At 38.7% G+C, this 72,089-nt stretch overlaps 1 protein-coding gene across 4 annotated transcripts; it reads right to left on the reverse strand.

The window, feature by feature from the left end:
• Positions 1-5,331: 5,331 nt before the first annotated feature.
• On the reverse strand, positions 5,332-26,496 carry SPDL1 (spindle apparatus coiled-coil protein 1). Of its 4 annotated transcripts, XM_032252685.1 has the most exons (12): positions 26,241-26,496; positions 21,777-21,961; positions 19,155-19,331; positions 16,922-17,116; positions 15,869-16,018; positions 15,670-15,768; positions 15,481-15,591; positions 13,206-13,346; positions 11,230-11,333; positions 10,646-10,833; positions 8,223-8,568; positions 5,332-6,035 (listed from the first exon to the last, which is right to left on the reverse strand). In XM_032252685.1, exons 2-12 carry the CDS (start codon positions 21,933-21,935, stop codon positions 5,888-5,890), a joined length of 1,818 nt encoding a protein of 605 aa, XP_032108576.1. In that variant the 5' UTR covers positions 21,936-21,961; positions 26,241-26,496; the 3' UTR covers positions 5,332-5,887. The 4 variants fall into 4 exon arrangements, with proteins under 4 accessions (XP_032108576.1, XP_032108574.1, XP_032108577.1 ...); XM_032252683.1 differs by lacking the exon at positions 5,332-6,035 and having other exon boundaries at positions 6,712-8,568; XM_032252684.1 differs by lacking the exons at positions 5,332-6,035; positions 26,241-26,496 and adding an exon at positions 25,888-26,140 and having other exon boundaries at positions 8,024-8,568.
• Positions 26,497-72,089: the final 45,593 nt, after the last annotated feature.

Raw genomic sequence — 72,089 nt, forward strand, 5'->3', positions numbered from 1 at the left:
AGCTGGTTATTTTGCAGACTTGCTAATGTAGTTGCTTCATAGTGTTATTGGTCTGTGTACTTTAGTGTGTTTTTGTAGTGGCTGGTAATGGATTTCTTTTCCATATTTAGTGCTTCCTTCAGGAGCTCTTGTAAGGTAGGCCTGGTGGTGACAAATTCTCTCATCATTTTCTTGTCTAAAAATGATTTTATTTCTCCTCTGCTTATGAAGCTTAATTTGGTTGGATATGAAAATCTGGGTTGCAGATTCTTTTCCATAAGAATGTTAAGTGTTCACCCCCAATCTCTCTGGCTTGTAAGGTTTCCACTGAGAGGTATGCTGTTAGTCTGATGGGTTTCCCTTTGTAGGTTACCTGGCTTTTCTCTCTGGCTGCCCTTAACATTTTTTTCCTTCATTTTGACCTTTGAGAATCTGATGATTATGTGTATTGGGATCTTCTCATGGATTATTTTACTGGGGTTCTCTGGATTTCCTGTATCTGAATGTTGGTCTGCCTTGCTAGGTTGGGGAATTCTCCTGGATGAAATGCTGAAGTGTGTTTTCAAACTTGCTTCCATTCTCCTTGTCTCTTTCAAGTATGCCACTTAGCAGTAGATTCAGCATTTTTTAAAAAAATTTATTTATTTAACTTCAGGTGCAAACAATATGTGGCATTTCTCCCCATGTTATCTGGCTCATGCCTGTAATCCTAGCACTTTGGGAGGCCGAGGTGGGTGGATCACCTGAGGCCAGGAGTTCAAGACCAGCCTGGCCATGATGGTGAAACTGCATCTTTAAAAAAAAAAAAAAAAAAAAAAAGGAGTTACTAAAATGGCTGGGGCAGTGGCTCACTCCTATAATCTGTGTTTTGTGAGGCCAAGGTGGGTGGAGCGCTTGAGCCCAAGAGTTGGAAGCTTCAGTGAGCTATGATTGCACCACCGTACTCCATCCTGGGCCACAGAGCAAGACACCATCACTTAAAAACAAATGCTGTGGGCTGGGCGCGGTGGCTTATGCCTGTAATCCCAGCACTTTGGAAGGCGGAGGCTGGTGGATCACCTGAGGTTAAGAGTCCAAGGCCAGCCTTGAACAGGTGAAACCCTGCCTCTACTAAAATACAAAAATTAGCCGGGCATAGTGGTGGGTGCCTGTAATCCCAGCCACTCAGGAGGCTGAGGCAGGAGAATCACTTGAACCTGGGAGGTGGTGGTTGCAATGAGCCGAGATTGCGCCACTGACCTCCAGCCTGGGAAATAAGAGGGAGACTCCTCTCAAAAAAGAAATGAGAAATTCCGTTTTCTTTTTACTGTTCCCTGAGTAAACAGGAACAGCATTCTTTGGGGAGGATCTACTGAAGGCAGACATACATCAGTCATATTCCCAAGGAGCTCTGCAAACTTTAGAGGTGTCCAGCAACAGAGCTCATGACCTGCTAGGACCGCATCTCCTCTTCAGCAGGCATTCTGAATTAGAGCCCATTATTCTCCCCGCCGTTTCCCACCATAGCCCTCGCGTTTCTACCGGTAACCCTGGCTTTATTCTGTGTGTGTGAGAATTCTGTTGAGTTCTTCTCCACCCACTTCCATCAGGAGGCTTTGCAGGACAGAGGCCTTGTCTGGCTGTCCCTGCATTGCCTCCCACTGGCCACACACATTTTGTTTTTTTATTTTTATTTTACTCGTTTATTTTGAGACAGTTTTACTCTGTTGCCAGGCTGGAGTGCAATGGCGCAATCTCGGCTCACTGTAACCTCTGCCTCCTGGATTCAAGAGATTCTCCTGCCTCAGCCTCCCACGTAGTTGGAATGACAGGCACCCGCAACCACGCCTGGCTAATTTTTGTATTTTTAGTAGAGAAGGGGTTTCACCAAGTTGGCCAGGCTGGTCTTGAATCTCTGACCTCAGGTGATCTGCCTACCTCGGCCTCCCAAAATGCTGAGATTACAGAGGTGAGCCACTGTGTCTGGCCTGGCTGGACTTTCTAATCACATTCAAAATACACTCTGCCTGAAGCCCGTCTCTAGGGGTTCTGTTTAACTGGTTTGAGATGTGGCCAGGATTTGAGGATTTTTTTTTCTTTTTTTGAGACGGAGTCTTGCTGACGTCAAGTGATCTGCTGACCTTAGCCTCCGGAAGTGCTGGGATTACAGGTGTGAGCCACCACACCTGGCCTAATTTTTGTATTTTTATTAGAGACAGGATTTCACTGTGTTGGCCAGGCTGGTCTTGAACTTCTGAACTCAGTTGATCTGCTGGCCTTGGCCTCCCAAAGTGCTGGGGTTACAGGCATGAAGTACCCCACCTGCCCTCCAATTTGGTCTTGAGGTCTCTCTCACAAGGGTAGCTATGAACTGTAGCCCTGCCCTGATGGGGCTTTGGGAGGCTGGTGGAGGATGCCCTTCATGGAATGCATTTTCATCTGGCCCTCAGGCTGAATGCCTAAGTGTCTGACCTGTGACCAGATGTCTCTCTCACAAGAAACCCAATTACAGTGGCAGGAGCCCTTGTGGCCATTGTCTGGTGTGTGTCTAGTTTATTCCTACAAAGAGAGCCAGTCTCTAGGGGAGCCCTAGCTGGAAAAGGTGAGATTCAAGTGTGCCTGTCAGGTGAGTGACAGAGGAGGCCACAGAAAAAAGCACATGAAATGGCAGATTTGTTACTTACAGATCCCAGAGAAAAGAGGGCAGCATGCCTAGCAGGGGTGGTAGGAAGGAGGAACCACCTGAAACACGCTGGCTCCACTGGCAGGTAGGGGAGCAAGACAGAGGGAGAACTGATGGACCAAGGCCTCTGTTTGAGTCCAGAGAATGACCCAAGCAGCTTTTCCACGGGAGTTCTGATCAGTGGGTTTACGGCAAGAAGGCACAAGTGCTGTGGGCACTGTGGCTAGAAGTGGTTGCTGGGTCACTTCAGCATATGCTCATGGCCCATGCAGTGTGTGGGCCAGGTAGTGACTAATGGCCAGGCAGGCTCTATAGCATGGATACTCAGGACAAAGGGGTGATTTACATCCAGAGCGGGACATAGCAGGGTGGCGAGAGATTTTAGCATGCTACTTTAAGCAGTGTGCAACTGAAAATTTATGAATTGCTTATTTCTGGAATTTTCCAGTTAATATTTTCATATCATTGTTGACCTTGGGTGACTGAAACCACGGAAAGCAAAACCGAGATAAGGGGGAGGCGTTTGGGGGGGGCTACTGTACTTTACAAGGTTCTGGATTAAAGTGTTTCCCCTTCTGTCAGTGCAGCAAAGCACAGGCTTTAATAAGTAGTTTTTGTTGTCCATGGTGGGGATATGAAAACGGAGTTCTGAGTTCTCTGATATTTTGGTTCTCTTTTGTCTTGCAAGACCCTACTGTAGTACACTATAGGGGAATTTTATGTCTATAAGATTAATGATGGCCATTAGGCCATTATGATATCTTCTAGAAATCTTACAGTTGTGCATTTGCTATTTAGGTCTAAGATACACTTTGAGTTATTTTTTCGTGAAATATATGGGGTTTATGTCTAGATTGATTTTGTTTTGTTTTGTTTACATGTGGATATGCAGTCAATTCAGCACCACTTGTTGAAAAGACTATCATGTCACCACTGAATTGCCTTTGCTCCTTTGTTAAAGATCAGTTGACTTTGCATGGGTCTATTTCTGGGCTCTCTAATCTGTTCATTCATCAATTTTTCTTTCTTTCACCAACACCACACTGTACTGATTACTGCAGCTTTATATTAAACATTGAAGTTGGGTAGTATCATCCTCTGACTTTGTCCTTCTTCTCCCATATTGTGTTTTTTTTTTTTTTTTTTTTTTTTGAGACAGAGTTTTGCCCTGTCTCCCAGGCTGGAGTACAATGGCGCAATCTCAGCTCACTGCAACCTCCACCTCCTGGAGTTCAAGCAGTTCTCCTGCCTCAGCCTCCCGAGTAACTGGCATTACAAGTGCACACCACCACACCTAGCTAATCTTAGTATTTTTAGTGGAGACGGGATATCACCATGTTGGCCGGGCTGGTCTCGAACTCCTGACCTCAGGTGATCTGCCCCCCTCGGCCTCCCAAAGTGCTGGGACTACAGGTGTGAGCCACCACGCCTGGCTTCAATAGACTAATCTAATTGGAACAGATACGCATTGTGAATGTCAACTTAACTGGCCCATGATGCCCAGACGTGGTTGAACATTATTCTGAATGTTTCTGTGAGGGTGTTTTTGGATGAGATCAGCATTTAAATCAGTGGATTTAAACAGATTGCCTTTTCTAATGTGAATGGGTTTCATCCAATGAAGTCCTAGATGGAAAGACTCACCTCCCCCAGCAGAGGGAAACTCTGATGCAGATAGCCTTTGAACTTGAACTGCAGTGCATTTAACCCCTGGATCTCTAGCATGATGGCTTTCGGACTTGAACTCAACATCAGCTCTTCCGTTCCCTGGTCTCCAGTCTGCTGGCCCACCCTACAAGTTTGGACTTGCCCCCACAACCATGTGAACCAATTCTTGAAAATAAATCTTTCTCTATACACATACCCACATCCTATTGATTTTCTCTGGAGAACCCCAATTATCTGGAGAACCTTAATATGTGCAGGTGCTCCTTGACCTAAAATGGGGTTATAATTCAATATACTCACTGTAATGCATATAGACATCTAATCTAATGAATATCATAGCTTAGCCTAGCCTGCCTTAAATGTGTTCAGAACACTTAACACTGGCTTATTACTGGGCAAAATCATCTAACACAAAGTCTATTTTATCATAATGTGTTGAATGTCTTATGTAATTTATTGAGTACTGTATTGAAAGTGAGAAACAGAATGGTCACATGGGTACCTGAAGTACAGTTTCTACTGAATGCATACTGTTTTTCTACCACTGAGAAGTCAAAAAATCAAGTGAAAACATTGTTAAGTCAGGACCATCTGTATATATACATATAATTAACCATAAAATTATATATACAATTATATGTAAGGGAATTAAGAACTCCTAAAGTTTCTTTTTTCTCCTTATTTATTCCCCCCACTTTTATTTTCTGGAGACAGGGTCTTGCTGTGTTGCCCAGGCTGGGGTGCAGCAGTGTGATCACAGATCAACTACAGCCTCAATGTCCTTACTGGGCTCAGATGATCCTACCACCTCAGCCTCCTGAGTAGCTGGGACTACAGGTGTGCACCATCATGCCCAGCTAATTTTCTGTATTTTTTTGTAGAGACGGGGGTTTGCCAAGTTGCCCAGGCTGGTCTCGAATTCCTGGGCTCAAACGATCCACCTGCCTCAGCTTCCCAAAGTACTTTTTATTCCCTTTTGATAACATCCTTTTACCTATACAGAGTAAGAAATTAGAAAAAAAATAAATCATAGCTGTTTTATTTAAAATTTCAAAATTATCTGAGACAAAATTTAAATCATGTATATAAACACAAAGATGAACGAACATTGGTTCTTTAAAAACTGACAAAATCCTGAAACCATATAATGTATATTTTTAAGCCATGTTTTCTATTTTTACAACATAGTTTAAAACTAAGTTTATTTTTAAAAGTGCATAGGAAAATATAATGATTTGAGTGTTCTCAAATATATGACTCTGAAGGTAGATTGTTTTTATCACTTAATCCATATACAGTGCAGAAAATAGACACATTAATTACAAGATTTTCCTTCAGTTAATAGTTTACTCACTGTCATAGACACTCCAGGATGGATAATCACTCAAAGAACTCTCCAGGTTAGAGTCAAGCAAATTCTGAACCCTTGGTCAAAGGAACATGAAAATGCCAGGTCCTGGCACAATAAATAGATCTAAATAACCCAGAAGGTGGTATACATCAGATAAGACAATCTTAACTAAGCACCACAGTAACTTTGGAGGCCAGTGGTACTGTACACTTATAAAAGAAAAGTCTTTACTGTTGAGGGCACTGGGTTTCTGGAGTTGATTTAGAAGACACATATAGAATAGGGTGTGATTTCTTACAAGTTTCTTTTTCCAATTTGCTTGCAGTTCCTTTTCCTTCTTTGACTTCTTTTTGAAGCTTTGATTCAGCAGCTAACCTACAGGCATTAAAGTATCCACTCTGAATTCAAATATGGTTATGAAGGATTGAAGAAACAAACCCCTAGTATAATGGGCCTCCAATGAAGCATGATATTCAAGGAAAAAAAATATAGTTCAATACCGTTAAGAATATTAAGTTACTGACTCACTAGAAGAGTCTTTTTATATCAATAGGCTCAATTACTTTTTAAGTCTAAAAAATATCTTTACAAAGTCACGGCAAGGCCTAAATTAAGAATTAAAATATGACAGAGCACCTATCATGATACGCCCATTTAACACAAAAACTGAAATGTTACAGCAATATTTTAATGGTAAATGACATACAAAAGGCTAAATGCAAGACAAAAATAACATGGAATCTTGTGCTGTACAAATAGATGTCTATTTGTTTCATATTAAAAGACTGAGTTTCAACTAGCAAAACAAAGAAAAGATGAACAGTGGAGAGGTATTTTTTTAAAGGCATATAAAGATTCTTGATAACAAGAACGCCAATTAGTTTTGTAAAGCATGCAATAGTAAAGTTCCCAATAAAAGCCATATTTATTGTTCCAAAATTATCTTAGGATTGTGCATCTACGTAAAACATGTAGAAAACAGAGAGTTGGAAACAAGTTAGCAGATGGACTCACACACACACACACACACACACACACACACACACACAAATGTTTTGTGGTATTTTATTTTTTTGTTTAACTAACAAGACAAAAAGTTTCCAACGTGCTAATTAATTACAGTCAATTAGCCACATACATTTGCTTAAGTAATTTTTATCAAGCAAAAAAGGCAGAAAAAGAAATGAAGGCAATACAGATAGCAAGTTGGTACTTATCAATTCTAGAAATCCACCTCCAGAAATATACACTGGTCAAGCACATTTATACAATGCATCACATATAAACAGGCATAATCTGCTGCATTTGCTTCAGAACTCTTTGAAACCATGTGTATGCGGCAGATATTCATTTGAAGTTACTTTTTCCTTAAGAATAGCAAGCTTTTATTTTATGTGACTCACAGGTTATAACATTATATAAAAATCCAAGGAGGGAGTAATAAATTACTCTTCTCTATAATAATAATAATAGCAGCTAACATTGTTGAAGTGCTTTTACTGTTGAGTATTACATTTAGTAGCACTGAAGACTTGGAGAGAAATCAGATAAAACATATAAGGAAGCCCTTTTATATGATGTAGGCTGTGTCATGCTCTTTCTACTCAAACGTACATTAGTAAAATGTCTTATTAATCTGTCTCTACTCTCTAAGACTAATGTAGCCCTAGTGGCACCTTCAAGATCTCATTTCATAGGAAATAATCCAAGCTAGCTATTGTTACATCAATGTGCTTAACTTTTTGAATGCCTACTGATATTTGTTTTAAATGCCTCTACCATCCCACTGCATGCAGACATCCTTCATCTTTCTTTTACTTTCTCCAATTTCCACATTCACTTCTCCTGCTGTGCAAATCCAGAACTCTAGCCTAGCCACTGCTACTTACCTTTCTCTTTCGTTCACTTTCTCTTACCTTCTGACTTCGATTACTTTTTTTAAAGGACAAAGCCCTTGGGACATTAATTCCTTCAGACATACATGTCTGACACTATTTCTTTTAGTCACAGACTCAATTATGCAGAAACTAGAGGCTTTCAAGTTTTGGAAACAATGAAAATGAATTAGCTTTGATATGTAAAAATGTCAAAATAAGTATCAAAGCCCATTTCTGAATGCCTAGGATTAGCAATTTCAAAAGACATAAAAAATTCACCTACGTTATCTAGAACGCTGAAATTTCTTAGACTACTGGAAAGCCCTTTGAGAAAGTGAGTTAATTTTTCTTTCATGGTCATGCTTGGACCAAGAGAAAAATAACAGTACATTTATTCAAACTGACAAAACATTCAGAGATGTGTTAGACTGTGATATTTCCTTTCATGAAATAGAAATGTGTGACTTTTTAATGTGATTCCCTTATTCAGGAGTACTTTCCCTTTGCAATCATTTTAGTCTTTCTCGAAGTTCTGGAAAGGTTGAAAGTAGGCAGATGAAACTGAGGAATTATACTGCATGCAATACTAAGAAAGTAGATAAAGAAACAGACAGCACAGTTCATGCAGCGAGACAGGAGAGATGAAGAGGTCTGCTGGTTGCCTTGAGGAAAAGAGGACACTGACCTGGGAGAGTTAGGGGTGTTTCCACTTCTTTCACTTAAGGCCTCAGAGTCAGCTGGAACTCCTATGAGTCTCACACACTTCTTTTCCTTCTTTAGCTGCATAGCCATGGGCAGATTTTTGTGAGGAGAGAGAGTGCCTGCTGGTGTGTTTATAGAAACTAATTTTTCCAGTTGCAAGTTGTTATCTTCTGAACTGTTAGGACAGGACTGTGTCTCCTCTTGCTGAGGCGGTAATCGATAAACTTCTCCCTCGGCAGCACTGTTGCTGGCACATGCATCCTTAGAGATGGTTATATCCACAGGCAGCACCTCACGCCTCTTTTTCAGTACAGGCACTTCAACTGTCTCTGAGAATAAAAACGAGTGGGGAAAAAAATGTAAGAAAACAAAGACACAATCAGCACAAGAAGCCAGAACTAGTTATAACTTTTTCCATTCTTTAAAAATGCACCCATCTCCTCACTGAAATGTATTGTTTCTACCTTTTATTCATTGGCATGGAATCTACATAAATTATATATTTTAAAGTTTTTTTGGCTATACATTTTTCCTTGGGAATTCAGTATTTTGACTCTAGGCATGAATGCTTGTGTTCTCTTCTGGAGTTTTGATAAAGGTTGTTCATCAGATCTCAGCGTGGAGATGAGGAGGCAGTAGCAGAGTCCAGGTTTGAATCCTAATCCTCATATTTGGCAGCCATGTCTTTGGGGAATTATTTAACCTCTTTGAGCTTCATTTTATCTGTAAAATGGGGATTAAAAGCACCCACTTCACTCAGTATTGTGTGTTAGAAGAATTAAGTAAGAATAGGTCAAACTTTCTGAACATTGGTAATATATGCCTATTAGCTCTACCAACAAAATATATGCAGAATCAGACTACTTTTATGATGGCTACTTCCCTAGTCCAACCCTAAAATGTCTCATTGAAGACTACTGCAATGCCTTCTATCCTCATGGCCTAACATCATTCTATCTAAGCAGGTCATACACAAGCCACTGAATTAATTGCTCTAGCATCTTTTCCCTACCCCCATTATCAAAGTATTTAATTTTCAAAATCAAAATGTTAGTGGAGTCTGAGGAACCCTGGTAGCACAAGGGGTTGTTTTTGCTCTGCATTGTTGCTTTTAGACCATGATTTCCCTTTTTCTTGCACTGCTCCTTTGAAACCCATGTTATCAGGATTCACTACCTCGCCTCCTGTCTATATGCTGTGTTCAGTTCAACAGATGTTTGAAATTCAGAATGGATAATTCTTAATCAGAGGAGCCTATCAGAATCATGGAAGAAAAAAAGAGTAAGAGAAAGAGAAGCCTTTAAAAATTGTGTAGAAACCTATTTCTGGCAACCTCCCCACTATTGCTGAGAATCACCGTAGTTCACTGAGAAAATATGAAGACAGACTGAGGCATGTGCTGAGTGCAGGGACAAAAGCTTGTTAAGAATCCTTAATCTAAAACATGTAACACTCTTTCAGGGGAGGGGGCATTGTAGAACCATCACATTCTTAAGACTCCTTCACATTTTGCCTTTTGCTTTTTAATTTATATTACAGTAAAATTCACTCTCTGTAGCATATATGATGCAGAAACTATGGTTAGGCTACTTTCTAGCTCAGTGATTACACTTGCTAGATATTCCCTAGTATGTTTCACTGTTCTTTCCTTCCCCCTCTGCCCCTTTTTCGGGAGAATGGGTCTTGCTACATTGCCCAAGCAAATCTCAAATTCCTGGGCACAAGCTATCCTCCCCCCTCTGCTTCCCCAAGAGCTAAGATTACAGGCAGGACCATGGCACACCTGGCTCACTGTTCTTCCTTAATACAAGAATTTCCAATATTTAGTTAGGAAGGAACATGGACCCTGAGAATCAAGACTGAGTTTCCCAGCCTTTCCCGTAGGCAGGTGATGCTGCATGATTAAATTGTGCTCAATAGGATGGCTGCAGACCAAAACACACAAGAAGCCTGAATCTTGATACGGTGGCGTACTTAGCAGTCCTGGATCAAGGGCAGAAATAAAGATCCACCTTTTAAAGTCTCCATTATTTTAGATTTTCTATAAACAGTCCTACCTCATATAGGCTCCAAACATCAGCTGCTTCAACATAATTAAACTATTTGGCATGACAAAATATACTGTAATCTTAAAATGGGAAGGTCTCAAATACCGAGTTTCTACTATACGATATGAATTTAGACATCCAAAAAGGATATATGTTATATTCATGAACACCCAGTATCCAGTTCTTTCTTAATTTGTCTACACATCTTACAGAATAAATTTGCCTTATTAACTACAGTTATATAAATACAAATGAGTTTGTAATAAGATTTACATAAAACTAGAGTAAGAAAATAATTTGATATAATTTCTCAGGATTACTCATGATTTAAAAGACAAAATATGTAAGACATATATACCTTCAGGTTCGTATTTTAGTTTTAATTCCTCTAGTTGAGCTCTCAGTTTCATATTTTCACTTTCTGAAAGCTGTAGGCATCTTTCATTTGCAAAAAGTTTTCGCTCAAGATCCAGAGACCGTTGGCTCTCAAATAATGCTTTCATTCGCTGTATGGACAATTCACCTTTAGTGCTTTCATTTTCTTTGCTATGAGAATAAAAAAGGAGAACCAAGGAGTATTAAAACAGCATATAAAATAAATAAGTGTAGTGGTAAAAATATTTCATTGCATATTTGAACTTAGTTAAAAATACATTTTTCTGTGGTTTTTAGTAACAAATAAACAGTAAACAATTTAAATAATCTTTAACAAGACTAATATCAAACTTAAAAAATATCCATGCATTCTTGGAAGGAAATGGACAAAGGAGGAAATAGTCTTTCAAATGTATTCATGCATGAATATCTGCACAAAGATACTTTTGTTGCCTTTCTTTTCAGATAATTTCCTTTGGCAACTTCAAAAAAACTTTGAAGTCACTGACACTACTATTATAAGCAAGTGACATGTCCATCTTTCCATCCACCAACACACACACTTACTTTAAGTTATCCAGCTTCATCTGAAGTAAATCTGTATAATAGGTGTTATCTTCCAGAGCACCAGAGTGGACTGCAGGCTTAGATTCCATACTTTCATATAAATTCTTTAAAAAGCAAAAATTCGTGTTACTTAAAATAAGTAACAACTAAGGTTAGTGTATGTTTATTAACAACAGCACCATCACTTACGAGAATTTACTTACCCCTTGGCATGTACTATGCTAAGAACTACCCATTTAACTCATTCGTCTCTGAAGTAGGTAAAAGAATTAACATTCCTTCTCTTACAGATAAGGAAACAGACTCCAAATGCAGAGGAAAGTAATCCAAGAAGAGAAAATCTGAACCCAGATCTGACTCCAAAGCCTAGGCTTCTAACCATACCAACATCTTTTGGCTTTCCTCTCCTGGTTTTTAAAATAGAATAAATAAATGCTTGCTGGATTGAATTCTGGCCTTTGTAACAAAACCATAAACTGGAAAAACATTTAAAAAAAGATGAGAGCATTACATTTATATTTGGTATCCCCCTCTTCTGATAGTCTTCTCCCCACCCCAGGCAAGAATGTAGAGCAAGCTCTTCTGAGACTTTGATGGAAAGTATACATTTCTCCAGGGGGATAAAAAATGTAAATCTGCTTAAAAACTTGAAACAATTTCAGAGGTTATAGATAACTTTCCACTGACTTAAAGCCATAATTTTCAAAGTATAGTTCGGAGCCCACTGGTGGAAAACATAAGGCTGCCAATTAAACCAAATTTGCAGTCCTTTCAACAGTTTTTATAAGACACAGAAATAAAGTTATGTAAACTTAAGATTTTATGACATACTAAGGGCTACAATTTAGATTGCCTAAGAGGTTAACATGTACAAAAATTTGTTATTTACAAACCTTAGTTCATTAGGAGGTTGGTTAATGAAAAGATATCAATATTCCCTAAGTTAATTTATAAAATCTTAAATTAATGCAATTTTAATAGAAAGCCAACAAACTTTTTTTGGTGCTAGACAAGATGTTTGTAAACAAAAACATTCAAAAATAGACAGGAAAACACTGAAAAAGAATGTATAGTGAGGAAATAGTCACCAGATAAACATACTTTAAAGCTTTAATAATTAATAAAGCAGTGTGGTACTGACATACACAGAAGCAGACCAATGTAGTAGACAGAAAATCTAGAAACAGACTCAAGTATATATGGACACTTGATGCATGATAAAGGTGTCAAATCACTAGGCTCAAGATTGATTTCTTTTTTTTTAATCAAATGACTCTGGGACAACTGCCTACGTATTAGGTAGAAGATAAAATTAGATTTATACCTCAAATTATATACAAAAATAAACTTCAATGGGGATCAGATACCTAAATGTAAAAAACGAAACCACACAAGTATTAGTAGAAAACACAGGTGAATTCACACACACACAGACACACACACACACACACTTACACAAATACCATTCTCTACTAAAAGAAACCAATGCTCCTTGAAGAAATGATAATCCTAGGGCTGAGGCAGGTGAGCTAGGAATACCTTATTGTGCCATACAGTAAGAAACTACTCAAGTAGGAGCACTTCAACTACCAAATCTGAGACAATTTGAGTATTAGAGCAAATAAAGCAATCAATGAATTATAACTCATAGGATAAAATAAGAATCCATGAGGCTATACCGATATAAATAAATGAATGAATAAGCGAGGGAAAAGATTTTTCTTTTCTGTCCCTTCATTAGAATCCCAACTAATAAATGTAGAAGTGATGGAATTACCATTTAGCAATCATCACAGAATTACGTTTCAGGCAAGAATCACGAATGGATGTTTAAGCATAAGGAGAAACAGGCATTTACTTAGTCTCAAAGTATCTCCCCACAAGGTATTTATTAGTATTTTCAACTTAAAATACAAACCAAATTTTAAGATATTCAAACCAAAATTTGGTTGTGTTTTTTAAAATGTTATACATACCTTAAATTTCTCCAGATTTCTAATTTCACCTAAAAGATGTTTTATTTCACCATTCTTCTGCTCCAACATGGCAAGCAATCGCTCCTGCTGCTCAAATTCAGTTTGAGACCCTTTCATTTGTAGCAATGTGGCGATTTGTAGCTAGAAAAATAAAATTACCCCCTCTCATAAAATTGAGATAAAAGATTCTGGTAACTACTTTTTTTGATACAATTCATATTTTGTACTGTATTACTTTGAACTCATTCTGGAAACTAATTAGCTATCTCTAATCTAATGATAACTTTTGTTGTAGACATAACATTTGAATACTTATTTTGATGACTTATGGATGATAACTAAAGTCTGTAATAAAATTATTTGTAGTTTTGTGAAACATAAAACTGACCTGCATGGCTGTGGTCCAAAAGCACATCACTGAACTGGTAAGTAAGCCTGGCCCAATGCTGCACACTGTTTATCATAAGCACTAGCTCTCATTAAGGGTCTGATGGGTTTCTCAAAAATTTTAATTAATTCTAATTAAGTGAGGAAAACTAAGCTACTCACAGCCACAAATGTTAGATTCACAACTGACATGAAAAGCAAAGATAAAAGGCTATCTCGGAATACTGGGGCAATCTTCAACATATCATTTTTTTTTTTTTTAGATGAAGTGTCACTCTTGTCCCCCAAGCTGGAGTGCAATGGCGCGATCTCGGCTCACTTCAACCTCTGCCTCCCAGGTTCAGGCGATTCTCCTGCCTCAGCCACCTGAGTAACTGGGATTATAGGCACTTGCCACCACGCCCGGCTAATTTCTGTATCTTTAGTAAAGACGAGGGTCCACCATGTTGGCCAGGCTGGTCTCGAACTCCTGACTTCTGATCATTTGCCCGCCTTGGCCTCTCAAAGTGCTAGGATTACAGGCGTGAGCCACCGCGCCCGGACCATGTTTTAGTTTTTTTAGGATCGCACTCAACTTACCTAATTATAGCTCCCCACTCCCTAAATCTGGAGTTGCAAAGCTATCAGAGGGAGACTATTTCCTTCTGCCTTTGGAAATTTCTGGAGTTGAAAAAAGGGCCAATTAGTTTAACTATAGTTTTGAGTAAAGCAAGCAATGATACAAGGTTGAAAATGACTTTTAGCATGTTTAAAGATATCCTTTTTGTTCCTGTTTCAGATTGGAGGCTAGGCCCACTTTGTCTAAGATTCAGAATGCTTCTGGTCTCTAAACATACTTTGGTATATCATGGAACAGTGGAGACTAAAAGTACCCCCAACAAACACTGTAAGAAAACTAAGGGTAAATGTGAGAAAATTTATAAAGAAATACTTCTCAGAAAGGAGAGTCTCAGGAAAGGAGGCAGCACAGTCTGGAAATCCTTAGAAATAAAATTCACAGCTGTTGTTCATTAAACACTCATTTGCCAACTAGAAGGTAAGTATTTCACTACGCTTTAACTGTAAGACAATTCTAAGAGGAGGGTTCTATCATCTCCACTTTATAGATGAGGAACTGATGCTTTGAAAATTATACCTGTCCAAGGACACAGAGCTAGCAAGTGACAAAACTACAAATCCACCTAACTCCCAAGTTTCATCATTGACCTTTCCCATTTCTTTGGTAAAGCCCATTATCCTGAATAAAAGGAAGGAAGCCTTTCCAGATTCCCATTACTACCTCAGTAGAGTAAGGTACAGTGGATGAGGGATCAGAATTCTAAGGATTGTTACAATATTGGAATCTTTCTAATTTCCACATGTTTTTCTGTTACTTCTTATTTGGCTAGAATGATGACCAACAAAATCTGTAAAATTAAAAGGGTGTATGTGCTTGACTTGAGAGACTACAAGGAAAGGGAACCCTGAATAATCCAAATTTCATTCCATAATAAGCCTTGGTGAAAGAGCAGAGGAACGGTGAATAGGAACCCTACGGCTATGCTTGGAAAGACATCATGCCAAGAATAGGAAATAAATACTTTTCTATTTCTATTCCACAAAAAAAGACTTGTGCTTCCCTGTCAAGGCTAGTGAATAACCATTAAAACAAACAAAAAAACAATGATTGCTAAATACACTATTACTAAATATATATTCCAAGATTATTTTTTAAGTATAAATAAATCTTTTGATCAATTTAAAAACTGATTTTTTGAAATCATGCAGTTCTAGAAATAACTATATAAGTACACTTCTTGCAGGAAAAGATAGTTTTTTTGATGTATTTGTACACATAATGCTGAAAGAAAATTTGTTTAATAAACCTTTGATAGTGATAGCTCTATACCTTCATTCTCTGCATCTGTTCTCTGTTAAATACATTTTGTTTCTTTAGTGACTGATACTTGACTTTCATGCTGATAAGCTGACGTTCCATTGCTGCCCTTCGATCTTCTACCTACAAAATATTAACATGCTTAATTGTTCTTGTAGTAAATGAAAATGCCAGTTTAGCAGTTAGAATACTTATAAGTACCTCTGCAAACAAAGAGTTGCCTTTACTATTAGGATCCAAGGCTTGCTGAAGTGCCTGGTCCAACTGCACCTGAAGATCTTGATTTGCTACACGAGCTTTCTGAATTCAAAAGAAAACAATTTAGATAATAGAGATTAGATTAGCAAGAAAATAAAGTTATGATAAATTGGAAAAGATGATGTTACTGTAATCATAGTACCTCTAGAGCATTATAGTAAGAAACTGCTTCTTTCTCTCGCTCCTCTTTTTCCTCTTTAAGCCGGTCTACCTGGCGCATTAGGTTAGTAATAAGAAGTTCTAGCTGTTCTTGTCTGTATTGTAGTTCATTCACTTCTTCTTTGAGGGTGGTCTATTTAATAGGAAGTGAAAACGAGGAAATTCTCTTGAATTCTTTTTCATTGACAACTGCTCAGTTTATCTCAATTATACTCTCTATATTACTCTTTTTTATTTAGGTAATGAAAGCTATTGCAAAAATAAAAATAACACACAGAGGAGGAAAAACGCACATCATTATCAGTCTTTAAGGCCTCAAATCAGGTTAGTTTCAGACAAGCTGGATGATATTACCTGTCAGAGTGGTATGCAAGATGATTATGTTTTACACAAAGGCATATTTAGATAGCTATGTTTGTTTCAGTGTATACTAGGAAAAAACAAGCAAGCTTAAATATGTAATCTCATTGATGTTTCCTAAAATGAGAAAACATTTAAAGAGAGTCAATAAAAAATTAAGTTGTGGTTCACATCCAAAATTAAAACTAAAGAACCAGTCAAAAGTTGTCAGGTACATACTAAAATAATAGTAATTACATTACTGTTAAATTACGGGGAAACAAGTAAAAGGCTTTAGAGACTGCCCCTTTTCCTCTATAAATTTAAGGCTTTAATTTTTAATTAGCTTTAGCTTTCAGTGAAAAAACTAAGTTCACATGCATTTCAACTTCCACTGAACCAACATTTTACACTGGGCTCTTATGATAAAAATCGGGATCAGAGTGTACGCCTCTAAATTCTTCCAGAGGTTTCATTAATCTAAAAGTAAAGTTTGCCTTACATAATCATATAATCTAAAGCTATGTTATGAATGAAGTCATCCACCTAAAAAAAAGCATTTTTTAATTAGTTAGATGCAAGTTAGGTCAAAAAATATTTCAGCCTTCAAACAAAGTCTTAAGAATTATTACCAAAACATGTAAAAATATGCCAGAAAAAAAGAGAAAACCTGAGAAACACATGCCATAAAAATTACCTTCATACTCTCCATTTCTGTGAGCTCAATTTGAAGAGCCAGCATCTCTGAAGACATGCTTTCCTGCACACGTCCAGACATTACGCGCAGTTCCTCTGATTTACAAGAGAGGAGTTCCTTCTGATGATCTATTTGGTGCTTCAGCTGCTTTTCACTAAGCCTAGCTTCATCTAATTCCACTTTCAGTTTTTCTATCTGAAGAAAAAAAAAATCAGTCATAAATTGAAAGTTATTTTTTTCTAAAAAACATCATTTATTGAACTGATTGACCGAAACTTACTGAATGATGACACTATTGGATTTTCCTACTTGTCCAAGGTTAGGCATCTTGTAACAGATAGTGACAGACCTTTTTTAATAAGCACAGAAATAATCCATGAGTAATCAAGGTGGGTCTGGATGTCTTAGAAGCAATCTGGAGGCACTGTGTTGTTGACCACTTGGCTACTGTGTAAAGAATGAGTGGTATGAAGAGAAACAATAGAAGCAGCCTTGAATAATCTTTCATTTGACAGCTGCTCAGTTAATCTCAGTATCACATCTAAATATGAGTATTTAGATAGCTATGTTTGGTTCAGTGTATACTAGGAAAAAATAAACAAGCTTAAATATGTAATTTCATTGATGTTTCTTAAAATCGGAAAACATTTGAAGAGTCAATGATAAATTAAGTAATAGCATAGGTGGTACACAGAAATAGAAAAATCTTAGAAGCTTCCACACAACCTGGTCAGAAGGCTACAGCAGTAGTCCAGGGAAGAGATGATGAAGGTCTGGACTGGAGTGGCAGTAGCGTAGACAGATGTTTTGTAGGTCAAGTTCTTAGAACTTGATGAATTAAATGTGAGAAATAAGAGAAGAAAAGGCACTAAAAAAAAACCTCCAAATTTTGGAATAAGTGATTTGAGAAAAATCAGTAAAACAAAATATTTCACTAATTTACTCTTTGTTCCACCAAAAAAAAAAGCCATCTCTATAATTAGCCTTGCCTCAGTCTCTGAATACTCCCTATATTATCCTTTTTTAAATTTAGGTAATGAAAGCTATTGTAAAAATAAAAATAACATACAGAGGGGGAAAAAGCACATCATTATCAGTCTTTAAGGCCTCAAATCAGATTAGTTTCAGACAAGCTGGATGATATTACCTGTCAGAGTGGTACGCAAGATGATTACGTTTTACACAAAGGCATATTTAGATAGCTTTGTTTGTTTCAGTGTATACTAGGAAAAAACAAGCAAGCTTAAATATGTCATTTCATTGATGTTTCTAAAATCAGAAAACATTTAAAGAGAGTCAGTGAGAAATTAAGTATAGTATAGGTGGTACCCAGAAATATGAAAATCTTAGAAACGTCTACACAAGAAGCTGAAAATTGGAATATAGACTTCTGAGAAAGGAGGACAAGTCAGGTAAGTTTTGGTAGAGAGGTGTCTGGAAAAGTCAGAGTACAGACTATACACAAAGCAGATCCATGATAAAAAGTTCTGGATTCCTTAGAAGCAACCTGAAAGCATTGGGTAGCTGGGAATACCAAAAGGGAAAACCACTGACCAATCATTTATCTTGCATTTATGTTTAAAATGGAGTCAGTGTAACATGTTGTTAGACCATGTAGAGTAATTCAGTAACACAGCCTTTGGAGTCAGACAGCCTCAGTTCAAATCTAGATGGAGAATTTCTAGCTCTTGAATTGTGTTAAATTTACTCAATCTGTCTAAACATTAGCTCTCTCATGGGGTATATGGAGATAATAATGGTACCGACCCACAGAATTATTTTAAGAACTGAATCATGTACATTAGTTTATCTTCAGTAAACAAACGATAAAGTGTCATTTGTAATGCATATTAATTGGTAAAAACTACTGGTCTGTTTTTACAGAATTACAAAGCATACCACTGGTTGCAGAGAAGGCTAGGAGACCAGGCTTTCTGCAAGGGTACTGCTGTACTAACAGCAAGGAGGCCAAGTTAGTCACTAAACTAAATCTTCACAAGTATCCAGTGACCAAAAATTAATAATTATATTTAATTAGTAGAATGTAATTTACACAAGTCCCATTGACAAACTCTTGTATCTCATTGTTCCCACCCTCAGTACTAAGATAATGAAGAGTTAGATCTTGGCTATTTTGCAAAGCTGACACTTAAGAAAATTTTTATCCTCCAAAGTTTACAGATGGCTGCATAAACATGGAATATTTTCCTCTGAAATACACAGATATCCCAACCTTAGTTTTTAGTTCATTCACTTCCTGCCCATGGCTTCTGCTTAGTTGTTCTTCCAATTTCTCCAGGTGTATTTTTTGTTGTTGTTTAATAACTTCACATTCAGAGCTCAAACTTTCTAACATTCGACTCTTGAGTTCAACTTCTCTTTGAAGGGTATATTTTTCTTGTTCATAACTCTGAAAACAGATTCAATTACAATTCAATTACATAAACATAGCTTAAAGCCATTACATATAATCAGTTTTCAACTTCAACTGTTTCATTCTTATTTCAAGCATTTGCTGCTTTCCAAATAATGAGGACATGTTAAACCTGGAATAACTTTGTAGTTAACCTGTCTTAATAGGCCCATTAGGTGTATTTTGAGACTATGTTAAACCCATGCAAGGGATACCTTACTGCTTCCGTGTGCTGTCAAGGAAGTAAAAAGTGTTCCATAGTATGTGAACATATCAAGTAATCTCTACTAACAACAAAAAAGATTTAATAGCACTTAAGTTTTCCTAATGAGAATTATTAGTTTCGTAATGAGATGCTCTACTTGTAGCTCTGAACACAATGTAGTAGTAGTAAAATAGTTGAAAAAAAAGAAATATTGAATTAGCCTTTACTTTCAGAATCTAGTCATCTGAGAAATGTTCATGAAATGTCTACCAGAATGAATGTAGTGCTGAGATAAAAGGAGTAATTAAAAGGAATTTTGTTTACTCACAGGGAGGTTTAGACGTTAAGAAGGGTATGAGTATAAACTCCTTCAACAAGCTTTAAAAAATGATAAAATATTCCCTTCAAAAGCCATTTTATTTTAAAATAAGGCAAAGGGCATTAACAGTTAAATGAACACTGAAATTTGACAAGTTATTACTCAAAATGATTAAGTATGACACAGTTTTATTTCCTACTCTTAGTGATATTTATAATCTTTACTTTGCCTTTATGATTTGGTACTCAGTTCTTGGTTTAGAACAGTACTAAGTAGAAACACAAAGGTTGCCAACACTAGTTATTTTTACCTGTTATAATTTTTACCTGTTATAGATAATATGGCATATTTACAATGTTGAGATTCAAGTTTAAATATGTTACTGAGCATTTGCTAAATTACACAGATTTATTCATTCACTCTTTTAAGAAATATTTGTGTGGCAGGCACTGTGGATATAGCAGTGACCAAGGCATACAAAATTCCCTCTCTCGTGGAGTTTATAATCGAGATAATTAGCAATGTAGATAATTAAGAGTGAATTAGTGCTGGACACAGTGGCTCATGCCTGTAATCCCAGCACTTTGGGAGGCAGAGGCAGGCAAATCACTTGAAGCCAGGAGTTCAAGACCAGCCTGGCCACCATGATAAAACCCTGTCTCTACTAAAAATACAAAAATTAGCCAGGTGTGGTGGCATACACCTGTAATCCCAGCTACTTGGGAGGCTGAGGCAGGAGAATCTCTTGAACCTGGGAATTGGAGTACGCAGTGAGCTGAGATTGCACCACTGGACTTAAGCCTGGGTGACAGAGCAAGACCCTGTCTCAAAATAAGAGTGAATTGGGCAACTTTACATTACATAGGGTTGGCCTCTGCTGAAGTGACATATTTAACTGAAAAGCTTAAGTTTGAGGGCTCAATCGAAGAGCAGTGAGAGGTAAACAGATAAAAAAAGGCAATAGCTGGTATAAAGCCCATAAGGGAGGACTAATATAACCAAGAATAAGGCAAAGCAGTTTGAGAGGAGGTCAGAAGCTTGGCAGGGGCCAGGTCACATAGGGATCTACAAACCCAACTAAGGAGCTCAGATTTTGTTGTAAATACAATAAGAAGCTGTTGTATGGTTTTTAGCAGGGCTGTGAAATGGCCTTTGCGTATTTTTCCATGACCACTTAGACGCCAAGTGAAGAATGAATGGCATGAATGGCAACAATGGAAGCAGGTAACCAGGTCGGAAGGCTACAGTAGTTGTCCAGGAGACATGATGGCAGTCTGGAATAAAGTGGCAGTAGCAAAGATAGATCCTTTGTAGTATAGTTCTTAGAACTTATTAATGAATTAAATGTGAGAAATAAAGGAAATATATTGACTAAAAGTTCTACATTTTTGGTATATAAAGAAACCAAGAATATACCAAAGATTTTTGGTATTCAAGAAACTGAATGCTGTTGCATTTACTAAACAAGCTAAAGAAAATTGTAAAAGAATATTTGGTTAATGGACAGGGAATCCACTCTTCTGTGTTAAGTTTGAGAAGTCTATTAGTGGACAGTTGAACACACAAACCTAGGTTTTAGAGGAGAACTAAGGGCTTGGTGTAGTGTCATGGGGCACCTAGATGTTTAGAGGTCTGAAACAAGTGAAGTCATCCAGGAAGTGTGCAGACAAAGCAAAATCAGGTGGTAAATGTGGCAAAGAGAGTAATGATAACATGATCTTTCAAATTCTGAACATACTAGCTTGGAAAGAATAATAGGAATTCATTTAGTTCATTCTTTTTTAATGGGTGGAGCAGGATGGGAACCAGATCTAAAATCTTCAGAAAAGAATAAACTACTACTACTATTAATTGCTAGACAGGACAAATCTTCAATAGCTAAGCATACTCTTGCAGACAGAGGAGTCCAGAGTCCTACCTCAGTCATGGTCATCATTTCATTACGACATTTATCCAATTGATTCTGTAATTCATTTTGACTCTCTAGTAGTTGTAAACCGTACTTCGCAGCTTTTAGTCGCTCTTCTTCAACCTCTTTGAGCTTGCATCGAAGATTTGCAATTATATCTGACTCCATGTTCTTTTCTTTTTTTTTTTAGCCAACTGTAAATAGAGGAAATAAAACTACTTAAACTTATACAAAAAATTCCATGCAATGATGTCAATAATAGAAGAAATATATCTACTCAATACTACTGCTGTAAAAAAACATTAAAATTTTCTTCCTGACTTTTAAGTAGTCAAATGTACGCTCTTGTTCCAAGAGCAAGAACTCTTCTGACAATTGTTACTGATTCGGGACCAAAAATGAAAGAGCAAAAGAGAATACATTTAATTTTGCTTTTAAGCAGTTCATCATCAGGAAACTGTTCAGTTGTTGTATACTAAGTTTCCTTAAATGTTAAGGTAACATTGGTCTTATAATTGGACCACTATCCATATAATCAAAATTAAGAGAACAACGACAACAAAAAAAAAAATCAAAAAACTTTGTAGTAGCAGGTATGGTGGTTCATACTTGTAATCCCAGCAACTGGGGAGGATCGCTTGAGGCCAGGAATTTGAGACCAGCCTGAGCAACATAACAAGACTCCATCTCAATCAATCAATCAATAGACGTAAGTTGGGAATGGTGGCGAACCCCTGTAGTCCCAGCTACCTTGGGAGGCTAAGGAGGGAAAATTGTTTGAGTTAGAGGCTGCAGTGAGTTATGATGATGGCACTGACAGAGCCAGATACTGTCCTGAAAAATAATACTACTACTACTACTAATATTGCCAGAAAAGAAGGTCTGGGTACTACAAATAAATATAAAAAGGCAGGTGTGAACAAGACTCATAAGGTAAAGTAAGCAATATTACATCTGCAATTTTTCACAACAGCATTAACTTCCTGAATGTATTAAATCTGCTTTCTTGAAAAGAGATTCACTAGTATTTTTCTAGTTATTCATAAGAGTATGCAAAAATTGAAAACATATTCACAAGAATTAAACATTCCTTTCATCTAGATTTTTTAACAAATACTTAAACATTATATATAGAAACATTCCACTTTAATCAACCTTACTCGTGATCTTTTACTATTTGGTCCCAGCCTCTTAAGCAAGACTTAAACTCACCTTTTTCTTCAAAGAGCACAAGGCCATTATAAGATAGATGTTCCCCCACGTCTCAAGTCAATGTAGTCATTCACTGAACAAGCATTTCTTGAATGCCTTATATACTAGGTTCCATTCTGGGCAGTTCAGATTCATTAGGGAACAAAAGGGACCAAAAAAAAGCTCCTCCCTCATGAAACTTGCATTCCAGGAGGGGAAGATAAACAATAAGTAATAAATATTAATAAATTAGAACGGGGAGATGACAAAAAATAGAAAAGAAGAATCTGGAGAGAAGAGATAGGTAGTGTAACTAGGAGGCACAGAGGAAAGCATCAGATATGTAGCTATTTCGGAGAAGAATGTTCCAGCAAGAAGGGAATCCCTAAGGCAGAAAGAAGCCTAAGGAGTGAAACCTGAATTTGGGCAAGAGATAGCTGGTAGTGGGTAAATCAGGCCATTATAAGGACGTTGGCTCCTACTCTGGGTGACGTGGGAAGTTATTCCAAAGTCTGGAGTAGAGGATCTGATATAATTTAAAAGGATCATTTTGGCTGCTATGCTGACTAGTTAGAAAGGGAACAAGGCTGGAAGCAGAGACCATGTGAGGTGGCTCAGACTAGACTGGTAGCATAGGAGGCTGTGAGAAACGGCCAAATTGTGAAGGTTTTGAAGGTAAGGTCAATATGATTTTCTGAAAGGTATAATGTGGGAGGTGTGAAAAAGGGAAAACTAAAAAATTTCTCCAAGCCTTCTGGCCTGAGCACCTAGTAAAATGGAACTGCCATCAGCTGAAGCACTGATGTAAAGAATGTTTTGGAAAGAAAATCAGGAATTCAAGTTTTGAACATGAACCATGTCAAGTAGGCAATTGGATATATAAGAGGGATCCTCGCTGGAGATGTAAATTTGAGAGTTAATCAGGCAATAATGGACCCAGGACTGAACCCTGTTATGAGATAGAGAAGAAGAAAGTGGAGGATCAGGAGTGACCAGTGAGGTAGAAGGATAACCAGGAGTATGTGTTGTCCTAGAAGGCAATAAACAGTGCATTAAGGATGTGGAAGTAATCAATCATGCCAGATGCTGCTGCTAAGACAATTAAGGTGAGAACAGAGAGCTGGTCATTGAACTTGAATTCCTGGAGGAGAATAATTTTGATATACAGGTAGGGGTGAAAGCCTAACTAGAATGCCAAGAGAGAATGGTAGGAGATTAATAAAGATAACAAGTACAGGTATGCTGCAAGGGACAACGGATAAATGGAGCAGCAGTTGGAGAGGAAGTAGAGACAAGTTTTCTTTTGAAATGGAAAAAAATAACAGTGTTTATAGATCATGGAATAAATCTAGGAGAAAAGAAAAGCTGATGATCTGAAAAGAAGACACTGGAGAATTGCTAGTAATGTCCCTGAATAAACAGGATGAGGTTTACTGTAGAGACTCGTTTTAATAGAAGCATGATTTCATCTAAAGTAAAGGAAAGCAAAGTATACCAGCGCAGATGCCGATAAGCAAGCGGAAGTCTGTGTAAGTACCCTTTTAACTGCTTCAATTAATCAATGAATTAGGAAGCAAGGTCTTTAACGAATGATGACAAGGGAGGAGATACAGTGTTTTAAGAGAGAAGAAAAAAGGTGTTCTAGGTAATCCCAACTTGGCAGTCACTGCTCTAAAATGCAAGACCTGAAGCCTGTACATGATAAGGCCGGCCAACTAAATGTTGTACTGTTTACAATAACACATTTATTGAGGATTTACCATTTGCCATACTAAGTACTTCAAATATATTATCTCGTCTAATTCTCTTGATGAGCCAGAGTTAAGTAAATACTGTCATCTCAACTACCAAAGAAAAAATAGGGTTAACATGAAGACATTCCAGCCAGGCATATCTAGAGAAGCCCAAAAAATTAGCTCTTGTTTATTCAAGATTTGCTGGAATTCTTATTGTGTGTCAGACACTGTGCTGGTGCTGAGGACACAATGGTAACCCAAAACAATATTCCTGTCTTCTTGAATCCTACAGTCTATTAGTAAACGACGTTAAATCAAGTAATTGAGCTATAAAGTTACAAGTATGACAAGTGAGAGAGAGAGAGATGTATGTTACCTGAGCCTATAACAAGGGTGAGCTGTCCTAACCTGGGGCGCAGTGTGTAGAAGGGAACATGGACAAAAAAGATTTTCCTGAGGTGGTAACTTTTCAGCAGAGATCTAACGGATGAAAAAGAGTTAACCTATCAAAGAGGGATAGCCCTACAAAGAGGGATAGGGGTGGCTGATTAAAAGCTACAGCTAATGTGTGGCAGACATTGCGCTTGGTGCTTTATATACATTCTTATTCAATCTTCTCAAAAACCTTAAGAAATTGAAGGTATTTCCCTCATTTACACATGCAAACTAAGGCACAGAAGGCTTAGGTAACTTGCTTAGGGTTACTCCCAAGTTAAGAGGCTAAGGAACCAGAATCTACCTACAAGCCCTGGTGCTACAACCACTTTTCTATCTTGCTTCTCCAAAAACAGCACACACAAAGTATTTGGGAGACAGGAAACCCTGGGAATCAAACTGCCTGAGTTCTCACCCCGTCTCCACTACTCACAGGATGCATGAACTTGGACAAGTTATATGTCTTGTTTAATTATCTATAAAAACAAGCACAGTAACACTTATCTAATCGTTTAGTGAAAGGATTAAATCAGATAACGAATGAAAAGCAATTAGGGCAGAATCTGACATACGGCTGGGGCAGTGATGTCCAGCAGAAATATAACGCCAGCCATCCACGTGATTTTAAATTTTCTAGGAGCCATTTTTTAAAAAAATAAACACAGATGAAAAATTTACATATTTTATTTAACCAAATACACTCAAAACATTATCGTTTCAGCATGTAATCATTATAACAATTATTAATGAGATATTACTCTTTCTGCGCTATTTCTGAAATCCAGTGTTTATCTCCCATCTGCACCACTTCTCAGTTCGGGCTAGTGTCTACCATACCGCACAGCGCAGACCACTGGTGGTTATCGTTTTGAGGCCCCGGCAGCCGACCAAACCTCCCATATTTGTCCAGAATACCGAGAGCGGCGAGGTGGTCCAACTGAAGATTATACCGACTCGGAAACCATTGTATAAGCCCCCAGGGTTCCGGGGAAGGAGGTGTTTCAGCTAAAGGCCTCGGCCGAGACCCTGCTCCCAGCCTTCCTTAGGCCCCGGTCGCCTCTCCCTACTGCCGCTTTCCACACCCACCTCCCACCAGGCCCCTTGCCCCTACCTCTCTCCCCAGTTCCCTGCTGCAGCAGCCAGCGGCTCCTAATGAGAGATCAGGGATTCCACACTAGGACGCTAACTCCACATTCGCCGGCCCATTCACTCAGCTAACTCTCAGGTAAGCGCCAGGGCTTTTTGAATGCAGTTCCCGCGAGAAGTCCCACATCTCACGAGATGTTCCTCCCAAGCGGCGCGTAAAGGAAAAACTCAGAGAAAAGCCCAACGGAGCGTCCCGCCCCCGTTACAGCTACTGCGCAGGTGCAAGTGGAGCGTCGTGAGCCTGGCGCAGGCGCAGATGTGGCTCCTTCTCGTAAATTGTACCTTGGGCTGGTTTCCAGTATGTTTTCTAAGTATCCGCTTTTAGTTACCGTGTTTGGGTGTTCTTTTTGTTTGTTTGTTTATTTTACGACAATGCCTTCTAGGGGAAGAGTGTCGTTGGGCTGGGCAGTGCAGAATCACCTTTGGCACCATTGTGGTGCCAAAGGTGGCATTATAAGTTCCCACCGTGTGCTAAATTTTACAGATTATCTCAGTTAAGCCCGCAGCCTTATGAGGTAGATATTACCCCTGTTTTCTACAGGGAAAAACAAACCCGAAAGGAAAAAAGTGTCCCGTCCAAGTGCTAGAACTAGAATTTAATGCAGTCTGATTCTAGAGTCCAAGCTGTTTGCATGTGTTTTTAATAATAATATTTTGTAAAGCTGATGGCTATTCATTATTCAAAAATTTAAGCAATCAGAAATACTAATAGCTAACATTTAGTGAGCACTGATGAATCCTGGTAACTGTTACATGTGCTTTTGAGCCCATCTTTTCTTGCCTATTTGAGGACTTGGCTCTAACTGTTCTTTTCTTGCATCTTCAGTTTTTTCTTCTCTATTGGATTTTCTCTACCAGCTCATAAACATACTGCCATGATTGTCATAAAAATCATTTCATGATTTCATTTTTAAAAAATACCTCCTTGACCCCAATCAGCAACCATCCCATTTGTTTTCTTCTCTTTATAACAAAATTTCTGGGGGGAAAAAGTTTGCGTTCATTGTCTCCATTTTCTTACTTTTTGTTCTTTTTTTTTTGTTTTCTTCTCCCACTTTAACCAGGATTTTGTCCCCACCAGTACCATGAAGTGGCTCTTGTTAGGTTTACCAGTAGTAATTCATACCTTGCAAAACTCGGTAGTCAATATTTAGTCCTCACTTCTGGTGACATTTGACAGATTTGCTTGCTCTCGTTGGGTCCTTATGTCTGGGATGCCACATTCTCCTTGTGCTCCTTTTCTCAGTTTCCTTTGCAGACTACAATTTCTGTCTGAACTAAGCCAGACTCAAAGGGTTGATCTGAGCTTTAAGATTGGCAGCAAGTTGTTCACGGTGTAGTCTCACAGATGGATCTGGGGCTCTAATTAACCAGATGCTCATTCATTTGTAATCACGCCCGCGTTCTTGGATAAATGAGACAAATGCCATTTTCCCTGTCATTTAACAAAGATTCCTTAACTCAGGAGCCAGGAAAAGATTGTTCGAGCATAGGCCAGTTATGACTGGCTGCAATTAGGTAATTAAAATCGATCTGAACTTATTTTTTCTCTTTTGTTACAAGAGAAGGTAGACCCTACATTATTAATGTTTCTTCCCATTTTATTTAAAAAATATAACATACATTTTAAACTATTAATTGAATGACTGCAATGTGTTAGGCATAGTGGAGGAATTCAGAGATGTGGTAAACTCGACTTATTGCCTAGAAGATGGCCACAATATAGTAAGAGATTTACAAAAAACAAAAAGAACTTACCGGACTGTAAATGCTATGTGCCCCACACTAATGGAGTTGTGTGAAGGGAGAGGTCTATTTTTCTCTGGATGTTCCTTGAAAACTTCCCAGTGCATGTGACACTTCAAGCAGGGCCTTGAAGGATGGCAGAGCTAAGAAGGGGTGCATTCAACGGGAGGGGACAGCATTAGTAAAGTTGTAGAGGCAACCTGTATCATAATTAAGGTCATTCTTTAGGCATGGCCTGAATACCCGGCTGCCAATACCACCACTGGACACTAGATGTCACAAGTGAAATGAATTCTAGATTGGCTCTACTTTTAAGATAACTTACATGGAACTTCTGATTTGCAGTACCATGCAGATCTCTGCTCAGGCAAGGTCCGCATACCATGGCCTGAATACCAAAGGTCAGGAAAAAGAAAAAAAACAACAACTTGTATCTGTTATTTTCCATTTACATAGGGAGAGATGGGACTTGGCCTCCTCACACAGTAGTGGATTCACCAAGCATAGGACGGAAGCTTAGATTCTGGGAAACAACACCCATCCCACAACTCTGTGCCCCTCAATTACAATTCCTAATATTATAGCTGTTCAAAACTGGGATAGACTGCTGTAGTGAACCTGTCGTCATTTCTTCATTGTGGCTGTTCCAGAAGAAACGGGATAATTAGTTATCAGAAATGATGTAGAAGGGACTGTTATGTTGTGTTGAAGGCTGCATATATTTTGACAGGAACTTATTGAATGATCATTTGTTTTGGGCAATACAGATGAATAGTCTCTGTATTAAATGAGCTTAGAGTTTAGTGGAAGAGACATGTACCAAACAATAAACAGTAAATCCTTACTTAGAGGATGACTTAGACTTTCTTGTTCCTTCACATTATTAAGTAGAACTGCAAGCTAGTCTTTATTGGGATCAAGCAAAAACAAGCTCAGGACTCTTGAGATACAGAGTCTGCAAATAAGAATGAGATTAAGAGGATAGGCCAGAATATGAAGTTCTGGAAGTTACACTCAAGGTTGCGGTCACTGAAACTTGGGGGATGTCCGAGATCAAGAAAAACAAAAAAAAACCGAAAGCGAGAACAGAGGGCTGTGTGCAGGACTTTTGGGATTGTTGTAATCCATGACACAGGAGAAGAATGCGATCCAACAAGAAAAACAGGACCCATGTGAGAAGAGATCAGGAAATTGGGTTGTCACAACTCCCACTGTGATAATTAGATATCAGAATGAATCTTATACCAGGCAGGTGGATTTGACTGCTTAATACTAATAATGATAATGAAACCCAGTCTGCAATCTCTCCTATATCAACAGTGTATAGTGCCAGCTTGAACTCTGAATGAGCCTTATTGCTATACTATTTTTTCTCTAAATAGGGGAGTCTTCTCTCAGACAAAGGGTGCACCATCCCAATATAGTAGAGATTTATCAGCTAACATCTTAGCATGAATTCCTTCCTCCTTTTCCCACCAAGAGAATTCTATTATTCTTTTTTTTTTTTTTTTTTTTTTGAGACGGAGTTTCGCTCTTGTTACCCAGGCTGGAGTGCAATGGCGCGATCTCCGCTCACCGCAACCTCCGCCTCCTGGGTTCAGGCAATTCTCCTGCCTCAGCCTCCTGAGTAGCTGGGATTACAGGCACGCGCCACCATGCCCAGCTAATTTTTTGTATTTTTAGTAGAGACGGGGTTTCACCGTGTTGACCAGGATGGTCTCGATCTCTTGACCTCGTGATCCACCCGCCTCGGCCTCCCAAAGTGCTGGGATTACAGGCTTGCGCCACCGCACCCGGCCAAGAATTCTATTATTCTTTTGTGTAATTCCCACTTTCTAAATTTTCAGCCATTTGAATTCTTCAACATTGATGCTACCTTTCATCTCTAGGATATCCATCGCCCTGGTTACAGTCATTGGTTGAAAGATGTGCATGTGATAGAATCTAAGCCAATGAGATTTTTCACTGGGATGGCTTGAAAAAATGGTTTTTGTTAACTGCTTCTGTTATGGTCTGAATTGTGTCCTCATCCCCGTTGTTCCCCCCCACATATTCATATGTGGAAACCCTAATTTCTAATGTGACTGTATTTGGACACAGGGCCCTTTAGGTTAAATGAGGTCACAAGGGTGACGCCTTAATTGATAGAGCTACCATCCTTAGAAGAAGAAGAAGAGACATCAGAGATAGATCCACTTTCTCTTTCTCTCTCCTTCTCTTTCCTCCACTGCTCCCCAAGTGTACACAGTTAAAGGTCACGTGAGGACACAGTGATAAAGAGGCTGTCTGCAACCCAGTGAGAGAGTCCTCACCAAGAACCAGCCTTAGTCTTGGACTCCCAGCCTGCAGCATTGTGAGAAAATGTCTGTTATTTAAGCCACCCAGTCAGTGGTATTTTGTTATATTTGCCTGAGCGGATTAATACACCCTCTGTACTTAAACTTTATAACGCAAAGCTTCCAGCTGCTAGCTTGGATTCATGAAGGAAAAATCTGCTTGAAAGAGAGGGAGCAAAGAGTCTTGGTCATGCAATTTGAGCCCTGTATCAAGCCTCCTATGAAGCTAAAGCTATCCCTCGACTGTTCAGTTTTTGCTCCAATCACACAGCTTCACTTTGAGTTTTCTGCTGTTTGCAATATAAAGACTTTTTTTTTTTCCTTTTTGATATAGTGTCTTGCTCTGTTGCCCAAGCTATAATGCATTGGCATGATTTCGCGTCACTACAACCTCTGCCTTCTGGGCTCAAGTTATTTTTCTGATTCAGCCTCCCGAGTAGCTGGGATTACAGGCGGCTGCCACCACGTCTGGCTAATTTTTGTATTTTTAGTAGAGATGGGGTTTTGCCATATTGGCTAGGCTGGTCTTGAACTCCTGACCTCAAATGATCCGCCTGCCTTAGCCTCCCAAAGTGCTGGGATTAAAGGCATGAGCCACCACAGCCAGCCAACAACATAAAGGATTCTAACCAATACACATAGTAATATTTGTGCCTGATCTTGAGTAGACTCATTCACCTGTGACGTTTAACCTGTCAAGTTCCCATTCTACATTTAGGCTTAAACGGAAAGTTGCTAACTTCCAGATATTAGATCTAGCTTCTTTGAGAAAAATGCCTTAATCGAATGAAAAGAAAATATTATCCTAAATAAAGGGGCTTAATGGTTTGTGGAGGAAAATAAAGACTCAATCAGCTTGCGTGGAATCCCTTTCCTGGTTCCACTTCAGATTACCACCATACCATCTCTAAACTAACTTCTTCAGGTGATTTTAGCGCGTAAGCCATTTAGAATTAAGACTGGATGTTTATATCAGTTATAATTTTTACTTGCTAAGAAGTGTACTCACTCTGGTTAGTTTAAGATATACATGTATATTAAAAACGAGAGTCCTAACTTTTGCAACCATTTAGACTGTAGTTGTTAGAGATTCCTCCTTTTTAGCATCTATTACATATTCCTTATATTTTTTGACAATCCCTCAACTACTTGGGAGCTCTTCATCCAGTAAAGCAATCCAAAGCTTCACTATCCAATAAGACATATTCATTAGTCATTATTTAGATTACTCACTATTCTGTTGGCACAAATTCATTTGGCCGAAGTCATAGAGGGATAGGATAAAACGTAGGGTCTTTTTCTGTCTCTGAGGGCTTGAAACTGTGACACGCCACTTTTATGTTTGTATCTCAATTCAGTTGAAACAGGTGGTTGCTGATCTCGTAATGTTTAATTGAATGTATTTTGTTTCTAGGAAAAACAGTTTGGGATTGCCCAGTACAGACAATAGACGCGAAAATTGATGATCCGCATCCCCAGGTAAGCAACTGGATACACCTGTTCAGAAATACCAGCCCAAAACCGACTGTTGCCACTAGGTGACAGTCTTTGCAAATTATTTTGTTTGAAGGAAGCCTCTTTCTGTTATAAAAATTAGATTCTGTTGGGAAATGTTTCTTTGCTAGTTTCAGTTAGATTTGCCAAGTGCACATATTTGTTATAATCTATGCTCTTAGTCATTTGAGATCATAGTTATTTCTCATCTGGAACACTCTTTTCCTCCCTTTATTTAATTACTTGTCTCATCCTGTTCTTTGGAGAGGCCCTATAACTAATAGTTAAATATAAAATACATGTTCTGGAGTCAGCATCTGGGTTTAATTGCAGGCTCTGTTACTTTCTAGATGTGTCTACCTTTGACAGGCCACTTGCTTTTTTTAAGTCTCAGTTTCCCCATGCACAAAATGGCAAAATCAAAGTATCTAAGTCAATAGACCATCACTAACACTGTTAAAGCACCTTTAGCATAATGTCAGTAAATGGGAGCTGTTAAGAGCGCTGTCTTGGCTTAAATGTCACTCCCTCCAGGACTCTTTTTCTGAGTCCAGGGCACATCCCCTATATACAATTCATAACGCCCTGTGCTTATCCTTCAGTCCACTTACAATAGCTTGTGATAATTTGTGTAATTTATATCTGCCTCCTTCACAAAACCGTCTCCCAGCAAGTACCCTAGTGTCTGAAACATGCCAGGTGCTAAAGTTAAGTTTGATGAATGAATGAAAAAATGCATACTCAAATCACCAGTATTAAATGAAATTCATTGATTTAAGTGGGAAATCTAAGAACTCTTTTATATCTTTTAGAGATCAAAGTAGCTTGTAGAAGGTTATTCTTAATTCTGAGTGAAAAATGCTAACCTTTATTAATCAGTTTACATGAAATCAATTAAATGTTCTTGAGTATACCAGTATACCAAATAACTAGTTTGGGGTATTTGACACCCTCTGCAAGTTTAATGGCTTCATTCACTTATGACAGTGTAGATGTTCCACACTTGCACCAGTATGTCTTCACCAAGAATTTATTTATTGATATAGTATCTGTAATTCAAACATTTTTAAATGTACTTGGGAACATGGTATGTAAAATAACTCTATTGAAGAGGACTCTAAAGTAAAGAATCCTTGGCTAAAGTAAATGCTTACTTTTTTGTAAATACTCAATTTTGCGTACTAAATTCTCTTAAAGGAAGAGCTACCCTTGATGAACTTAAAGCTTTAAAACACATATTTCCTAATATTTTTTTCATGTCATAGACAGATTTATTCATATCCTTCAAAACAAATCTGGCCCATGTTGCTCTATCAATATTTCAAACTAGAAAATATTAAAAACAGTGTATAATTTCAGGAATCCTTAAAGTTCTTTAGTTATGAAATGATCAACTGAGCAAGTAAGGAAGTCCAAAAGCACAGTTACAAAAATGTTAGATGCTTGTTTTTAAAAAATAATTTTATGTTTCCAAAGTTTTCTCAAAATATGAAGAATGAGAAGATTTTGTGGACTTGAAATACCCTAGACAGACAGCAAAACCTCCTTTTCTTCCTACCATGGTGATAAAACTTGAGGCTGCCCTGATAGTAGATGTGTTCCTTTCTTTATATTAACCATTGCTCTTCTGGTCTGTTTACCTCTCCACTACCTGGCAAGAGGCTGGGACTCTGGCTTCATCACAAATGAATCTCATCAACTCACCCATGACATCATACTGCTATTCATATTTGGCCATTTTTTGACAAATTGTTTAGTCATGTGAAATACTTCCCTAAACTGAAGTTCTGGAACTCATCAGGTGTCTTCTCTGACAGTCATATCTTCCTTTGGCTCTCAGATTACCCAGACAGCTGGGGTAAAGCCCATATCCTCCCACAAAGCATGCTTCTTTGGAAATTCATATCTATTGGCTTTGGCACTCAAGTAATGTTCTTGCATTCTTGTCAAGTCAGGATTGAATAATCTCTTGAGGGTGAGTAACCTTTTACGTGTTGGAAGACTAACAGATCTAGGGATCAGTGTGCATTTAGCAATTTGTCAGAAAGGTCAGCATCCTGTATGACGACATTTGTTTTAGCAAGGCACAGATTATTCTTTCCCTTCTTTGACTTAGTCTGAAGGTTGGCATCACACCCTTCTTATGACAAGCTATCAGTTTGTGCAATCTTGGTATAGAAATGAAGTATGACATCTGAGTTCCATGGGTGTGTAATTATTATATATGATTAAAGGCAGGGAGTTATAGAAGGGTCTTGGGTGACTGTCATTCTCCCATCTATAAAACTCCTGGCAAAAGGATTAATAAGCATCCTATAAACAGAGCCAGAGCTAAGTTCCTGAAAACAACATCCCATTCTTAAGGTGTAAATCTTGAAGTCAGCAAGGGAAAAACAGGTTTAAAAAGAAACATCTAATTTGTTTTTCAATATGATTGGAAGGTCAGATTTCATTCCTACTCCCACAAAAGTAATTAGAGCTGCTCTCATCTTAAGAAACAGAGGTATATTAGGGTCACACAGTGTTTTCCACACTTTGTTCTGTATTGGAAACCTCTGAGGAAGTTTTACAACTCCTGATAGGCCCAGGCTGTACCTAGCACTAATTAAATCAGAACGTCTGAGGCGGGTGCCAGGTGCCAGTGATTTTCAAAAATCCTTGGGTGAATCCAATGTGCAGCAAAATTTAGGAATCTTGTGTTGAAACAATCATGCATTCTCTACCACACTTCAGCTTTTCTTCATTGCCTCTTTAGCTCAGTGCGTCTTAACCTGACTGCTCTTCAAAATCAAGGAGCATCTTTAAAAAATTCCATTCTGATTCATTAGGTCTAGGGCAGGGTGCATGCATCAGAAACATTTAGCTGTTTCCCAAGTAACTCTAGTGTGCAGCCAGGGTGCAGAATCTCTGGACTAGCCGATCACATAAAGAGGCGCATAAGGTGGATCTTTTGGCATTTTTTCTGGCAGTTAACAGCTTCATACATTTTAAAAATTCCTCTTCACTACCTTTGTTGAATGAATTTTCTTCTTCAATGAACTAGGCTGTAAAGTCCAACCATTTTTCTGAATCTGTTCATAGCAGGGTTACCTGATGAAATACAGGATACCCAATTAAATTTGATTTCAGCTAAAATGAATATTTTTAGTATAAGTATGCCCATATGATCTATGGGATTATAATACATATTATTTGCTGTTATTTGAAATTCAAATTTAACTTGCACCTTGTAATTTTATTTGCTACATCTGGTAACACTAATCATGGGAGAGCATGGCTTATTCTTGGGAAAGTCAGCAGCTGAATTCAGGTTGAGGAGATCCCTTGAATCTTCAGGGTTTGTGGCCTTTTAGCACTTACCTCCTTGCCTCAAAGGTGATAAATAAAGAGCCATCAGCAGTTTGGGAATTAAAAGCTTCTAAAATCCCCCAGCGAGCCAAGAAGACAGGAGGGGTTTACTGTGCAAGAACTAGGATATGGAAAAAGGTGAAGACCTGAATCTTGAGTATAGGTTTTTGTTTCAGGAACCCCTGTACTCTCTAAGGGATCACCATTTTGCCACTTGGAACTTTTTTGATGATTTCAAGTGCCTCAGACTTGCTTCCATACTCCCCTCCCCACCTCATATTTTTTTACACGTTATTTTTTCTTCTTAATCTATCTGAATGTCAGATGCTTGCTGCCTTGGCTGAAATTGAAAGAGTTTCCAGTGGAACTGTTCTCATACCTCAGTGAGTCTGAACTAATGGAAACTTTCAAAGTCCTTTGCAGTGTTTTAAGAACCCCCTAATCTCAGGAGGCTTCCCAAGCAGTCTGGATGCCTTTCTGCCTCAGTCTCTAAGGACTGTTCACCACTAGCTGATTCCTGAAATTTCCTTCCTTCTCACTATCCCAAATAGACCTCAAACCGTAAATAAAAGTCGTGGGTGGGTGTATTTCTTAGCCAACAGCAGATTCTCTAAAAAGGGAAAAGGAGTGAGATTTCACGATAATTCCCAGAAAGCAGGTGTTATAATGATTTTACCAAATTGGAGCCTGACATTTTGATGAATAACTCCTGAACACCCCTCTTAATTTCCCCCATGGAGGAGATAGGCAAACAGGTAATATGTCAAATCCCCTTTGCTGGTCCAAGTTTACTAATGGACGGAGGTGAAACAGGTGATGCACATTAACTTTTAACCTGTTAACACTGATTTTTTTCACTAAGCATTAGGTACTTAAAAGAGAAATGGACACTGGCAGAAAGGAGACAAGACAAAGGGTGACAGGAAGGGTCTAGAAACTGGCCTGCATCATGGAACATATTTGCAAGCCAGCTGGGCCCACTTTGCACAGATGTTTTTATGGGAACAAGAGGGAGGGAAAGTGTGCTAGTGTTAGATGCATTAGCGCAGCAGTGGAATATCTTTGTTAGCATTGTTCCTCCTTTCTCACTGTGGCTGGACAAGGGTGGGGGCATGGTCAGAGGCTTTGGGATAATTTTATTGCCCAACCTAAATTCAAGGAAATTACATTGATAATAAGGCTTTTTACCAAGTTCATTTAAAAATGGTTAGTCTATTTTTTAGGATGTCAACTCTAAGAAGCAAAGAGTTGCATTTTTATTTGCCTATGGAAAAAGCAACCCAATCATCATCAGCTATTTGGAGAAAATATATTCAAAATTTATCTCCTTAGGCATAAATGTGGTGGTTTTGTTACAGTATAGGTTTAGTCTTCCCCTCCACAGATGATTGGTTTGGTCTGTCACTGTTTGGTGTTTCACTTGCATGTCTATGCAGCGTGTTTTCCAGAAAATGGAAAAAGTCAGTTTTTCTGTATATGTTGTAGTTTTGCAAATTACTGGCCCACTATTGTGCTGTTTGGCCCACACACAGTGCAGAAGAAAAAAATATATATATTTGATCCAAAGTTAGAAACTTGGGAATTCACGCACGCACACGCACACACATACACACACACACACCCATAATGTGGAGTTCCAGCATATTTTGAAAAATCAGATTTGGCTATTTTGTGCCCATACTCCTCATGTCAACAATCCACCAGTTCTTTGGCTCTTACACTGGGATGCTTTTTCCAGCTCACCAAGGCCTCTGTCACTTTATCATTTGGTTTTCTCAAAAGGGCCAGATATAAGGAGACATTTATATTACCTGTGTGTATGATTCCTGTATGCATTTCAATTTGCCATCCATGCTATGAGGCAGGATTCGATTATATTATCACTTCAGTGTCCTCCAACATGATTCAAGGATTCTTCTTTATACAAATGAAGTTCTTAATGTTGCAATAGACTATCTGATACTCTGCTTGAGGAAAAATTTGACTGTATGGTAGCTCTAAAAGTCATTTCTGTCGTATTTCAATTTAGTCTGCTTAGCGTATGAATATATTTATGACCAACATAATAATTCTTAAGTTGGCTTAATTCTTTGTGATGTCATTGATGGAGAATTGAAGTATCATCTGGATAAACTCACCTATAAATGGAAAATAAAATTAGTAATTTGAATATTCAGAAGTGGTTTCCTATACAGGTAAAATATAGCAAAGAGGTGCTTAACTGTTGAATCTGCTTCACCTGATATCAGACAACTTTAATGCTAGAAGGGACCTTAGGAATAAAATCTGGCCCCTTAATTCTGCAGATAAACTGAACTTAGTAGTGGTAAAGTGATTTATTCTTTTTTTTTTTTTTTTTTTTTTTTTTCAAGAGAGTCTTGCTGTGTTGCCCAGGCTGGAGTACAGTGGTGCAATCTCAGCTCACTGCAACTTCCACCTCTTGGCTTCAATAGATTCTTCTGCCTCTGCCTCCTGAGTAGTTGTGATTGTAGGTGCCCACCACCACACCTGGCTAATTTTTGCATTTTAAGTTAGAGACAGGATTTCACAATGTTGGCCAGGCTGGTCTTGAACATCTGACCTCAAGTGATCCACCTGCCTTGGCCTCCCAAAGTGCTGGGATTATAGGAGTGAGCCACTGTGCTCAGCCAAGTAATTTATTCTTGATCACACTATGGGTTACTGTGATCAAAGAGCTGGGGCCCAAATGATATCTCTTTTGACTTTAACCAAGGCGAATTTTATTTTAATTACCCTTAATTGCCTGCAATTACATAGATACTGGTTCAGGCTTATTTCTTAGTTTTCAGTGTTCTTTATTGTTTATTATGATAAGCATAATTAACAATGAAAATTATAATGTCATGATTCTATATAAGTATCAGAATTATTTGTGATGAAATTCTGAATTATTTCAAATAATTTTTCTTGAAAATATGAAGATGTCCCTTAATAATGAAAAACTTATAATTTGCATTTTAAGAAAGCCTTCCAGACAACAGACAATGCTAACAGTAGTTGTCTTTTCATGTCTTTAGTTGGCTTCCTCTGCTTCTTGGCTTTCATTATCTTTATGTACACATTTCCCATAATGAATCTGCATCACTTTTAGAATTGCTGGAATTTTTAAGCAGCTAGGCAAAAGAAACAAAGGCAAATCCAGTCTGATAAAGACATGAAGCATTTGTATGAAATTAAAATGTTCTCACACCTCATTCATTCCTATGAGTGGGATATAAAAACCATTTCCTGTGACTCAAATATGCACATGCAAATAAAAAGGATTTGACACTTTCCCACAGTGAGAGAAAAATGTCTGGTGGCCATGATTGCAAGGGGACATGTGCTGAGAGCTGTGACCTAGAGTGCATTCTAGGCTGAGTAGCACCAACTTTAAAATTTAAAATCCAGCAGTTCCAACTCACTCAACGATGATCCCGTCATAGTATCTGGCTAATCGACTTTGCCCAATATTTTGGTACAGACTTCTGGTTTTTCTGAAATTCTGAAAGCTAAGAAGAATTCAAATTTTGATTTACCTTTGCCTACTTTCAGGGAACTTAAAGATAGGAAAGTTAGAACTTGCAACCCAACCTCTCTCCCAAAGGCAACAGCTGTGTGGTTTCCAGGGGAAGAGTTTACTTGGAAGGGGAGAGAAAATACTTCTTGATAAATAATGTGTTTTTATGACTCCTGTTTCTGGGAAACCTGATATATACAATGTACCTACAAGTATTTGAGGTCAAGTTCCAACTGTGTTTTTATTAAATGTTTGACTGTTTTATGTGTGATTGTAATTGGCTGGGTTTGAAACCTGAGTGATTAAGGAGCTTGTCTGTAAGAAGGTTGCTTCTCTGTCTCTCTTCTTTTTTTCTCTTCTCTCTCTGTTTCTATATTTTTATATAATGTTAAGTTTTGTAATTAGTTGATTCTACTTTTTCATCCTCTTTAATTTTGATTTCTTAGAAAGATGAAGCATTGGAAAGCACTGCATAAGCTTCATGTTATCAATCAATTAATGTCTTCAGTTCTCTTATGTCCTCTCTGCACAGCTGGGTTGCTTGGGAGAAGACTATTGACAAGCCTTGTATGTGTGGAAGACACCGTTTTACTTAATTTCCCTTTATCAGGGAAGGAGCACAAGCCCATCTTACAAAAAGATACCTAGAATCCCAGAAGAACAATTTTTATTCTGAATCTCAATAAAATATTGTCACATTTCTTTGTATCAGCAACTAACTCTTAGGGAAAAAATTCCCTTTTTAAGTTTTGGTATGTTTCTAAATAAGTCATGAATCCATTCACACATACACACACAAACACATACACCTCTAGTCTGCATCTATAGACCTCTCTGTTGCAGCTGGGATGTGGCATTGCTGCTGATAGGGTTGGACAAAGGATCTCTTCAGGCAATGCCTAGTGCTATTTCGTATGACATGGCAGTGAAATCCCTCCACTCTGATTTTCCTGTTAAGTATTTTGGTAAATTGTCTCTCTCATTTCCTCATAGTCAGGTTTGATGAGCAGCAGCCTCAGGCTGGAGTGTCTGAGGCTCTAACACATAGACAGGAGAGTACTTAGGCATAGCACAGAGGATCTCCATTCGGAAGAAAGAGTAATTGAAAAATCCCGAGCTGCTCCAGTTGGTTCTTCTCAGGTCATTCCTGGAAACAAACTTTGATAGCCCAAACTCCCACTTCATAACTCTTCTTGCTTTTCCCTATAAAATGATGATTCTTTCCCTGTAGTTCTCATCCTGAACTAAAATGTGCTTAAACTTGCAGATGTTGGTAAAGACAATTCCAAAGGAGAGTTTTACCACAAGATTTAGCTTCTTTGGAGAGTCTTAAAAATAATTTGCCAAATAGTTGTTCATTTAAAATGCTACTTAAGTTGTAGAACAAGGAACCTTTTATATTACCTTACAGTTTATAAAGCACTTACAGATATATATTTAGTAAAAGAAAATAGAGGTGTTCCCCTATGGGAAATGGGCTGTACCACTTAGTCATATTCCTGTTGAGTGTGGGGTATTAATGTGCACCATGCAGATTTGGGAAGGGAAACTTAGGCAGTAGACTGAAGGAAATGACCTGGGAAGCACCAGCTCTGAAAGTCGCAGCCTGGCACCGTGGAGTGGGAGGTCCTGTTGCTGGAGCCATACAGAGTTTGATTCTAATCTCAGCTTTGCTTCTTCATGGAGTGGAGGCCTTGAAGCCACATTTCTTGGATCCACATCAGGCTTTCACTACTTATTTTGTAAACTTGGGCAACTTTCTGGTGTTTCTTATCCTAGGAATGGAGACAGTAACACTACCTGATGCATAGTATTGTGAGAACTAAATGAGATATAATATACAGTGTTGAGAAGGTGCTGGTGCGTTATATGTCTTCAGTAAATATTAGCTATTATTCTATGTGAGTGACCTTAGCAATGACCAGTCACATGACTGCCCTTTATTCAGGGTCCACACATGTAAAACGGGAAAAGATAATTGTCATGAGGATTCATAGAGAGCGTCTGTTTTGTTCATTTTAACCTTTTAATTTAAAAAATTACAAATGCATGCAAAAGTGGAAAGACTAATGTAAATAACTCTCATGTGCCCATCATCAAGCTTCAACAATGATTACTTTTTGCCATTTTTCTTTTAATTATTTTCCCACCAGTTTTTGTTTCTGGGATGTTTTGAAGCAAATCACAGATATCATATTATTTTAACTATAAATTCTTCAGCATGCAGGTGTGGAAGATTGTTTTCAGGATGGCCACAGTAGTCTGTTTCTCAGCCCTCTTGAATCTGAGCTGGCCTTGTCATGTATCTTGATTAATGAATGTGGCAAAAATAGCATTGTGGGATTCTAAACCCATGCCTTGTAGTTCCTAGACGAAAGAATTGTCTAGCTGAACCCAATCCACGTTGCTGACAATACCAGTTCATTAGTAAATAACACCACTAAGTTTTGAGTGGTTTACTATGCATTGACAGATAACTAACATAATAACGTGTTTTTAAAAATCCCAAATACGGATCTTCATATATAACGAACATGGAACTTTTAGCTTCCTGTCCAAAGGACTGAATTCATAAGGCGTGAGACCTTTTATAATTCTGGGGGTGAGTGTCAGTAGCTGGGGCTTGTGTGGAAGTACTATTCCATGACTTTCATTCTAACCAATAGGCCTCTGTGGTTGAATTATATATTCCAGCTCAAGGTCTAAAGGATGCTGATTCTTGAGCCAAGATGATAGATCCTAAGCTTTACTGGGTCAAGTCTCCTTTGAGAATCTGATGAAATCTATAAAAATTATTCCCAGAAAAAAATAATGTACATGTACACAGCCCCTTTACTACACACACACACACACACAGACACACACACTCACTCACTCTCTTTCTATCAATAGGTAGGTAGATTGTGTGTGTCTGTGTGTGTGTGTGTGTGAGACAGAAAGAGACAGAGAGAGAAAGAGAGAGAAACCTTATATTATAGGGTTTGTGGACCAGCCCGTGCATGGATACCAGTTAAGAAACTCTGCTGGGTGCTGTGGTTCAGGCCTATAATCCCAGCTACTTGGAAGATTGAGGTAGGAGGATCAGTTGAGCCCAGGAGTTCAAGACCAGCCTGGGCAACATAACAAGACCTCTTTTCTTATTGAAATTTTTTAAATTGACTGGGTGTGGTGGTGCATGCCTGTAGTCCCAGCTACTTAGGAGGCTGAGGAGTGCCCAGGAGTTCAAGGCTGCAATGAGCTATGATTGTGACACTACACTCTATGTACTTTAGCCAGGGTGACAGAGGAAGACTCTGTCTCTTAAAAAAAAGAAGGAGAAGAAGAAAAGGAGGAGGAGAAAGAAGAAAGAAGCTAAAGTAGAAGCAGAAGAAGAAAAGGAAGAAGGAGAAAGAAGGAGGAGGAGGCGGAGGAAGAGAGGAAAGAAGAAAGAAGGAAGAAGAAGAGGAGTGGGAGGGGGAGAAGGAGGAGGAGGGAAGGAAAGGGAAGGAGAAGGAGGAGAATAAACTCTGGTCTTATTTCAACAGACCTCTACTTGTATACCCAGAACTGTGTAGTCAACTCTAACGCCAAATAATCTGTTTGCTAGATATGTATTTCCATTGCTGTTGCTGTTGCAGTTACTTCTGAAAGAGGAGCTGTTGGTATGGGTTTCTGGCTGCATTTCAGGTTTAGGATCCAAAAGCTCCTTGACAGTGCTTGGTTTAACCAGATTTGTTTCAAGGTCTTTTGAAGCTCTGGGCTTATTCTTCCACCTCCCACCTGCTGACCCTCATTTAACCCAAGCATTGAGCAATAGAATGCTCAGGAAGTTAGTTGGCAGCTTCCAGCTGAACCTCCGCAGCTGTACCTTACCATGCTGTTGGTGCTGTCCTATGTGCTGGACACTTCCACCATGTCTTGGCCTGTGTGCTTCTTGAAGATTTCTGTTGATAATTTGTTAGGTATAGGTAGGCTGTAAATATTGCCTTGGTTCATATTTTATCACTGCTTCAATTGCTGTTTAGGCTCTTTATTTACTGCCCGTTAGTTTGTTCATGGTACTATTGATGGAGAAGGCCAGCCCTTTGGCCACTGAATCCATCCCTTGCTAACATCCCATAGGGCCAGAGGAATAGGTGAGAGTGGAAGGAAGCAAAGATATGTTGAGGACGAGAGCACCAGCCCCAAACTCAGGTGAACTGAGAAATTGAAATGCCTCTAAGATTGATATTAAAGTAACTTTACTGTTCAAAAATGAGACAAATGAAAGTTATTGATTATTAATAAACCTAAAGAAGTACCCACCCCACCATCACTCTTTCCTCTTACTTTGCTTTAGTCTTTGTAATAGCACTTACCACCTTGCATAATAATGCATATTTTTTGTTGTTGTTTGACTTCCTCCATTATAATGTAATCCCCATTAGAACATGGACTTAATTTACTGTTCCGTCTCCAGAACAGTGCTGGCACATTGTAGGTGCTCAGTAATTATTTTAATTAGTCTTTGAACAAATAGATGAACAACTGAATGAATTGAAGTTACTAAATGGGCATTTTCCAAAGTTTTTTTCAAAATTGCCATATGTTAAGAATCTCCTAGAAAGGGCCTTTACAAGATGCAGCTATCTGGTATATACCTTTAGAGACTCTCATCTTTAGTGTCTGGAGGATTGAACTCCAGAATCAGATATTTAAGCTCCTCAAGTGATGCTGAGGCAAGTGGTCCTAGGAAAGTATTTTGAAAAGGTTGCCTTATGTGATTTATACCCTCACAAAGATGTGTACCAGGAATTCTTAGCAAAACAGTAGAGTCTCTTTCTTTCTCCCTGGCAATTCAGGACATATCAAATATAATCAAAATAAAAAATAATCAAATAGATAACTCAGTAACTCATTCTCATTTGAAACAGCTTTCTTCTTTTTTTTCCCCCACATCTTTTTACTATTTCCTTTTTTTTGTAGCTTTTTCTTAACAGATGCACATCTCACAAAGGCTGAAAATTCCTCTTAACCAGTTATTTCTTTCAAACTGAGAAAAGTTTGGTAGCAGTTATTGAGGATGCAAAAAGAAATGTTTGACATATTGTCAGACTCCCTTTTGTGGTTGAAATTTTTAAAGGGCATGTAGGTTACCTAACCTCTACAACAAAAATTCCATTAAGCCTCTAAGGATACAATCAAATAATTCATTGAAAATATGAATGATTGGCCAGGCACAATGGCTCATGCCTGTAATCCCAGCACTTTGGGAGGCCGAGGCAGGTGGATCACCTAAGGTCAGGAGCTTGAGACCAGCCTGGCCAACATGGTGAAACCCTGTCTCTACTAAAAATACAAAAAAATTAGCCAGGTGTGGTGGCTTATGCCTGTCATACCAGCTATTCGGGAGGCTGAGACAGGAGAATCACTTGAATACAGGAGGTGGAGGTTGGTACCGTTGCACTCCAGCCTGGGCAACAAAAACCAAACTTCATCTCAAAAACATATATATATATATATATATATATATACATACATACACACACATATATATATGTATGAATGATGAAAAATATTTAGAAAATTATAAACTTTTTTACATATCAAATAAATGTAAATTAAAGAGTAATGAGAATTCTCACTGCTAGTTTGGCAAAAATTAATATCTAGAATTGGAAAAGATACTGGAAAAATGACCTTCCTTTACCCAAAAACAAGCACTTCCTTCATAGCTTGGAATGTGCTCTCTAAAGAGCAGCTTGGAAATCTAAGTGTCAAAATTTAAAGTGTGGATATCCTTTGACCCAGCAATTATATTTGAGGAAATGTATCCTTAGGACATTATTTGACAAAGATGTATTTTCAAGGATATTAATGGATGGACCATTTATTAAATTAAATATTTTAAGATAATTTGAATATCTGCCAATTCAGGATTAATAAAATTAGTTGACATGTTTCCATACAATAAAACTGGCTGACATTTATTGAGCACTATTATTTGCCTGTCACTCTACTAAGTGCATTACAGGGATTAACTAGTTTAACTTTCACAACAACCCTCTACATAGATAGTATTATTATCTCATCTTAAAGATGACAAAATTGAACCACAAAGAAGTTATGCAGCTGGTAAGTGGTCATGTTGGAGGTGACACCCAGATAGTCTGGGGTGATCTGTGTCCTTAACACTGACACTTCATAATGGGATATAACACAGCGGCCATATACAAAGGGAATGAGGATATATTCAGTAGATGAATGCAGATTTCAGAAGAACCTAGCATAGTTACAGAAAGGACAGAATGGAGAAAGGAAGAAAATATGTAGAATCCTTAGAAAAATGTTTTAAAGGGAATATACCAAATATGTTATGCAGGGAGTTACTTTTAGGTGAGTTTCACTTTCTTTTTTAATTCCCTACAGTCAAAAAGCCTTGTTAAATAAGCTCGTATTTCTTTTACAATTAGAAAATATATTTTTTAAAAATTGGCCAACTGCTAGTTTTAATGTATTTTGGCAAACAATGGGGCATTCCTGTTTAACTCAATTGGTATTGTTTTTTTCCTGCTAACATTTCCTATAAGCCAGTGCCTTCAAAAATTTCAATTAATAGTTTAATGTTGGCTCTATGTCTCTATTTTAGTGAAACCCTAGATTACTATCCTGGGAGTTGTAATTAGGGAGACGTGTAGGGATACGAAGATATAATACAGAAATTATTGTGGTAGACATGGTTGCTTGGCTGACCCAAAAAACATTGAAAAGACTGGCATTTCCACTATTCAGGCTGGAGAAGTGAAGTCACAGGCACTTTAGACCTAGAGTTGGTCATGTGACACATGAAACCAAAGAAGTTGGCTGCTGCAGGAGCTTCTATAAAATCCTTTTTTTCCCCCAAATAGATCAAACCTGGATGGCATTCTTTCTGTCTCTACTAATCTTCCAACTCTTCAGTCAGTCATGAGGACATGATTTTTGCAGTTGTGGCAGCCAGTTTGTGAACCTGAGGTGACAAGATAAGGGAAAGATCAAGGAATATGCTGACCCTAACATTGTGATGCTGCTGAGCAAAAGCCAGCTAAAGTCTACCTCCAGGCTTCTTGTTATAAGGGAAAAGAAAACCTTATTTCTTTAAGCCACTGTTTACTTTTTCATTAGTTGCAGTCATGCATATTCCCAATGGATACAGTGTTCAGAATGCTCAGATATTATTCTTTCTTGAATTGAAGCAAATGTTTTATATCTTCCCTTACAAAGAAGTATTGCTTGAATCATTTGTAGGAGAGACTAACATTCGAATTTAGAGTTCATCTAGTTAAATTTATTTTTTGATTTACAAAAATTAATATTAGGGAAAATAAAGAATTGCCACAGGGTTATAAGACTAGTGGTTATTTTCTCAACAGCAGAATTTTGCGTGAGGATACCTTCAGGTGGCTATTTGTGTTGTCTACAAGTCATAAGCCATAAGAGTTAACGGTATATGATGTACAATATGATAGATAAGAACATTCTACAGCATCTCAGTAGATAAACTTCCTGACAAGAAATATGTCTGCTTCTTACCCTGAGCATGGGAACTGTTGGCTGATAGATTCACAGAAGATATGAGTGTAAGAATGCTTGTCTGGGTGTCCTGGTAGCTGTTCTTCATCATAAGCACTTAAGGAGTCATTTTGTTGGATGATTTTGGTCACTGATAGAGGATGAGATATGCAAGCCTATGGCAGTCAACAAAGCAATGACCTCATTATTTTTGTCTAAAAGGCCAGCTCAATCCCTGCTGGAACATCTTTTTGGAATTTCTGTATCACTTACAGCTAACAGGTCTAGCCTATTTCTAAAATATCATTTTAGAATGAAGCTTAAAAACGAAGTGGGAGGAAGCTGAGGGTATAATATAGAACCTTATCCACCACTTATGTATTCTAATCACTTCATTTAAATGTGTGTGAAGGAGCCACATCATAAAATGACCTGAAAAATCAGAGCATAGAGCTGTAGCCTAAACACTTGTGATTCAGGTCTCAGCTCAAAAATAACCTTCAGTGGGACACTCCTTGATCCCTCAATCTCATGTAGTCCCATAGTCATTCTATGATGTCATTCCATTTTAGTTTCTTCTTGACTTTTACCATCTGATGATTATTTCACCCATTCTGTTCTTTGTTCATTGTCTCTCTCCCCTCTCTAGCATGTGAGAGGCAGCAGGACCCACTCTGTCTAGCTTGCTGCAGCATTCTGAGTGAAGGTGTCAGGCCCCGTAGTAGAAGTTCCGTAAATGTTTGTGGATTGGACCAAAGATGATCATGATACTCTCTGTGACAACTTTGGCTACTTAGTCAAGTGACTACATTGTCTTTTAAGGGTGGGAGGAATGATAGATTATCTCTCTTCATTTTGATTGGTGTGTCAGCCAAGTATTTATACATCTTAGTCCAAAGAGTTACAATATAAACATGTAAAAAATGTGGGAGCAATTAGAACTGGCAAATGCCCCAGTCACAATAAAATTTATATTTGTGCATGTGCATGTATATGTGGTTTATGTACATATACAGGTTAGGTTTAGTTGTTTTTGCCTGAGTGTCCAGTGGCCTTGGTTACTGAGGAAAAGATATATGTTTAAATTTTACCAGAATTATACAGATATTTTCATATTTCACTGAGTAATATGTTATACAGGTATTTTCACAACCTACAGTTGATTCTGTGCCCTATGCATGCATGTGATTTGGTCAGTGACACGAATGTAAAACGTCTTGTAAACCAGGCAAGCATTAGCCTAGCTTAGGAAACTTGTAGCAAGATTGATTGGAAGGAACCCTAGGCATATGCAACCACTACATAACAAGAGCAAGAGCTTGACACTGAGCCCAAGAGAAAAGAGCCCATAGGGAGTCCCAGAGCTCCCCACCCCACTCTCAGGATGGAAAGTCATGTGGGATGTGGTGTAGCAAGAGCCTTATTCTGCTCCAAAGAGCAGCTAAGCTGCCAGCAAACTAAACTTTCAGAGTAAGATAAAAACATTAATTACAGATGTCAAGATTAGAGTTTGCTTTTTCTGCAAATTCCATGGGGTCTCTAAGCAACTTGATCTTTGAATCCCTAGGGTACTAAAAATCTACAGAGAAGAGATTGTTATCTTAATGTTGCAAAAATCCCCACCTTGAGTGCTGCCAAGTAAAAATCCAGCTTAATGACACAAAGTAGAGGGAATATTTCTTGTCTCTTCTTTCTTTAAAAGAGGACTGACATTCAAACACAATTTAAGCTGACAATTATAACTGTAAATTCTTCCAAAATTCTATGAGTATGCAAGGTGCCTTGCCTGAGCTTAAGGAAACAAATATGTAATCACTAAAATTGGATTTTGATTTTAGAAAGCCTGTCTACATACTACTTTTAAAATGTATCAGTCAAAAAATGTTTGTCACCTCAACATAGAGGCACCTCCCAGAAGAGGTATTTGACTGCTGGAATGCAAAATGTTGAGCTCTCATATTTGATATTCATAAATGTGAAGTCACCTTCTCCTCTCTTCTTGCCCCAGTCCATTAATACTGATCACAGGGGATCCCTGGGAACAGAATACGGATTAAATTACCAGTGTCCAAAGTAGAGAATACTACTACTAAATTACTACTGTCCAAATAATATGTGTTTGTTAGAAAATATTGCTGTGAGTATAGACTCTCATATCACAGAAACATGGGTGTATACGAAATTTAACACTTCTGCCGTGAGCCGAGATCGTACCATTGCACCGTTGCACTCCAGCCTGGGCAACAAGAGTGAAACTCCATCTCAAAAAAAAAGAAGAAATGTAACACTCCATTTTTTTTTAAGCACTGAGCTTCATATCAATCCAGACCCCCCATTCTGTGGAATCAATTTGGTGGTGTGGAATAAAATTAGTCAGTTGTGGATAAAATCAGTCTTTCCAGATTAAACTCAGCAGTTTGAGCATTCCTTTCTCTCTACCCTGCTTACTGGAGTGGCAGATAGCATCATGCCATCAGGGAGAGAAGCCCACTGTCAGCCATTCACTAATTCCTTTGCAGTATGGGAAATGATGCAAAGCCTTGGGTGATGTGGTGGGCTGCCTTCAGCCCACTTGTCCCTCAGCACACCATGTAGCCCTTTTTACATTATTCCTCTGTGCAAGGTTGCTGCCTCCCATGAATCCAGGTGAGAAGTGGGGTACAGATTTCCTCTGCTATCATATTCACAAACATACTCTGGCATTTTAGTACTTCTCCTTTTGCAACAAACACTAGCTCCTTTGCTGAGAGTCCTCGACCAGCATCTCAGTATTTAGTTTTTCTTTCTTCCTTTTCTCCCATATAAAAGTGTGTTTAGCTGTGAAAACCCCCCAAAAGTCTTACAACCTTCACAAAGTTGTGAGACTAATATAACGAACATTTGTATACGCTTTATCTAGATACAGCAATGGTTATCTCCTTTTTGTCTCATTTGCTTTATTTCTATTCTCTTTCTCTCTCTGTCTCTTCTCTGTCTTTCTCTCTCCTTTTTCCCTGAATCAATGGAGTTAGTTACCTACATCATAACATTTCACCCTGAAATACTTCACCGTTTATCTCCCTAGAAAAAAGCATTTTTCTACCTTATCAAATTTGGAAATTTAATATTGATTCATTGTTATTACTAATATACATACATATCCAACAATTTTCACTTGTCCCAGCAATGTCCCTCTTAGAATGTTTTCTTTCTCATCTAGGATCCAATCTGAAATCATTTACTGCATTTAGTGATCACAGATCTTCACCCTTTAATTGAGAATATCAGCTCAAAGAATTATCTTTTCAGATTACGGTGAGGGAGAGGAAGTCAAAGTGGGGAAGGAGAAACTAATTTTATTCTTTAGGCCTAGTCCTTGGTTTTTTTGTTTTTTTTCCCCACATTTATTTATTTTATTGCATTTTAGGTTTTGGGGTACATGTGAAGAACATGCAAAATTGTTGCATAGGTACACACGTGGCAGTGTGATTTGCTGCCTTCCTCCCCATCACCTACATCTGGCATTTCTCCCCTTGTATCTCTCCCCAGCTCCCCACCCCCCACCGTCCCTCCCCTATTTCCCCCCAGCTGACCCCAGTGTGTAGTGCTCCCCTCCCTGTGTCCATGTGTTCTCATTGTTCAACACCCGCCTATAAGTGAGAACATGCGGTGTTTGATCTTCTGCTTTTCTGTCAGTTTGCTGAGAATAATGGTTTCCAGGTTCATCCATGTCCCTACAAAGGACCCAAACTCATCGTTTTTGATGGCTGCATAATATTCCATGGTGTATATGTGCCACATTTTCCCTATCCAGTCTATCGTTGATGGGCATTTGGGTTGGTTCCAGGTCTTTGCTATTATAAACAGTGCTGCAATGAACATTCGTGTGCACATGTCCTTATAGTAGAACAATTTATAATCCTTTGGATATATACCCAGTAATGGGATTGCTGGGTCAAATGGAAGTTCTATTTCTAGGTCCTTGAGGAATCGCCACACTGTCTTCCACAATGGTTGAACTAATTTACACTCCCACCAACAGTGCAAAAGTGTTCCTATTTCTCCACATCCTCTCCAGCATCTGTTGTCTTCAGATTTTTTAATGATCGCCATTCTAACTGGCGTGACATGGTATCTCAATGTTGTTTTAATTTACATTTCTCTGATGACCAGTGATGATGAGCATTTTTTCATATGTTTGTTGGCCTCATGTATGTCTTCTTTTGTAAAGTATCTGTTCATATCCTTTGCCCACTTTTGAATGGGATTGTTAGTTTTTTTCTTGTAAACCTGTTTTAGTTCTTTGTAAATTCTGGATATCAGCCCTTTGTCAGATGGGTAAACTGCAAAAATTTTTTCCCATTCTGTTGGTTGCTGATTCACTCTAATGACTGTTTCTTTTGCTGTGCAGAAGCTGTGTAGTTTGATTAGGTCCCATTTGTCTATTTTGGCTTTTGTTGTCAATGCTTTTGGTGTTTTGGTCATGAAGTCCTTGCCTACACCTATGTCCTCAATGGATTCGCCTAGATTTTTTTCAAGGGTTTTAATGGTGTTAGGTCTTATGTTTAAGTCTTTAATCCATCTGGAGTTAATTTTAGTGTAAGGTGTCAGGAAAAGGTCCAGTTCCTGCTTTCTGCACATGGCTAGCCAGTTTTCCCAACACCATTTATTAAACAGGAAATCCTTTCCCCATTGCTTGTTTTTGTCAGGTTTGTCAAATATTGGATGGTTATAGATATGCTGTGTTGCTGCCGAGGCCTCTGTTCTGTTCCATTGGTCTATATCTCTGTTTTGGTACCAGTACCATGCTGTTTTGATTACTGTAGCCTTGTAGTATAGTTTGAAGTCCAGTAGTGTGATACCTCCTGCTTTGTTCTTTTTGCTTAGAATTGACTTGCCTATGTGGGCTCTCTTTTGGTTCCATATGAAGTTTAAGGTGGCTTTTTCCAGTTCTGTGAGGAAGATCATTGGTAGCTTGATGGGGATAGTGTTGAATCTGTAAATTACTTTGGGCAGTATGGCCATTTTCACGATATTAATTCTTCCTAACCAGGAACATGGAATGTTTTTCCATCTGTTTGTGTCCTCTCTTATTTCGTTGAGCAGTGTCTTGTAGTTCTCCTTGAAGAGGTCCTTTACGTTCCTTGTTAGTTGTATTCCTAGGTATTTTATTGTCTTTGTAGCAATTGTGAATGGCAGTTCATTCTTGATGTGGCTCTCGTTAAGTCTGTTATTGGTGTATAGGAATTCTTGTGATTTTTGCACATTGATTTTGTATCCTGAGACTTTGCGGAAGTTGCTTATCAGTTTCAGGAGATTTTGGGCTGAGACGTTGGATCTAGATATACAATCATGCCGTCTGCAAATAGAGACAATTTGACTTCCTCCTTTCCTATTTGAATGCCCTTTATTTATTTTTCTTGCCTGATTGCTCTGGCTAGAACTTCCAGTACTATATTGAATAGGAGTGGTGAGAGAGGGCATCCTTGTCTAGTGCCAGATTTCAAAGGGAATGCTTCCAGTTTTTGCCCATTCAGTATGATATTGGCTGTTGGTTTGTCATAGATAGCTTTTATTATTTTGAGATACGTTCTGTCAATACCTAGCTTATTGAGGGTTTTTAGCAGAAAGGGCTGTTGAATTTTGTCAAAGGCCTTTTCTGCATCAATTGAGATAATCATGTGGTTTTTATCTTTGGTTCTGTTTATGTGGTGTATTACATTTATAGACTTGCATATGTTGAACCAGCCTTGCATCAACCGGGATGAAGCCTACTTGATCATGGTGGATTAGCTTTTTGATGTGCTGTTGCAATCGGCTTGCCAGTATTTTATTGAAGATTTTTGCATCCATGTTCATCATGGATATTGGCCTGAAGTTTTCTTTTCTTTTTGAGTCTCTGCTGGGTTTTGGTATCAGGATGATGTTGGTCTCATAAAATGATTTGGGAAGGATTCCCTCTTTTTGGATTGCTTGGAATAGTTTCAGAAGGAATGGCACCAGCTCCTCTTTGTATGTCTGGTAGAATTTGGCTGTGAACCCGTCTGGACCTGGGCTTTTTTTGGGTGGTAGGCTCTTAATTGCTGCCTCAACTTTAGACCTTGTTATGGGTCTGTTCAGGGTTTCAACTTCTTCCTGGTTTAGGCTTGGGAGGAGGCAAGTGTCCAGGAATTTATCCATTTCTTCCAGGTTTACTAGCTTATGTGCATAGAGTTTGTAATAATCTCTGATGGTGGTTTGACTCTGTCTCCTTCAGTTCTGCTCTGATCTTAGCTATTTCTTGTCTTCTGCTAGGTTTTGAGTTTTTTTGATCTTGTTCCTCTAGCTCTTTCAATTTTGATGATAGGGTGTCAATTTTTGATCTCTCCTTGCTTCTCATGTGGGCACTTATTGCTATATATTTTCCTCTAGAGACTGCTTTAAATGTGTCCCAGAGATTCTGGTATGTTGTGTCTTCATTCTCGTTGGTTTCGAAGAACATCTTTATTTCTGCCTTCATTTCATTGTTTATCCAGTCAACATTCAAGAGCAAGTTGTTCAGTTTCCATGAAGCTGTGTGGTTCTGGGTTAGTTTTTGAATTCTGAGTTCTAACTTGATTGCACTGTGGTCTGAGAGACTGTTTGTTATGATTTCCGTTCTTTTGCATTTGCTGAGGAGCGATTTACTCCCGATTATGTGGGCAGTTTTGGAGTAGATGTGATGTGGTGCTGAGAAGAATGTATATTCTGTGGATTTGGGGTGGAGAGTTCTGTAAATGTCTATTAGGTTAGCTTGGTCCAGGTCTGAGTTCAAGTCCTGGATATCCTTGTTAATTTTCTGTCTAGTTGATCTGTCTAATATTGACAATGGGGTGTTAAAGTCACCCAGTATAATTGTGTGGGAGCCTAAGTCTCTTTGTAAGTCATTAAGAACTTGCCTTATGTAGCTGGGTGCTCCTGTATTGGGTGCGTATATATTTAGGTTTGTTAGCAATTCTTGTTGCATTGATCGTTTTCCATTATGTAATGTCCTTTTTTGTCTCTTTTGATCTTTGTTGCTTTAAAGTCTAGTTTACCAGAGATGAGAATTGCAACTCCTGCTTTTTTTTGCTTTCCATTTGCTTGGTAAATCTTCCTCCATCCCTTTACTTTGAGCCTTTGAGTATCCTTATATGTGATATGGGTTTCCTGGACACAGCACACCGATGGGTTTTGGCTTTTTATCCAATTTGCCAGTCTGTGTCTTTTGATTGGGGCATTTAGTCCATTTACATTTAGGGTTAATATTGTTATGTATGAATTTGATACTGCCATTTTGGTGCTGGCTGGCTCTTTTGCCCATTAGTTGATGCAGGTTCTTCATTGTGTTGATGCCCTTTACCATTTGACATGTTTTTGGAGTGGCTGGTACTGGTTGTTCCTTTCTATGTGTAGAACCTCTTTCAGAAGCTCTTGTAAAGCAGGCCTGGTGGTGACGAAATCTCTGAGTACTTGCTTGTTCGCAAAGGATTTTATTTTTCCTTCACTTATGAAGCTTAGTTTGGCTGTGTATGTGATTCTGGGTTGAAAGTTCTTTAAGGATGTTGAATATTGGCCCGCACTCTCTTCTGGCTTGTAGGGTTTCAGCTGAGAGATCTGCTGTGAGTCTGATGGGCATCCCTTTGTGGGTAACCTGACCTTTCTCTCTGGCTGCCCTTAGCATTTTCTCCTTTATTTCAACCCTGGTGAATCTGATGATTATGTTCCTTGGGGTTGCTCTTCGTGAAGAATATCTTTGTGGTGTTCTTTGTATTTCCTGGACTTGAATATTGGCCTGCCTTGCTAGGTTGGGGAAGTTTTCCTGGATAATATCTTGAAGAGTATTTTCCAGCTTGGATTCATTCTCTTCATTGCATTCAGGTACACCTATCGAATGTAGATTAGGTCTTTTCACATAGTCTCACATTTCTTGGAGACTTTGTTCATTCCTTTTTACCCTTTTTTCTCTAATCATGCCTTCTCATTTTATTTCATTGAGCTGATCTTCGACCTCAGAAGATATCCTTTCTTCTGCTTGGTCAATTCAGCTGTTGAAACTTGTGCATGCTTCGCGAAGTTCTCGTATTGTGTTTTTCAGCTCCATCAGTTCACTCATATTCCTTTCTACGTTGTCCATTCTTGTTAGCATTTCATCAAATCTTTTTTAAAGGTTTTTAGTTTCTTTGCATTTGGTTAGAACATGTTCTTTTAGTTCACGGAAGTTTCTTACTACCCACCTCCTGAAGTCTGATTCTGTCATTTCATCACACTTGTTCTCCATCCAGTCTTGTTCCCTTGCTGGTGAGGAGTTGTGATCCCTTGTAGGAGGAGAGGTGTTCTGGTTTTGGGTGTTTTCATCCTTTTTGCGCTGGTTTCTTCCCATCTTTATGGATTTATCTACCTGTCGTCTTTGTAGTTGCTGACTTTCAGATTGGGTCTCTGAGTGGGCGTCTAGTTTGTTGATGATGAAGTTATTTCTGTTTCTTACTTTTCCTTCTAACAGTCTGGCCCCTCTGCTGTAGGACTGTTAAGATTCGCTCTAGGCCCTGTTTGCTTTTGGATCGCCTGCAGCGGCTGCAAAACAGTAAGGGTTGCTACCAGTTTCTTCTTCTGCTATCTTTGTCCCAGAAGGATACCTGCCAAAGGTCAGTCTGATCTCTCCTTTATGAGGTGACTCTTTGGATATACAGGGGTCAGGGAGCTGCTTGAGGAGACAGTCTGTCTTTTACAGGAGCTTAAGTGCAGAGCTGTGAGCTCCGTTGTTCATTCAGAGTTGCTCGCAGGTACGTTTAGGTCTGCTGCAGCAGAAATCTTAAACTGCTTTTTGTTCCCAGGTGCTCTGACCCAGGGAGTTAGGGCTTTATTTATGAGTTTTCGTTGTGCCGCTGCCTTTTTTTTTTTTTTCAGGGCTGCCCTGCCCAGCAAGGAGGCAGCCTAGTCACTGTCTGCCTGCAGAGGCTTTGCTGAGTTGCTGTGGGCTCCGCCCAGCTGCCCTGTGAACTTCCCTGCAGTCTTGTTTATATGGGCGTAGTTAGCACTGCCTTGGCAATGATGGCCCGCCTCTGTTATGGCGGACTCTCTCTGTCATGCCAGGTTGCCTTGGCAACGGCAGGCAGCCTCAGCAATGGCGGGTTGCCTTGGCAATAGCAGGCTGCCTCAGCAATGGCGGACTACTTCCTTATTGGTGGAGTGCCTCGGTAATGGCGGATGCCCCTCCCCCACAGAGCTGGACCCTCCCGGGTTCAGCTGTGCTTGCTGTGAAACTCTCAATCCAGAGAGTTTCTGATTGCTGTTCTTTTGTCGGGGTGGGACCAGCCGAGCCTGATCACCTGGTTCCCTGCCTCAGAGCCTTTTTTTTTTTTCTTTTTTATCCCAGGTGTTCCAGTCGCCTGTTGAAAGTGCACCAGGATCTGTTTCCTGTGTGGCAACCTACTGTGCCGGCTTAAAAAGCGGCACTGAGATTCGTGGTGCTTTTTTTGCTCAGGAATCTCCTGGCCTGGCTCCCTGTTCAGCCCCCTCTTTAATCAGATGAGTGTGTGGCTTCCCGGGGCTCCAATCGCCAGCCAAAAGGGCACCCGGACCAGTGTATTTTGTACGGAGAACTGCTCGCCCAGCTGCCGATGAAGCAGCCGCGTAGGGCAAAGCAGCTCCACCGACCGAAAGAACCGCGCTGGCCAAAACAGCCTTGCTGGCAGCCCGTGGGTCTCCTCCGCCTGGGAATCTCCTGGTCCGTGGGCTATAAAAACGCGGTGTCCACTCACCCTCTGTGCTTTCACTGGGAGCTGTAACTCCAAGCTGTTCCTGAACGGCCATCTTGGATTGAACCCTATCATTTTTTATTATATCTATTTGATTCTTCTCTCTTTTCTTCCTTATTAGTCTGGTTAGCAGTCTATTTTGTTGATCTTTTCAAAAAACCATCCCCTGGATACATTGTTTTTTTGAAGTGTTTTTCATGTCTCTATTTCCTTCACTTCTGCTCTAATCTTAGTTATTTCTTGTCTTTTGCTAGCTTTTGAATTTGTTTGCTCTTGCTCCTCTAGTTCTTTTAATTGTGTTGTTAGGGTGTCGATTTTAGATCTTTCCTGCTTTCTCTTGCGGGCATTTAGTGCTGTAAATTTCCATCTAGACACTGCTTTAAATGTATCCCAGAGATTCTTGTACATTGTGTCTTCATTCTCATTGGTTTTAAAGAACATCTTTATTTCTGCCTTCATTTCATTATTTATCCAGTAGTCATTCAGGAGCAGGTTGTTCAGTTTTCTTGTAGTTGTGCAGCTTTGAGTGGGTTTCTTAATTCTGAGTTCTAATTTGATTGCACTGTGGTCTGAGAGACTGTTATGATTCCCGTTCTTTTGCATTTGCTGAGGAGTGTTTTGCTTCCAATTATGTGGTCTATTTTAGAATAAGTGTGATGTAGTGCTGAGAAGAATGTATATTCTGTTAATTTGGAGTGGAGAGTTCTGTAGATGGCTATTAGGTCCACTTGGTCCAGATCTGAGTTCAAGTTCTGGATATCCATGTTAATTTTCTGTCTCATTAATTATCTAATATTGACAAAGGTCTCCTACTATTATTGTGTGGGAGTCTAAGTTTCTTTGTAGGTCTCTAAGAACTTACCTTATGAATCTGGGTGCTCCTGTACTGGGTGCATATATATTTAGAATATTAGCTCTTCTTGTTGCATTGATCCCTTTACCATTATGTAATGCCCTTCTTTGTTTCTTTTGATCTTTGTTGGTTTAAAGTCTGTTTTATCAGAGACTAGTGTTTTATCAGAGTCTAGTATTGCAACCCCTCCTTTCTTTCTTTTTTTTTTTTTTTTGCTTTCCATTTGCTTGGTAAATATTCCTCTATCCCTTTATTTTGAGCCTATGTGTGTCTTTGCATGTGAGACGGGTCTCCTGAATACAGCACACCAATGGGTGCTTTATCCAATTTGCCAGTCTGTGTCTTTTAATTGGGGCATTTAGCCTATTTACATTTAAGGTTAATATTGTTAGATGTGACTTTGATCCTGCCATTTTGATGCTATCTGGTTGTTTGGCCTGTTAGTCGATGCAGTTTCTTCATAGTGTCAATTGTCTTTACCATTTGATATGTTTTTTCAGTGGCTGGTACGAATTGTTCCTTTCCATGTTTAGTGCTTCCTTCAGGAGCTCTTGTAAGGCAGGCCTCATGGTGACAGAATCTCTCAGCAGTTGCTTGTCCATAAAGGATTTTATTTCTCCTTCACTTATGAAGCTTAGTTTGGCTGGATATGAAATTCTGGGTTGAAATTTTTTTTCTTTAAAAATGCTGAATATCGGCCCTCACTCAATTCTGGCTTGTAGGGTTTCTGCCAAGAGATCTGCTGTGAGTCTGATGGGCTTCCCTTTATGGGTACACTTTCTCTCTGGCTGCCCTTAGCATTTTTTCCCACATTTCAACCCTGGTGAATCTGATGATTATGTGTCTTTCTTGGGTTGCTCTTCTCAAGGAATGTCTTTGTGGTGTTCTCTGTAATTCCTGAATTTGAATGTTGGCTTGCCTTGCTAGGTTGGAGAAGTTCTCCTGGATAATATCCTGAAGAGTGTTTTCCAACTTGGTTTCATTCTCTTTGTCACTTTCAGGTACACCAATAAAATGTAGATTTGGTCTTTTCACTTAATCTCATATTTCTTGGAGGCTTTGTTCATTTCTTCATTTCTTTTCACTCTTTTTTCTCTAATCTTGTCTTCTCACTTTATTTCCTTGAGTTGATCTTCAGTCTCTGATATCTATTTTTCTGCTTGAGTGATTTGGGTATTGAAACTTGTATATGCTTCATAAAGTTCTCATGCTGGTTTTTTTCAGCTCCCTCAGGTCATTTATGTTCTTTTCTAAACTGGTTATTCTAGTTAGCATTTTGTCTAACCTTTATTCAAGGTTCTTAGCTTCCTTGCATTGGGTTAGATCATACCCCTTTAACTTGGAGAAATGTGTTATTACCCATCTTCTGAAGCCTGCTTCTGTCAATTAGTCAAACTAATTTGACCAATTAGTTTGTTCCCTTGCTGGCTAGGAATTGTGATTCCTTGGAGGAAAAGAGGCATTCTGTTTTCTGGAAATTTCAGCGTTTTTGTGCTGGTTTTCTCCCATCTTTGTGAATTTATCTACCTTTGGTCTTTGAAGTCAGTGACCTTTGAAATGGTTCTCTGAGTGGACATCCTTTCTGTTGATGTTGAGACTATTTCTTTCTGTTTCTTAGTTTTCCTTCTAACAGCCAGGCCCCTCTGCTGCAGTTGTGCTGAAGTTTGCTTGAGGTCCACTGCAGACCCTGCATGCCTGGGAATCACCAGCAGGGCTGTAGAACAACAAAGATTACTGCCTGTTCCTTCCTCTGGTAGCTTCCTCCCAGAAGGGTACCCAACAGATGCCAGCCAGAACTCTTCTGTATGAAGGTGCCTGTCAGCCCCTACTGGGAGATGTCTCCCAGTCAGGATACACAGGGGTCAGGGAGCCATTTAAGGAGACAGTCTGTCCCTTATCATAGCTGGAACACTGTACTGGGAGACTCGCTGCTCTTTTCAGAGCTGCTAGGCAGGGACATTTAAGTCTGCCAAAACTGTACCCACAATTGCCTCTTTTTGCAGGTGTTCTCTCTCAGGAGGGTGGGGGCTTTAAGTTGTCTGTTCACCCTGATGATAGTTTCTTTTGCTGTGCAGCTCTTTAGTTTAATTAGATCCCGTTTGTCAATTTTTCCTTTTGTTGCAATTGCTTTTGGTGTTTTCATCATGAAATCCTTGCCCATGCCTAAGTCCTGAATGGTATTGACTAGATTTTCTTCTAGGGTTTTTATAGAGGAGGCATTGTATTAGGTTAATTATTTACCCTGACCATGACCAAATTAAGAGCATGATATGACAGGTATGTCTTCAGGACTAGAGAAATGCCTAAGCCCTCAAACTCAGTTTATCTTTTATACCATGATCGCATTCTTTGTTTCCCCGACTCTAATGCTCCTCCCCTTACTTGTCTCCAAGGAGTTGGCTAGTCCAGATGTTGCTATGCCCCAAATTACTGTTTATTTCATTTGTATTTGACTTGTCTTATAATGGTGCAATTAGCATGCCAAGGAAGTACTTTTGCCCAGGGGATTGGGAATAGGGACCAGAGTTCTCTCTCACTGGGATCTCCTCAGGTCTCATTGGTTGAATTCTAATAGTGCTAATCGTTATGCTCTTTCTTGTGGTCACAAGAATATAAACACATCTTCTCCGTCTTATTTTGCTTATTCAAAGGTCTTATCAACTTTCACTTTTTTTCCCTAAAATTTTAAACTTGACTCATTTTGCTTTTATGAATCTTGCTATGTTTTTTCCTTCCACTATAACATATTCACTTTTTGGGCAATATTGAAACTCAACATAGATGTCATTTGTTCAAGGTCACACATATCTATATTAAGTGCCTCATTTAGATGGGCACCTTAACCAGGTGCAGAGAGCTAAAATGTCTGAATAATGAAGTATTTTTATCTTGATTTGCTGTAAATGCAAGCCGAAATTCATATCTGAGTGCCTTAGTCATGGAGTGAAAAGGGGATGTGTTACAGAGAGTATGAAATCATATTTAATATGAACACTTCTCTTCCTTGGGAACAACACGAGAGTCCTCACCTGGATATACAAAGGGCCCATTTTTATGAGGCCTCAACTCTGTGATAATTTTCAGAGAAGACAGAATTGAACGTTTAGGTAGAACTGTATTCTACTTTTCTAGAAAATATTCTTTCTGTTTATACCTCAGCAACAATCTATGTTCTATTGGATCTTTAATAAATATTTGATATTGTATTTTGTTCTTTGTCCCTTAGGTGAAATGATGTAGAATGTCTAAATCAAGTGTTTAAGAGAAATTTAGTTACAAGCCTCCTTTCATTTATACATACACCCTACAACTTACTCAGTCCAATACATTTTTTCCTGTATTTTAACTCTCCATTGCCTGTTTAAGTAATGAGTTTTCTCACCCTCCACAAAGAAAGAAATTAATTCAAAAGTCTTATCACTGAGTCAAAGTCAATTCCTGCAATATAACTTTGACCTCTTTATAGATTCTTCTGAGTCTCCCCCATGAAAATCTTCCTCGATCATGGGACAAGGGGGTCATGAGGACAAGTCTTTTCACCTGAAGGGGACTCTGCCAATGAGCAGTGCAGTAAAATGAGTTGCAGTCAGATGTGAGCCATCAGTGGAGATGTTGAGGGGCCTCCCGAAAATAGTATCTTCTGTTATCACCAAGCCTGCTATCACACAGAATAAGCCACTGAGGCATTTCGAGTTCTGGAGCATTTCCCAGATTTATTCCATCTCTTTTGCTCTCCATTTTGGTAGGAGCTGCACAAGGTTAAGTAAACAAAAAGCAAAGGCAGGCTGCCCATGGACAATAAACTGGAGGGGGTAAGTGAAAGTTCTTGCATTTGTTGATTAGATTTGAGACACATAATCTGTTTCCTATTAAAATATGATGTCCTAGCAAAAGCATTTCTGGGGGAAAACACTAGACAAAATACTAATAAAAATGCATCTATTTTAGTTGAAATATCTACCTTATACTATCTTGGCCAACCAGCTGTCATTAGATTGATTAATTGGAAAAGACGAACTATGTATATCATCTAGTTTCTATTTAAGTTTCAGACATTTCTCTTTTACTGAGAATTAAAACATCGTTATGAGTTTGTACTTTGAACTTTTTTCCACCGGATTGCTGAGAGCTCCTATTTTCCACAGAAATAAGTGCCTTGATAAAAGCTAAGTTCACCATCCTCCTCCTCCTCATTGTCATATGACAGTACATTCTTACTGAGGAAAAGAACATTTTGATGTTGTAAGCATCTCTGAATTTTCATAGCTCTGCCTTGCAGTTTCCATATGTTCTAAAAATGCATGGAAATTTCCATAGGAGATGCTAACCCCACCCATCACTTTGGTGTAATGGGCAAGTAGACTTTGTGGAAACTGTTTTCCTTACAGAATTTGTAGTCAGAAAAATATATCTTATTCCCTATGGGATTTGATTAAATAGAGGGAAGGCACAACACATCTCTTACTGTATATTGACATCATGAGGTAAACTAATTATATTCACAAATCACTCTTAGTACCTTCTCCCAAATCAAGCCCAAATCACTGAGGTGTCTGAATAGTTCTAACAACAGCTAACATGAGGTTTCATTTGAAGTCACTGCTGCATATTTACAAATAAATACATTTTTTCTGGGTTGCCTCTGGAAAATATTATTAAACAGGGAAGGAGCTTGTCTGGGATGAATTCCTTTGAGCAGGAGAACCTATTGAAACTACTGTGAATTCTGAGTTGGTGGTATTTTTCAAGCAAAAGTCCATCTAAACAGGGATTTCTCTTCCTAGTTCATTTAAGTGTGAGGTGTTATGATGAAGTTATTGGTATCTTGGACTATTCTATTGAAAAAAAGAGGAGAATTTAAAACATGCATGAAATTGGTTTATTTTTTGATACTGTGCCTATACTAGAATGAGATTGACTTCATGAGCTCCATATAGAAATAACCTTCAGCTTCCTGACATTGAATGTAGCACCATCCTGAACTTGAGAAAGCTACGTTGCTGGCCTGACATTTTGCTGATCCCAGGCTCCCTTGCCTCAGCTGCTGGCTAGGAATCATTCCTGAGTAGCCTAATCCTCTGGGACCATGAGTGATGAGCCCTCCTAAATCTAAGGACTGTCTCTGCCTGGAACACTGGACAGACTCTTACCACCATACTGGGAACCTTTAGATGTTAGCTCAAGCCTGGATTTAGGCTGACTTTCCTATTAGGAAAAGTCAGGCTTTTAGGCTTCCAATACTGGGAGCCTAAAGTAATGAGCCTCTGGTCTTGGGAGCCAGGTCTAGAGTTGATTAATTATCTCAGTCCTGGTCCTATCTATGCCGTTTCCTTCTGTAACTACCAGCCTATGCCATTGGCAGACATCACCAGAATTATAACAGGCATGTACTCAGAAAAGGAAAAAAGACAAATGAACTTGAATATGAGATCTCAAACAACTAGATAGGCAAATCTCTTTTAATACTCTCCCAAAGTAAATCTAACGATTGTCTAAGTTTCATCTTCTGTTAAGAGTTTTATATATTGTGCTTCTTTCTATTTAAAATGATAATGGAGAGCTGGTTAGATTTCCAGATGTATTACAATGAGTGATTAAGTTGTAAGCCACTGGATGTCACTCTTAGGCTATGCAAGTGTAGCTAGCTGCAGTGGAGATTTTCCAGAGTAAACTAAAGGTAGAGAGTTAGGGGAGATAGCTGGGGTTAGAAACCAATTGAACTGTTTGCATAGGTGCATTTGCAATGTCAGTGAATTACGGCAAAGTTTACCTTTAGGTTCTTGTATATTTTCTCTAGACTCATTTCTCAATGGCAGTTAAACAGGACTAATAATCAGAGAAAATTCCCTTAGTGCCAAAACACCAAAAAGACATTCATTTATCCATTCAATACCTTCATTAATCACATGCTATAAGCAGGATATTGGGCTAATGAACTATGGGATTAGAAGAAAAGGTGAATTTATGGCATATATACATTTAACTTACTGGAATTCAACTATGGCAAAAAAAAAATGAAAGAAAAATAATAGGAATATTGCAGGAAGTTCTGCCTGTTATCTTACTCAATGAATTTGTACCTCGGAGTAATTGTACCTGTCTGTCTCTCAACCTTAAGCCCAGGATTTTATACTCTGCTCTGTGACAATGGAGGCAGGAGTCTGAAGACTGCCTTTCCCAGGCTTTTTTGCTATCTAGCTTCTGGTTAGGTTCTGCCCATTGGAGGCACTAGCAGGAAATTAGAGGGTGATAGGAGGGTAGAAGGGATGCTCCTTCTGATTTCAGTTCTGGTTGGAGTCCCTTCATCAGTAGCACTCAAATAGGACTCCAGCTTATTTTAGCATTTCCAGCACTAGTGCCACAGTGGCTCCTTCAGAGGTACCAGTAGGAACTGTGACACATTCCCTCTTAGAGCTCATCATTGAAGGCCAAATAGCAATTACATGACATCTGCTCAGAGGTTGCTGAACCAGCTATGTAGTGACACCTTGGTGGTTGGAGTATCTGCTCTGTGGAGACCCTTCCCCCAAGAAATGGTGTCCTGATAACATCATTTATTCTCTTTTAATCTTCCAGCCATAAGAGTCATAGCTGCTCTCTAAACTACGAATACTAGAGGTACCTGAACAGCATTTTTTGTTAGTTTTTTTTTTCTTTTTGCTCTTTCAGCCCTCCAGTTGCTGTATAAATGATATCCTATATTAAATCACCTCTGTTTGAAACACTTGGCATGATTTCTGTTTCTGTTTTCCTGATGGGATCCTGACTGCAGTAAGAATGAGATGAGAGGCCAGGAACAGTGGCTCACACCTGTAATCCCAGCACTTTGGAAGGCCGTGAATCATTTGAGGTCAGGAGTTTGAGACGAGCCTGGCCAACGTAGTGAAACCCCATCTCTACTAAAAATACAAAAATTATCCAGGCATGGTAGGATGCACCTACAGTCCCAGCTACTCAGGAGACAGGCAGGAGAATCGCTGGAACTCAGGAGGCGGAGTCTGTAGTGAGCCAAGATCGTGCCACTGCCCTGGATCCAGCCTGTGCAACAGAGTGAGATTCTGTATCAAAAAAAAAAAAAAAGGTGAGAGACACCAATGTTCTCTTCTCTCTTTTCTTATCCAGTATCACACTTTGTGTACCTTTCATGGTTGAGACATCTTGTAACACTGATGTTTATGTTTATTTATACTTTCAAACAATATAAACCTACTCACCAGCCAACTGGTGATCAACCAAAACCAGTAGAATGTAAAACTTCATACACATAAAGGAGTTAATGATACATTGGCCTGTTCCAGCACTGGGAGAAACCTGACCATGTTGGACTTAAGGACCCATGGTTGTCAAATTGCCCCTTTCTAAGGAATTTCCAACGATGATTTGGCCAGGTAAGACTTTTGCCCTATATCACTGTAGAAACTGAAACTTTAATAATGATATCTCCATAGTATACTCTTGCAAAGGTGAGCAAGACCAGAGTTCTTGCCTTTAAAAGCTCTCCAACTAGTAGAAGACATAAGGTATGCACAAACAGACAATGTATGGCAACACTTGATGGGAGCAAAACACACAAGAATAAACCCATTTGTCACCAGGTAACAGTGAAAGTTTATGAAATAGGTTGGAAGAGGAGGAAACTGTGATACATGGGTTCTGCTAGAGACTTCATTCACTTGTTTGCTCAGAACAAGAAATGATCGTTACTTCAATTTTAAAGACATATTTGGAAGAAGATACTTGCCTGATCATGAAGCATTGTTTAATATATAGCTTATCTTCTCCTGGTATATCAATGCCATTCTATTTTCTTTTTCTCAATGATCATGGAAAATACAGGTGTACTTCCTCAAGGACTCTCAATACTGTAATACATTCCTTAAAGGTTTAACACATTTATGTTAAGTTTTCATTATGTGCTGGGTTTCTTTTTCACTGTGTTTGTTTCCTTTTCTCCTCCTAGAAAACATGTGATTATATTCCTTAGTTTCAAGTTTTATCAGCCCCAATCCTTCATTTGTTGCTTCTAGAGTTGGTGAAATAATCACTGTCTTCAGTACAGAACACCAGGATAAGAAAGGCAAGAAAGGGACCTTCCAGCTATTGTGCTGGGACCATCAGCCCATGGGAGGTTTTGAATCTCAGTAAGCTTCATCTTACCAGGTCATCCACCTCTGAAGGTGGTGACATTCTAGGGTGAGAGATGACTTAATGGTGAGGATGTCTTCACAAGTTCTCATTTGAAGTGGCTTTTGAAGAATGAGTAGATGTGGGATGGGGGGCAGCAGCCAACTCTTTTCTTCCATTATTAAATCTTTTGGAATTCAGCACTTTTTTCAAAATATGTTTGCCTGAAATTCTTAAGGGTTCATTTAAAAGGAGCAAGAAGAAAAGAAAGAGGTTTGAAGCTGAAGAGAGAATACTTGTTGCCCTTTTCCTTCATGGTTTGAACTTATTTGAACAGTTTTTGTCCTGCCATGTGACTTAGCTTGAGGAATTTTTTTGCTGGTTTTGGACAGTGATGGGCATGTAGAACAAATTTTCCCTGAAAATGCCCCTCCTGTTTCTTTGAACTATATCAAAGCACACTCCATACATAATTCTGTGCATTTATTTCCTCTTCACGGCAACTCATTCCAGATGAATGTGACAACCTGATAGGTACCAATACAATTGAAGTAATAAGCTTATTTAAAACGATTTTACTTTATCCTAAAACAAAATATCTGTGTAACTATAGCTTGCTGAGTAGAATGTAAAGCTTTATACAAATGAAGGATCTAATGAGATACTGTTATGTTTTGAATATTGGTCTGTGAAATTGCTGGAAGAACTTGGCTGTCTTACAACATTACGTTATAGACAGACTTCGGTGTGGAGTAATATAATTCATATACACCTTAATGGGAACCTCCTGGCTCTGACTCACAGCAAGAAATAAAGCCAAACACTCCAGTCTGTGGTCCTTGTTTAAGTTCCTGCATTTAAATCTGGAGTCATATTTACTTTGTATTTATTTTCTGAAGTGAATGATATTGTGGTGACTAGGATTCCAGATATGATTAGGGGATGGCTCACCTTACAAAAAAGGTCAATATTAGATTTTCAGAAGGTAAGCTAGAAGAGAGACTTTATTTTCAAACAGGAAAGACATGAGCAAGAGCCCATAGACAGATAGACAGCAATCCAGTGGGGGAATTTAGCTTTGTTTAGAAGTCATCTAAGCAGGATGTGTGGAGGAGACATGCTAGGTTATAAAAACAATAAAAGGGAAAAATAATTAAGGAGGCCAAATCCTAGCTTGTAACACCTATAAGAATTTAAAATAATCGCAAACTTGCCATCAATTAAATAAAAATGTCAAATCAGCTGTTGTTATCATTTTGGTTAGACAATTGGTTGATTGACTAGTCATTTTGCTATCTTATAAAATGAAAATGGGAAAAAGTTTAATGTATAATCATATCTATGTAATATGATTAAATTGCTTTAGGAAAATGAAATTAATATGCTTTACTATCCCCACAACCAATTGTATTAAGGGTCATTTGATCCACAGTGATGCAGCAAAATTCTGTTTTTGAGCCAGGCCTCCATGGCTGGCTCAATTATAGTTATTTTAGTTGTGAAAACACAGTTTCAGTCTCCATGACCTAAGCAATACAGGTGGTTGGGGCAATTCTCCAAGTACTCTAATTTAGAGAAAACATTGGCTTTTCTGGAAATTACCTGGGTCATCTGACATGTATTTTGCTTAAACTAATTCAGTAATTTTTCCAATTCTCTGCTTTGTCCAGAAAGATACAATCTACAATGCCTGGACACAAAATATAAACTGTAGATGGGGAATTTTCTTAACTATAGGGCTTTAAATAGGCTTTTTCCCCCCTCTGAACTTGCAGATGCAGTCACATCTAAAAGTAGAAAAAAATAATTGATGTAGTTCTATATTGCACTGGGGTGCAGTGGGATGAAACAACAGAAATCTGTAGATCCTCTGAATCAGGAACCAGAATGCCACAACATTAGCTTCCCAATGAGACTTACAGACACAAGATCTTCCACACCAATGATTTCCAAACGTTTCACTAACCATTGTATCCAATAATCAGGATTGCGCTAATATAGAAAAAATCTATTTTCTAAACAGGAACATTTATATGATTGGGGTAGGAATTGCAAACTTGAATGCTAAGAAAAGATGGCTAAATTAAATGACTGGGTGTAAGGTAATATGGAGTAGTGGAGACTATGGCAATCAGGAGAACTCATGCCTCATATAAAGGTGACATCCATTACTCGGCTTTAGCCCAATTGATACCATTTGGAAATATGTCCCAGTCCTGCCAAATCATCCATTTTTTTAACATGTCAGAAATCTAGATCTTTATATGAAATTTCCCAATGTTTAAATGCTGGCAATTGACGCAGCCATTTAATAACAACCCCCCTTTTCTCTGCTTGAGTTCATTATGAATTAAGAAATGACACAGGAATAAGACAGATGGAGATCAAGATGTCAACATTATTACTGATAAAACTGATTGGAGAACAATGCTGCAATCTGAAGCCAAAATATATTTTCTAATTACCACTGTCAGAAGAAATCTCGGGTATGCAGAACAGCTTTGTCAGGGGAGAAAGGGTAAAAAAGAGAAATCATCATGCTCCCAGATTGTTAATAACTTTACTCAATAAAGAAAGGATGAATGAATTTCAGAAATAACCTCCTACCCATCAGGGAGAGAGTTCAGTGAGTTCCTAGAGTGGAAATTCTTCCTACCTCAAACCACCACACTACATACACATGAGAATATCTCAAACATTTTGCAGGTTTGGTTACAGACCACTGCAATAAAGCAAATATCACAGTAAAGCAAGTCACATGAATTTTTTTATTTCCCAATGCTAATGAAAATTATGTTTACACTATAATGTAGTCTATTAAGTGTGCAATAGCATTAAGTCCAAAAAGACAATGTACTTCATTAAAAATATTTCTGAAAAATGCTAATAATTATCCAGGCCTTCCGTGAGCATAATCTTTTCCTGCTGGTGGAGGGTCTGGCCTTGATGTTGGCAGCTGCTGACTAATCAGGGTGGTGGTGGCTGAAGGTTAGGGTGACTGTGGCAATTACTTAAGGTAACAATGAAGTTTGCTGCAATTGATTGACTCTTCTTTTCATGAATGATTTCTCTGTAGTATGCGATGCTATTTGATGGCATTTTATCCACAGTAAACTTTTTTCAAAATTGGAGTCAGTCCTCTAAAATTCTGCCTCTGAATTATCAACAAAGTTCATGTAATATTCTAAATTATTTGTTGTCATTTCAACAATGCTTAAGCATCTTCACCAGGAGTAGATTCCATCTCAAAAAACCACTTTGCTTGTCCATAAGAAGCAACTCTCATTTGTTCAAGTTTCATTGTGAGATTGCAGCAGTTCAGTCACATCTTCAGGCTGCACTTCTAGTTCTGTTGCTATTTCCACCACATTTGCAGTTACTTCCTCCACTGAAGTCTTGAACCCCTCAAAGTCATCGTGAAGGTTGGAATAAATTTCTTCCAAACTCCTGTTAAACTCATTTCATGAATTATGAATGTTCTTAATGGCCTCCAGAATGTTGAAGATCCTTTTCAGAAAGTTTTCAATTGATTTTGCCCAGATTCATCAGAGGAATCACTATCTATAGCATTTTTAGCCTTGAAAAATGTATTTCTTAAACAAGAAGACTGGAAAGTCAAAATTATTCCTTGATCCATGGGCTGCAGAATGATGTTGTGTTATCAGGCATGAAAACAACATTAATCACGTTGTGCATCTCCATCAGAGTTCTTGGATGACTAAGTGGATTGTCAATGAGCAGTAATATCTTGAAAAGAATCATTTATTTTAGTAGCAGCTCTCAACAATGGGCCTAAAATATTTAGTAAACCGCTGGACATGGTGGTGCATGTGTATAATCCCAGGTACTCTGGAGGCTGAGACAGGAAAACCACTTGAGCCCAGGAGTTCAGGACCAGTCTGGGCAACATAATGAGAGCCTATCTCAAAAAAAGAAGGAAAAAAATCCAGTAAATCATACTGTAAACAGATGTACTTTCATCCAGGCTTTATTGTTTCATTTCTAGAGCTCAGACAGAGTAAATTTAGCATAATTCTTAAGGGGCCTAGGATTTTCAGAAAGGTAAATGAGCATTGGCTTCCACTTAAGGTTACCAGCTGCATTAGGCCCTGACAAAAGAGTATCCTGTCTATTGAAGTTTTGAAGCTAGGCACTGACTTCTACTCTTTAGCTATGAAAGTACTGGATGACATCTTCTTCCAATAGAAGGCTGTTTCATCTATTAATACATTGACAATCTGTTGTGTAGTATAGCCACCTTCATCAATTCTCTTCTCTTCCTTTCCTCCAATTATCAGTTGTCCCTTTTACTTTAACATTTAGAGGCAGTTGTAGGGTTATTAACTGACCCTAATTTCAATTTTGTTGTTTCTCAGAGAATAGGAAGGCCCAAGGAGAGGAAGAGAGATGAGAGAGCAGCCAGTTGGCAGGGCAGACAGGACACACATTTATCAGTTAAGTTTACTGTCTTATATAGGTATAGTTTGCAGCATCCCAAAACAATTACAATAGTAACATCAAAGATCACTGATCACCATAACAGATAACAATGAAAATTTGAAATAACAAAATTTGTGAGAATTACCAAAATGTAACATAGGGACCTGAAGTGAGCATATACTGTTGGAAAAATGACTCTGATAGACTTGCTTGATGGAGGTTTACCACAAACCTTCAATTAGTTAAAAAAAAAAAAAAAAAAAGGTAATATCTTTGAAGCTCGATAAAGCAAAGTGCAATAAAATGAGGTATGTCTGTAAAAAATGTAAAGCCAGAGGAATGGAAGTTCTGCTCTAACTGCAAGTAGTCCATTTTAAAAAACACTGAGCAAGGCTGGCACAAATAAACTCAGCCCATAGATACCCAATCTGCAACCTCTGGCTTATAGTCATTCTGTTTTTAAATTTGTCAGTTTCCATTTTTAGGACTAGAAATTGCAGTAATGTTGTAGGCATAAACACTAAAATTGAAATTTTTCTTTACTCTCATGGAAATTCAGCACACCACTTAGAATACTTTTTGATAGTTTTGTACAGTGATCGAGTCTTTCTTGGTAAGACAGGCTTTCCCAATAATACATGTCAGGAAATATATTTTAGTTGATGTCCAGCCCTATATTCTTTATTTACCCAACTTCATAAAGAAAACTGGTATGCACCATTCACAGCCCCAGTTTTGACTTCCCACTTTTCTCCCATTTATGCTTTAGTTTCATGTCTCCTAAAGTTGCTACTCACCTCTCAATTTCTTTCCTTGCCTCATCCTTCTATTTTGACTATTTTGACTCCGTCATGATTCTGACTCCTCCCCCGCCACCACTTACAGCCATCCTGCCTCGAGATATGCCAAGTATACACTCCACCAAGTTCAATAGCGGAGACCCTCCTACGCTGTGTGGGTTTCCCATTTGGTTTGCCGTAGACCTTTCAATGGGAAATAGCATTCATAGTTTTTCCATTCTTGGTGGTTCTGGAAATGTTCATTATTAAATACAGTTTGCAATGAAGAGTCCATTGGCCAGGGCAATGATATTTGCCATAACAGAATCAGTTTTGTTATCACGGTTTGGCATTGTAAATGGGTATCTTATTCAGCAAAGTAAACAAAGGCCAGTTGCAGTGCCTCATACCTGTAATTCCAGGATTTGGGGAGGCTGAGGCAGGAGGATCACTTGAGCTCAAGAGTTCAAGCCAGCCTAGGGATTATGGGGAGACCTCTTCGCTAATAAATTTTTTTTAAACAGTTAGCTGGGCATGGTGGTGCATGCCTGTAGTCCCAGCTACTCAGGAGGCTCAGGGGGGAGGATCGCTTGAGCCTGGGAGATGAAGGCTGCAGTGAGCTGTGACTGCACCACTGCACTTCAGCCTAGGCAACAGAGCAATACCCTGTCTCGAAAACAACAACAGCAACAACAACAACAGCAAAAAACACAAATAAGTAAACAGAGTCATCCATGATGGAAATGTCTTTAAAAAAAGATTCCCACCCATCCCTGCAACATGATTGAATCTCAATAAGTGATTTACAATCTAGCTCCCATTTAGAAAATTTCCTCGTCTAGAATCATAATTAATTAAAAATATCTTCTCAGTTTTGTTTTAGCAGTGGTCTGGGGCATTTTTGATGTGCAGCTCTAGTTTGCTGTTTTTTAGTTTGTTTATTACTATTCAAAAGCTGATTTTAGGCAGATGGCATCCACATCTCAAAATGATAATCCTTTCCTTGCATACTATTTCTTGCATTTCCTCATCTGGAGCTTTCTCCCACCAATATTCAAGGGAGGCCTAGAGGGGCAGGGTGCTTTGAAGGGGGCACTAAACAGGATGTTGGAATTTATGCCCAGTTTTGTCCTTTTTTGTTCAAAGATGACCCTATTGGATAGATTTATCTATGTATAAGGGCATGAAGAAAAAAATTTTAGCCCTGGCTTTCTCAGCCTGCTCAGATATGGACCTTGAACCGCAGCCCCCACCTGCACAACCCAGTAGGGAAGTTAATCTCTATCAAGGCAGACAGAAAGCCTAGAGGCTCATATCCCCAGCCAGGGCTGGGCACTGATCCAGTTGTAGGTTCTAACTAAAGTGAATCCTAAGCACGTGTCATCTACCAAAACATAGCTACCACATAGCTTCTATTTATTGAGTACCAACCATGGTTTTGAACTGCACTAAATGTATCGCACACATTATCTCTTTTAATTTAATCCTTGCTACCTCCATGAGGTAAGGAGCCTCTTAGATGAGGAAATTCAGGCTCAGAGTCATTAAAGTCACACAAAAATCACACAGCTAGTGAGAAGTAGAGCTAGGATTTTATCCTGGGTGCCAGATTTAATGCCTCTCGAACCCTGTCTGTTGGCCTGTTCCTGCAATTTCACTTTTATCTAGGCATTTTGATTAGCATTGTAGTCCTCTATTTGGCTGGGAGCCATGACATCCTGCCTAGATTTTAATAAGCCCTCTCTATGTGGATGCAGAGTTCCCAGCCTTGAGGTTGACTGTGTGTCTCTTACTCTAAACCATCAGGTAGGGACAGTCTTAGTTTGCTGTGTCATCACAAAATACCACAAACTAGGTGGTGTAAACAACAAAAATTTATGTTCTCACAATTCTGGAGGCTGGAAGTTTGGGATCAAGTGCCAGTAGGTGTG

The sequence above is a fragment of the Sapajus apella genome, unplaced genomic scaffold (genome assembly GCF_009761245.1).
Source record: "Sapajus apella isolate SASKATOON/1434 unplaced genomic scaffold, GSC_monkey_1.0 scaffold79, whole genome shotgun sequence".
Lineage (NCBI taxonomy): Eukaryota > Metazoa > Chordata > Mammalia > Primates > Cebidae > Sapajus > Sapajus apella.

Bases quoted from the DNA above. Each gene is read 5' to 3' on its own strand.
- SPDL1 (XM_032252683.1), bottom strand. From the start codon at position 21,935: ATGGAGTCAGATATAATTGCAAATCTTCGATGCAAGCTCAAAGAGGTT. The intron at 19,332-21,776 runs GTAGGACTCTGG...ATCTGTTTTCAG, and splicing joins AAATGATGACCATGACTGAG to AGTTATGAACAAGAAAAATA. The intron at 17,117-19,154 runs GTTGGGATATCT...TTTTTTCTTCAG, and splicing joins TGAATGAACTAAAAACTAAG to ATAGAAAAACTGAAAGTGGA.